The 66,982-nt window shown below is 55.8% G+C and overlaps 4 protein-coding genes across 9 annotated transcripts; 2 read left to right on the plus strand and 2 right to left on the minus strand.

The window, feature by feature from the left end:
* Window positions 1–1,121: 1,121 nt before the first annotated feature.
* G6PC3 (glucose-6-phosphatase catalytic subunit 3) lies at window positions 1,122–7,233 on the minus strand. 2 transcript variants are annotated; one of them, XM_002719432.5, is made up of 6 exons: window positions 6,865–7,233; window positions 3,077–3,183; window positions 2,627–2,717; window positions 2,320–2,438; window positions 1,983–2,124; window positions 1,122–1,759 (listed from the first exon to the last, which is right to left on the minus strand). In XM_002719432.5, exons 1-6 carry the CDS (start codon window positions 7,080–7,082, stop codon window positions 1,396–1,398), a joined length of 1,041 nt encoding a protein of 346 aa, XP_002719478.3. In that variant the 5' UTR covers window positions 7,083–7,233; the 3' UTR covers window positions 1,122–1,395. The 2 variants fall into 2 exon arrangements, with proteins under 2 accessions (XP_002719478.3, XP_051681680.1); XM_051825720.3 differs by having other exon boundaries at window positions 6,787–7,193.
* Window positions 7,234–10,603: 3,370 nt separating this feature from the next.
* On the plus strand, window positions 10,604–36,813 carry LSM12 (LSM12 homolog). Of its 2 annotated transcripts, XM_089316958.1 has the most exons (6): window positions 10,604–10,878; window positions 12,615–12,748; window positions 32,875–32,984; window positions 33,455–33,757; window positions 34,338–34,464; window positions 35,173–36,813. In XM_089316958.1, the coding sequence occupies exons 1-6, from the start codon at window positions 10,755–10,757 to the stop codon at window positions 35,263–35,265; spliced, it is 891 nt and encodes a 296-aa protein (XP_089173084.1). In that variant the 5' UTR covers window positions 10,604–10,754; the 3' UTR covers window positions 35,266–36,813. The 2 variants fall into 2 exon arrangements, with proteins under 2 accessions (XP_089173084.1, XP_017204711.1); XM_017349222.4 differs by lacking the exon at window positions 33,455–33,757 and having other exon boundaries at window positions 10,611–10,878.
* A 10,837-nt stretch (window positions 36,814–47,650) lies between these two features.
* Window positions 47,651–50,589, plus strand: TMEM101 (transmembrane protein 101). 4 transcript variants are annotated; one of them, XM_089316961.1, is made up of 4 exons: window positions 47,651–47,800; window positions 48,108–48,288; window positions 49,018–49,164; window positions 49,581–50,589. In XM_089316961.1, the coding sequence occupies exons 1-4, from the start codon at window positions 47,664–47,666 to the stop codon at window positions 49,662–49,664; spliced, it is 549 nt and encodes a 182-aa protein (XP_089173087.1). In that variant the 5' UTR covers window positions 47,651–47,663; the 3' UTR covers window positions 49,665–50,589. The 4 variants fall into 4 exon arrangements, with proteins under 4 accessions (XP_089173087.1, XP_002719476.1, XP_089173086.1 ...); XM_002719430.6 differs by having other exon boundaries at window positions 49,619–50,589; XM_089316960.1 differs by having other exon boundaries at window positions 49,040–49,164.
* A 977-nt stretch (window positions 50,590–51,566) lies between these two features.
* Window positions 51,567–55,409, minus strand: NAGS (N-acetylglutamate synthase). The gene is made up of 7 exons (XM_008271564.5): window positions 54,884–55,409; window positions 54,152–54,426; window positions 53,863–54,076; window positions 53,510–53,690; window positions 53,017–53,188; window positions 52,744–52,926; window positions 51,567–52,119 (listed from the first exon to the last, which is right to left on the minus strand). The coding sequence occupies exons 1-7, from the start codon at window positions 55,307–55,309 to the stop codon at window positions 51,966–51,968; spliced, it is 1,605 nt and encodes a 534-aa protein (XP_008269786.2). The 5' UTR covers window positions 55,310–55,409; the 3' UTR covers window positions 51,567–51,965.
* Window positions 55,410–66,982: the final 11,573 nt, after the last annotated feature.

A 66,982-nucleotide genomic window follows, 5' to 3' on the forward strand; every position in this document is an offset into this window, starting at 1 on the left:
GCGGGGGGGCTCCCACCCTGTGCTCCTCCCGCTCCCCCCTGCAGACGCTGCAGTGACCCAGGCTGGGGGCAGGAGGGTGGGGAGTCAGGGCCCAGAGGCCACACACCCACCTGCTCTCCCCTTACTGCTGGCCTCCCTGCCGGTACCCACTGCGGAGGGGGACAAGGTGGTCCCCGCAGCGTCTCCGTGGTGAGCGCTGCTGTGCAGGACCAGATTCTCCCAGCTGTCCAGCATGTGGCTGGGAGAAGGGCAGGGCTCACCTCTCTCGGAGCCTTTGCCTTTGCAGCCTGGGCACGGTGACAGCGGGGCTGGTAGAAGGGACAGGGCCAGGACCCGGGAACTCTGACTTGGGCGCTCAGCCGGGGCTGCCTTCCTCCTGAGCTCCATTTGCTGGTCACCAGTCCTGCCCTCTCCCGGGAGTCCTGCTCAGCCCTGTTTCTAAGGGCTGAGGCCCACAGGCTTCCAGGAGATTCTGTAGCCCGTAGGAAACCAAAGACGAGAAGTGGTGTCTGGAGGGCTGACCCTGCCTCCCTCCTCCGCAAAACATACTCTCTGCTCCCACCGCAGACCCGGTTACATACTTAGTACCCTAATGGCCTGCAGGGTGGAGGGAGCCAGGGGAGGCTTTTTGTGCACCTGCGCGTGTTGTGTGCTCCTCCTGGCGGGGGGAGGGGATGGTGCTGGGCCCCAGGCTCCAGCCCCCCCCCCCCCCCCCCCCCCGTGCCTGTGGCTGGTCTGCTGCTCGTGTACGCTCACTCCTCGCTTTGTCTCTCTGGAGCTGCAGTCCAGTACTTTGTAACCCGTCACACTGTGTGTCCTGGTGTAAATAAACTCATCCAGGCAGCCCCTTCTGAGGCCACTGTCTGTTCCCTGTTCCCCACGGAGGCGAGGTTCTTCTCCCCTTCCCAGTCCATGCTGCTGTTCTTCCCTCCAGCCCTGGCCTAGAAGCCAGCGTGGGCCTCACAGGTGGGAGACAAGGCCTCACTGGGTGGAGCCAGCGCATCTCTCGGGACCTCCAGTGGGGCTGAGGGGCCCCCGCTCCCCTGCAGGAGCAGTGCAGAATGGTGGCCTGGCAAGGCTGAGTTCTGTGCCCATGGGCGCAAAGGCAAGAAAGGAATCCAGAAATTTCAAGGGCTTTATTGAGGCTGCCCGGAGCCTCCCCTCGCAGTGGTGCAGGAACCCGTTGGTCTCGCCGTGGCCTTTGCTCTCTAGGGGCCTCCGAGGAACGGCAGGAGAGGGCCCTTTTTGGGGGCCGAGACCAGGTGGTGGGACAAGTGGGGAAATGCCAGAGAGCTGGCCTGCTCGGGGCTGGAGGGGGGCTGTGCCTGGAGTGTGGAGGTCACAGAGTGCTGGCTCGGTGGGAGGGGCGGGCGGGGCTGAAGGAGGCCCAAGAAGTCAGGAAGAGCGGATGGGCGGAGCTTCCTGGGCACTGAACGTGTACACCGCCCAGGGCACGAGGGCCAGGACCAGGAATGGCCAGAGGGTGTATTTGAGGAAGTTGAAGATGTAGAAGAGGCTGACCTGAGGGGGGTGGCCCAGCCAGTCCAGAGGGCCCAGCAGCCCCATAGCCAGCAAAAGGCAGGCTATCTTCTGGCCATTTCCCAGGTATGCCCGCCGGATCTGGGCATAGCAGGGAGAGTGCAGGGCGATGCCCAGCCCCAGGGCAGCCCCTGAGTCGCGGCTCAGGGAGGCAAAGGGCCGGCTGTCCAGGTGCACCCACTCAGGCCGCTCGCACCACTTGGAGGCCAGGTTGATGGACCTGTGGGAAGAAGAGTCTCGCCAGGAAGCTGCAGCCCATGGGGCCGCTGGCTCTGAGCCATCTGCCTTGGGGACCCACTCCCACACTGGGCTGTGACCTCAGGAGGGTCAATGCTTAGGGACAGATAATGCGCCCTTTTATTGCTAGGACAAACCAGAGCCCCATCAGACTAGGTGCAGGTGAGACAGGCCCCAGCCTTCCCAGGCTTCAAAGCGGGACTTACCAAGAAAGATCCAGGCCCAGGCTAATGAGCGTCCAATAGATGAGGCTGGCACCCAGCATGAGGGCCAGCGCGGTCAACCCATAGAAGCTTAGCTCCCGCTCCATGGGTACCCGAGGGGTCATCAGCCAGCCCAGGATAGCACCTAGGAGAATGCAGTGACAGCAGCTGCACGAGTTTGGGGATATGGCCCCTCACTCTGAACTGCAGTGCAGGTTGAGATGTAAGGGGGGCCCGGAGCTTGGCTCAGTGGAAACGGGGAATGATGGGAAGACCCTACACTTGTCCTCCCACTGCCAAAGGCGCCCTCCTGGCCCACTGTCTTGCCCCAGTTGCTCACCGGTTAGCAGGCCAGCCAACACCTGATGAGGGAAATGTGCTAACAGGAAGACCCGGGACAGGCCGACCGCCAAGAGGAAGGTGAAGTAAGCCAGGCTGGGAATCGCCCGTATCCAGCGGCTAGAAAGAAGAGAGGCAAAGGGCTTGGGGACACAGCGGGCCTCCCTCGGTGCCCATGCGCTTCTTGGTTTGACCAAATACCCAGGGGTCCCCGGAGCTGCAGCCCCCAGGCTATCATGCTGCTGGGTCTTTTGGGCCCAGGATGCCATCGCCCAGACTCTCCACGGAGGACAAGGCCAAGGGTATACCTGTGGGCCCGAGTGGCCATCTGGGCAGAGAGGGCCGTCATGATAGGCCAGAGGGCTGCTCCTGTGATCATGCAGTGTCCAGAAGGGCTGCCTGCCGGGGAACCCAGAAGCACACGGTAAGGATGGAGGCAGGAGCTGGAGCCTGCCAGGACATCTTCCTCCCAGCTCTGGCCCACGGCTCCCTCTGGCTGGAGGCCTCTGCTGTCGGCCTTCTGCCTTGAGCAGCACTGCGTGGCTCTACTCTAAACAAGGGGGCAGCCGGGCAGTGTGGTGCCTGGCATGGCCACCCTCCTCCTGGTTTAAGTTGGGTTTCCTGGGGCTTCCATGCTCTCTGATCCAGTAGCTGAGATGCTGGGCCTCTGGTTGGACCACCCTGGCTGAACGGTCCTGGGAGAGGCTCACTCAAACCCAAATCATATTGGGAAAAGCAAGAGGGTTGAGGTTTCCCACCTGGACCAGTTTCACAAGAAGATGGAAACTGGTGAACCTGGGCTGGAGCCTGGTTGTAGTACCCAGACTCATGGACCCACCAAAAGGGCCTGTCTCCGAACAGAAACCTGGAAGAGAAAAGATGCAAGATGACATTGCGGAGGGGTGAGGGAGGGCAGAAGGATGCCTCAGAATACTCCAGGGGGTGGGAGGAGGTGGGCCAGCGCTGTGGCACAGCGGGTTAAGCTGCCACCTACAGGGCCGGCATCCCATATGGGCGCTGGTTCAATTCCCAGCTGCTCCACTTCAGACCCAGCTCCCTGATGGCCTGGGGAAGCAGCAGAAGATGGCCCGAGTGCTTGGGCCCCTGCGCCCTCATGGGAGGCCTGCAGGAAGCTCATTTCCTAATTTTCATCTGGTCCAGTTCCCGCCATTGTAGCCATTTGGGGAGTGAACAGGGGATGGAGGATATCACCATCTCTTCCTCTCTCCGTAACACTTTCAAATAAAACACATCCAAACAAAACAAAACATAAACTACTCAGAGGGCCTGAAGCATGGGGTCAGGATAGGGTCCCGATTCTGAGCTGTTACCTTGCCATGGTCTCTACCTTGGCACAGGACAACACACACTATTTTAAAAGTGATACAGAGGGGTCGGCGCCGTGGCGTAGCAGATAAAGCCGCCACCTGCAGTACCGGATTCCCATATGGGCACCGGTTCCAGTCCCAGCTGCTCCACTTCCGACCCAGCTCTCTTCTATGGCTTGGGAAAGCCGTGGAAGATGGCCCAAGTCCTTGGGCTCCCACACCCACGTGGGAGACCCAGAAGCTTCTGGTTCCTGGCTTTGGATCGGCGCAGCTCTGGCTGTTGCAGCCATTTGGGGAGTGAACCAGTGTATGGAAGGCCTCTCTCTCTCTCTGCCTCTGCCTCTCTGTAACTCTGCATTTCAAATAGTAATTTTTTTTAAAGTGATACAGAGACAAGTTGTGGTGCTCGTGTGTGTCAGTGTGTAAATGCACTGGGATACTCGGGCGCCCCCCTCACCGCTCCTACTGCAGGGCCAGCTCTTTACTTCTCATTGAGACTGCCTGGACCTGGCTCTTCTTCCCAGACCTCACTCATCCTCCTCTCTGTGGCTGAGTCCAGCCTGAATTACCTGCCCCTGAGCTACTGAACTGAGCCTCTCACATCTGAAAGTGGCAGTGGGGAGTGGGTCACAGAAAGGCTGGAAAGAAAGAGAAAAATATTCAAGAAAATATTGAATATGGCAGAGAAAAGTATTCAAACTCCTCTGGCCTAGCAGGTGCTTGCCTGGGCTTGGGGAAACACAGTGAAGAGGTTTTGGCTATGGGCACAAAAGGAAACCGTGGGAGAGAAGAGATGCGAACAGCAAGCGGAGTATGGGAGAGGGAGACATGGGGAGGCTTGCCCCCCCAAAACCTGGGCTTTGCACCCACCAAAGGCTCCACACATGCTTAGGTAATGACTGGGGACATACAGAGTGTCTTCTGATGGAGCAAGTGTCGTGGGGCAGTAGTTAAGCTGATGCTCGGGACACCTGCCTCCCATAAGTGTCTGATTTCATATCCCTCTTCTGCTTCCGACTTTGGGTCCCTGCCACCCGCATGGGACATGGATTGAGTTTCTGCTCGTGGTTTCAGCCGGGCCCAGCTCCGGTTATTGTGGGCATTTGGGGAGTGAACCAGCAGATAAAAGATCTCTGTTTGTCTTTTTCTTTGAGTCACTTTGCCTTCCAAATAAATAAAAATAAATTTTCAAATCTTTTTTTTAAGATTTACTTATTTTATTTGAAAGGTAGAATTACAGAGAGGGGCTGGCGCTGTAGCGCAGTGGGTTAGAACTCTGGCCTGCAGTGCCGGCATTGCTTATGGGTACCAGGTTGAGTCCTGGATGCTCCACTTCCGATGCAGCTCTCTGCTAATGTGCCTGGGAAAGCAGTGAAGGATGTGGTGGATGGCCCAAATCCTTGGGGCCCCTGTACCCACGTGAGAGACCCAGAAGAAATTCCTGGCTTTGGATCAGCTCAGCTCTGGTCATTGTGGTCATCTGGGGAGTGAAGCAGCAGATGGAAGACCTCTCTCTCTCTGTAACTCTGTCTTTCAAATAAATAAATTAAAAAAAAAAAAAGAATTATAGAAAAAGAGGAAGAGACAGAGAGAGATCCTCCACGTGCTGTTTAACTCCCCAAATGGCCGCGATGGCTGGAGCTGGGCCAGTTGGAATCTAGGAGACAGGAGCTTCCTTGGGATCTCCCACATGAGTGTAGGGATCCAAGCACTTGGGTCATCTTCTGCTGTTTTCCCAGGCGCATTAGCAGGGAGCGGAATCTGAAATGGAGCAGCTGGGAATCAAATCAGCACCCATGTGGGATGCCAGCCTGCTAAGCCACAGCACTGGCCCCATAAGTTTCCTTTCCTTTTCTTTTCTTTTTCCTTTCCTTTCTTTTCCTTTTATTCTTTCTTTCTCTCTTTCTTTATTCCTCTCTTTCTTTTTTAAAGATTTATCTATTTATTTGAAAGAGTTACACACAGAGAGAAAGAGAGGCAAAAAGAGAGAGAGAGGTCTTGCACCCCTGGTTCACTAGCCAAATGGCTGCAATGTCTGGAGCTGCACCAATCCGAAACCAGGAGACGGGAAATTCTTCTGGGTTTCCCACATGGGTGCAGGGGCTCAAGCACTTGGGCCATCTTCCACTGCTTTCCCTGACCATAGCAGAGAGCTGGATTGGAAATAGAGCAGCTGGGACTCAAACCGGTGCCCATATGGGATGCTGGCACTGCAGGCAGCGGCTTTACCTGCTACGCCACAGCGCTGGCCCCTACATCTTTAAATCTTTGAGAAAAAAAAAGTGTCCACTGAGAGGGGTGGTCTGAGCCTTGGGGCACAGGAGTACCGGGGGGCTTGCAGAGACTCAGGGAGGAGGACACACAAAGCCACAGGCATCAGGCAAGGCACGCGTGAGATGGAGCCCAGAGAAGAGCCGAGGAAAGGTAATCTGTATCTCGTTTCTCAGCAGTCATGCCAGCGTCTCTAGGTACCACCCTGTCTTCCCTCGGGCTGGAGATCTGGCACCAGAGAGGCTGAGGTGAAGGGAGGCGTGGCAGCCTGCCCAGCGGACAGACAGGACAGGTGGCATGAAGAGATAAGCCCCAGGGCTGAAGGGCCTCCACCCACCTGCCTGGGATTCCCTGCGTGAAAGGGAAGACAGAGAAAGTGTTCCCTGGAAGGCGGTGAGCCCAGGGCGCTCTGAACTTCACCTGGGGACCTTAGTAGCTGCAGACCCCAGCTCAGGAGCTCTGGCCTGGGGCCCGCAGTCTCCATTTCCAGCTGCCTATGCTGCTGGGCACTGTCCAGAAACCACGCCTTAATTTCCAAGGGTTCTCTGTCCTCAGCAGCCAGCCTGGCACAAGCGTGCCTCTTAAACATCACGCCAAATGAACGAACAGATGAATAGAAAGCTCCTTAAATCATCATCCATGTGAAACACAGACTCCCAACTCATCGGAAACCAGCCGTCTGGGGAGACGGAGGAGGGGGTGCGCGCATTTCAAGCCCCTGCCCCTTAGGCGAGCCCTCTGATCAGGCCGGCTGAGCAGGATGGGCAGGATGGGTGGACTGCGAAGTCTCCGTCCGAGACAGATGCACAGGGATGCTCAAGGCGGGAAACGAGGGCTGCGGGGAAGGCGTGGGGAGGCCTTTGACACACCTGCTGAGAGACCAGGGCCTGCACAAGACAGGGTTCTCGGGGGTGGGGGCCAGGTGCCGGGGGGCTTCGCTGTCTCACCACTTGAAGACGAGGTTGAGCCATTCGGTGATGAGGCTGATCCACAGTACCGCGACACCTACGCGGCGGCGGGCGTAGTAGGCCGCGGGGAAGTAGAACAGAAAGAGGCTCTTGGGATCGCCCAGAAAGGTGACCCAGAGCCAAACGTTCTCCAGCCAGGGCAGCCGATTCTGCAGAGCCTCGGCCATCGCGATGCCCGCGCCCAGCGCGGACTCCATGGCCGCCGCGGAGCAGGCCGAGGCCGGGCAGGCGCTAGTGCGGAACCCGAGGACTGCCGGCGACAACCAAGCGACTACCGGCTGCCCTCCAGAGCCCACCCTCCCGAGCCCGCGGCCCCGCCCCCTTCGCCCGCGGCCGGCGCCAGGCCCCGCCCCGGCCCCGCCCCGACCACGCCCCCGGCAGGACAGGCTCGCGGGAGTCGCGCTTCTGGCTCCTACTGCTTCCTCCTGCGCTCTTCCCCGGCCTTCCTCTCTACCGAGCGCCGCAGGGGACAAACCTTCCCGAAGGCGTTTCCTCAGGGCCCCACGTGGCCGCCGGTGCCGGCACGTGGGCAGCCGGCGTGGTGGGGACACGAGCTGCCGTTCCGGGTCAGGGGCCGGAGTAACCGGCGCGTCCGGGTCCGTGAGGGTGGACGTGTGGTCACGAGGCCAGATCCCTGCCAGACCGGACCTCTCTCCTCCAGTACCGCCGAGCACCAAACGAAACCTCCACAGATTTCTCCAGTAGGCGGCCTTTCGAAACCAGGGAGCTGAGGGCAGCCCTGAATTCACACACATCCTTAATCGCTCCAGGCTTTCTCCCCCAGAACCCCGCCCCCCAATTGTAACGATGCTGATTTGGACAGATAAGCCTCTTTGTTTTGAGCGGTGCGGTCTTCGCTAAAGTCTTGTGAATTTAGCCAAAGTCAGGCTTCCAGGTCCAACTGCCTGCCCTACTCTTTCCATCTCACAGTCAGGTGCAGATGAACCGAGAGATAGTGACAGCTTGGGTATGGAAGGAGGAGCGGCACCGAGCAGGCCAAGTTGGGAACAATGACTGACAGCAGCACTCGCCAGCGAGGCTCGCTGCTTCAGGTCCCGCTCTCGTGGGAGACTCTTCACTGGCTCCTCAACTTGGTTCCTGCAGAGTGTTCCGATGAGCGGATGAAACCCAGAATGCAAGGCTGGGTCTTCTTGGAAAGAGATTAATGGCACTAGTTATAAAGGTGTGAGGGAGAGGAGCTGAATTTAAATCTCAGTTCACTCCCTTGCTGAATGTTTGCAGTTGCCCCAAGGAGAAAAGTCCCGAAAAAGTACCCAGTGTTTGAAAGTCTGCCGTGGCTCCGGCTGCAACCTCCACCGTCTACCCCCACACGCCATAGTTTTGGGCTAGTTGCCTCTGCCTGGACCATGGCCACCCACGTTCCCTGAGGATCTGTCAGGTCTCAGCTTAGATATTTTGCTTCTTCCAGAAACCTTTCTTTCCTAAGGATGCCTGGAAGCCGTAGCAAAGTGTCAACAGGCACGCCTCAACTGTCTGAAGCTAGGAAATGAATGTTAGATCCCCTGCCGTTCCCAGCAGTGTAGTGCACTCGCAGCCACTCTGCGCCACCTGGCCTGGGATGGGAATCGGCGCTTTGTCCAGGGTCCGCATGCTGTGTGTGCTACCCATCTGGTAAGTCACTTAGCAGCCCTCCAGCTGATCAAATTCACTGCCTCAACCGCTCTGATACCACAGTGCTTGTGTTCAAGTCGCCATTGTTTCGCTTCATAATGTCCCCCAAGCACAAAATGGTGATGCTGGCGACTCAGATGTGCCCAGGAGGAGCCAGAAAGCATATCCTTGAAGAGTAAAAGTAGAAATATAATGAGAGGTGGAGAGAAACCATCCTTCCTCTGTTGTTGAAACTGTAGCAACGTTATCATCTCTCACTCTAGAGTTTGTAAATCAAGCTTTATCACAAGAATGCACGTGTGGGAACTTAGCGTATGCAGGATTCAGTATTGTCAGGGAGTTTCAGGCATCCGTGGCCAGAGTGGTCAGAGGGCTCAGCCGCACTCATAATGGAGTGGTGGTTGCTGCTGAACAAGGATGAGACAGGAAAGTTCTCTGAAAAACCCAGAGTAGACAAGAGAAGACTTTTTATTCCTATTATGATGACTGTACCAACACTCACAGCACCTGTTTCCCGCAGGGCAAGGAAACACTTCTGAACTTTGTTCAGGCTAAGCAGCGCCAAGGCCAGCCCTCTGCCTCCCTGTGCAGTGAAGAAAGGTCAGCCTGGCTTTTGCATATGAGGATGCAACGCATCTGCATTGAGGGGTGGGTGGGTGAGGGCTGGCAATCGGTGGGGGGGGGGCTTGAGAGTGCATCTGCATGGTCCATCTGCATGGTCCCTCCTATAAGGTTAAGAGGGTACGGGACCCTAACTCTTCCTTTGTCACTGTCACCGCTGCTCAGGCCTGCCCTCTGCCTGGCTTTCTGGGGGACAGGGCAGGAGGAAGATGGAGAAGCGTCTTGTGTCCCAACGGTGATGGGTGATCATGGGGAGACTTCCCACCATTCACTAAAGACCTACTACATGCTGTGCACACATCCACATTCGCTCGTTTATACTTAACTATGAGGCAGCTATTGTTATCCGATGCACTGTGGCAGTAAGCAGCACCTTCTCTGGAAAGAGGTAGATCATGTCCTTAAGAGTGGTGTGACCTTGGCCAAGCACAGTCATAAGACTTAATTTCTGGGGGCTGGCATTGTGGCATAATGGGTAAAACTGCCACCTGCAGCGCCAGCTTCCCATATGGGTGCCATCTTCCACTGCTTTCTCAGGCCATAGCAGAGAGCAGGATCAAAGTGGAGCAGCTGGGACTCGAACTGGCACCCATATTGGATGCCGGCGCTTCAGGCCATAGCTTTAACCCACTGCGCCACAGTGCCTGCCCCATTAATAAATCTTTTTTTAAGGAGTTATTTTTTTCTTTGAATATTTATTTATTTATCTAAAAGGCAGAGTTAGAGAAAGAGAGGGAGAGACAGATTTTTCACCTGCTGGTTCACTCCACAAATGGTTCCAAAGGCGAGGGCTGGGCCAGGCTTAAACCAGGAGCCAGGAGCTTCTACCAGGTTTTCCATGTGGGTAGAGGGGCCCAAGCACTAGAACCATTTTCTGGTGCTTTCCCAGGCACATTAGCAGGGGGGCTGGGTTGGAAGTGGAGCAGCCGGGAGTTGAGCAGTCACCCATATGGGGTTGACTTTACCCACTATGCCACAGCGCCAGCCCAAGACTTAACTTCTTCATCTGTAAAACGAGGCTATGGGTTCCTACCTTAAAGGGTGTTGGCTCAATAAGTGATAATACACACGCCAAAGAAGAAACAGGGTCAGGTTAGTAATTTGCTCAAGGTCATATAACTTATTACTAAAAAGGCAGACCTGGGATTCAGATTCCGGTTTATCCAACTCTATAGCCAATGTGCTTCCCACAATCACTTTGTGATTCATTATAATCATCTTGAGCAAGTCTCATTAAGTCCTCTGGACTTCCGACTCATACGTACAATGGGAGAGTTCATTCATTCAACTCTTGTGTGCAAGGTGTGCACCTAAGGGAGACTACAGCCGCCTCCTCTTTCTTTTCATTTCACGAGAGCCATTTATCTCCAGCTTCTAAAATGGACCCTACACGCACTTCATCCAGCGAGAGCGGCTGCACAAACATTATTACCGGATTCAGATTCCTTTATTTCCTCTCCTTTCCTTTTCCACCTAGGCTCCCGCCCCACCCAGCGCCAGACCACGCCCAGACGTGTGACGTCAGCACGCCCCTGCGTGCGTCGCGGCGCACACTGGGGGCCCGGCTTTCGCCCGCTGCTGCCGCCGCCGCCGCCGGCCGCGGCTGCTCTCCCAAGATGGCGGCTCCTCCGGGCGAGTACTTCAGCGTTGGGAGCCAGGTGTCGTGCCGGACGTGCCAGGAGCAGCGGCTGCAAGGCGAGGTGGTAGCCTTCGACTACCAGTCCAAAATGCTGGCTTTAAGTATCCTTCCCTGCGTGGAGCCCGAGGCCGGGCCGGCGTGTAGGTGCGGCGGCGGTGGGGTGGGGGACGACAGCGGCGGCTGGGGCCCTCTCCGGGCCTAGGGGCGACCGGCTACCGCGGCGCCCGGGGCGCATGCGCACGGCCCTGAACTCCCCTCCCCCTCCCGCGGGCCCTTCGGTCCGCTTTGGGGATCCTGTCTCCCAACCCTTCTGGGAGCTGGGTCCCGACCGAAGGCGGGTGGGTGGAGGGGGCTTTGACACGCGGTTGGCTTTCCGGAGGGGGAACACTATGTCAGGGGGACACCGTGCTTAGGAAGGAGGTGGTAGTGGGAGGGGGCCGGGGATCGGAGCCCGGATGGAAAGGGGGGCGGGTTAAATCAAAGGTGGAGGGGGTGTGTAGGTAAGGAGCTGCTGGAAGGGCAGGGGAATAGAATTTAGAAAGGGGTGTCCCCTGATGGGAACCTGATCCTAGAGAGAGCGGTGGGATGGTGACCCAGGGGCTCCTGCGTGCAGAGGGGGTAACTGCAGGACAGTTTGTGTGTGAGCTGGGGCTTGTGCGTGTGTGTGCATGGTGCCGTCGGTGGGGTGGGCTGATCTTTAGGTGGCCTGGTCGTTTTGCAGTTGCTGTTTGGGGGCGGTTTACGTTGGAAACCTGGTCCACCGAGAACTTGCACTTCTTCCGGGGGCTTAAGAGTGTGAGGGTTCCAGGTGAAAGGGTGAGCTCATTTTCTCCTGCTCAGTCAGCACGGGAGTCCCGGCTTCTCCACTGTAGTAGCCTCCCTTCTGAAACGAGGGGTGGTACGCTGGAAAAGGCGGCCTGCTTCTTTGGGGTGGAAATGATTTCTGAATTAATCCAGTAAACTCGGCCTTGGCAACAAACACTTCCTGGTTGGAATAAGCGTGCCACCGCGTCCCCTTTAATTTGAGCTACAGGTGGGTTTATTTGAATTTTTGTTGTTTTTGAGGAGTAGTCCCTTATGGCATCTTTCGAAATGAAGTTTCCTACTGAGGCTATTGTCTTTGGTGGCAAGTGTTTAAATTGATTTAGCCACTAGGTGTACGTGTCTAGCTTAGGAAGATGTCCTCTCTAATTACAAGAACAGCAGTCGCTTTTATTTTTGATGTATTTATTTCTTTAGGCAAGAGGTCATACCTGGAGCAGATAAGGCCTTTTACACCAGTGGTTTCGTTGGAAGGGTCTTGGAACGAGGAAATACCCTGTTTTTAATTGGCATGTCGCAGGCCCTCAGTAAGTGGTTGGAGAGTGAATGAGCAGATGAATGAGTGAACAGATTAACTAGTGAGGTCACCTTAGGTAAATTTCCTCTCCAGTGCTGTATTTTTTCCTCTGCAAATTGGGAAATCCCAAATTTGAAAAAAGTAAAGAGAGCACCATAGGAAGCACTGTAATAAGAACAGAAGGTTCTGGGTCTTCTTTGTGGTTCATGGGTTCAAAACAGACAGCGCACACAGGGCATTAAAAAGCCTGCAGACACGGTGACAGAAACCCCTCTGTGCCTTCCGATTTGGGTTTGAGAAGTTTGCAGACTTTTGGGTTTGGGCAGGAGGAAAGGGACAGGTTGAGATTGGCCCAGGAGGAGAGCTGTGGTTCTGTCCGGTCCTCTCGCTTGTGGCATGCCCGTTACGCCCGCGGTGTAGGTTGTGATTCTGTGTCTCCTCTGGGACGTGTCCGTGCCTCTGCTTGCCCTATTTTCCTTAACTCTATTTTCTCACCAGAATGTCCCTCTTCCAGCGGAAAGCCCAACCACGCAGACATCTTGCTTATAAACTTACAGTATGTTTCAGAAGTGGAAATTATTAACGACCGCACAGAAACCCCTCCTCCCCTAGCTTCACTCAATGTCAGTAAGGTAAGGACTCACGGGCAGGCCTGGCACCCGAAATGGTAGGAAAGATGTCTCATTGACTCTCGGTGATGCCTACGTTGCCTGTCGTCTCTGTTTAGTTTTTCTTTTTTATTCCTGGATATTGTCAGTCGAAATATTTTAATGCCCAAATAGACTTGAGAGCTTGCTTTTGTCCTTTGGGAAAGGGGGCTTTTTTATTATTTTTTTCCTGAAGCCTGGAGTCCATTCATGAAAATTTGGTGGTGGGGGGGTTGGATGGGGCTGTTGCCTGTGCCGCTCCTGCGGTTGTGTATATGTGGGGTTCTGCGTACATGAACATGTGTGTCTCTTGGGTGCAGATCCTGGAATATGTTTCATATTCTCAGAGGGATTCATGACTTAAAAAAGCCATTGCCTTAGAGTTTCATTTTTGTCTTTGAATTTTGAGGTTTAACACAAATGTTTAGAGTGTTTTAATCTTGCATAAACAGACTGATCTCTGGGATCCTTTCTTAGAAGCTGTTTACTTAAGGTATACAGACCTCATGCATTTCATAAATACCCCGAGACACCGTTGACTCCTCAGTTCAGCCGGAGGTCATGTTACGGAGTTCATGCCCAAGCCCTGTTGTAACCTGTACTTGGACTGCTCTTTCTTTCTTTCTTTCTTTTTTTTTTTTTTTTTTACATTTATTTATTTATTTAAGAGATGGAGTTACAGAGGGAGGGAGAGACAGATAGAAACGTCTTTCACCCGCTGGGTCACTCCCCAAATGACTGGAGTGGCCGGAGCTGGGCTCATCCGAAGCCTGGAGCCAGCAGCTTCTTCTGGGTCTCCCACATAGGTGCAGGGGCCCAAGTGTTTGGGCCATTCTCTACTGCTTTCCCAGGCCATTAACAGGGAGCTGCATCGGAAGTGGGGCGGCTGAGACTCAAACTAGTGCCCATATGGGATGTCGGCACTGCAGGCAGAGGCTTAGCCCAGTACGGCACAGCGCTGGCCATGACACGCTCTTCCGTAAGGAATGCCTGAGTCCTCTCCATCAGGACTCAGGTTAAATGGCGCCTCTTCTAAGAAGGCTTCGCTGATCACCCAGGCTACAGCAATTTGCCCCTGTCATTCTTTCTCCTAGTACCTTGTCTTTCACAGCTGAGGTGACCACATCATTTAAGCTTCCAGCTGGGACACTGGGAGGGGAGGGGGGAGCTGCTGCTGCACATTGGGAAGCCTGTGCAGAGGTCTCCGACGCTGGAGGGGCTTCAGATGACCCGCTTTGTAGCCTTTTTGTGCTTACACGTCGTTTACTCTTCTGAGTCTGTCTCACCAGACCATTCCACAAGGGTGGGAACCGTGCCTGTTGCGTTCACTACTGAATACGCAGGGCCTTGCTCAGAGTAGGCGCCTTCGTACTGGTTGGAGGAGAATGAACGTTAGTAGCAGCTGCCTGCCTTAGTTAAGTTTCTTGGGAGATTTTCCCTCTAGAGAAGTCTCATAACAGTGAATATTCTCTTGCACTGTGGGGAAGGTGATCTGTCCCCTACAGTTCAACAGCCAGGTGAGGAAGCGCTAAACGGTGGAGGGTAGCAGGTGCAGCTGCCTCAGGCCTGGAGCTCCCTTCTCTTCACAGGGGCAGACTGCACGCTTTTCAGCAATGGCACAGATTGGGAGGGGTCTTGATTTTCATGTTGAAGGCTGTTGTCACATCCAGGGTTTTCCATCCTTGAAGCCTCGAGGTGTTTTTTTTTTTTTTTTTTTTTTGGACAGGCAGAGTTAGACAGTGAGAGAGAGAGACAGAGAGAAAGGTCTTCTTCCATTAGTTCACCCGCCAAATGGCTGCTATGGCCGGCGCACTGTGCCGATCCGAAGCTAGGAGCCAGGTGCTTCTACTGGTCTCCCATGGGGTGCAGGGCCCAAGCACTTGGGCCATCCTCCACTGCCTTGCCGGGCCACAGCAGAGAGCTGGCCTGGAAGAGGGGCAACCGGGACAGAATCCAGCGCCCCAACCGGGACTGGAACCCGGAGTGCCGGCACTGCAGGCAGAGGATTAGCCTAGTGAGCCGCGGTGCTGGCCCTTGAGTTTTTTTGTTTGTTTGTTTGTTTTAAGATTCATCTATTTATTTCAAAGTCAGAGTTACACAGAGAGAGAGGTCTTCCATCTGCTGGTTCACTCCCCAATTGACTGCAATGGCTGGAGCCACACTGATCCGAAGCCAGGAGCTTCCTCTGGGTCTCCCATTCGGGTACAGGGGCTCAAGGACTTGGGCCATCTTACTGCTTTCCTAGGCCACAGCAGAGAGCTGGATTGGAAGTGGTGCAGCTGGGACTAGAACTGGCGACCGTATGGGATGCCGGCACTGCAGGCGGTGACTTTACCCGCTATGCCACAACATCGGAAACGTTGAGTTTTTAACCCATGGCTTAGTTACCTCCTACCAAAGCATAGGAGTTCTTGGAGAGTTCTTTGTTAGCTTATGAAATTTTTAAAAGGTTTGAAATGAAATTATTTATTCCCAGTACATTAAAGAGGAAAAAGAGTCTGAAAGTTTTCCTTTGGTATTCACAGGGTACGAGGAGTCAGTCACTGGGCCTTCAGTTAACCATAGGGCAGAAACTGGAAGAGCAGTGGTTTTCTCACATTTGAAAGATACTGGATTTCTGCTGCCGTGACCCGCAGGTGCCGCCTCCTAGAGGGGCTGGGGCCGTGCGGGTGGGGTGGCCGAGTGGGAGCTGTGAAGCTGTTCTGTCAGGTCTGCTCTCAGATACAAGCAGCTCTTGGTTGTTGGTGGATTATTTTTGCTTTTAGGATTTGTTGTCTGCTGGTCAGTTTAGGCTGGTTACTGCCATTGTTGTAAGCCACTTGTTTACTTCAGAAAGCAGCAGGAAGTGAGAGCTGGGGAGTAACAGAAATCTTCACTTGTCTTACTCCAAGACGCCTGCCAACTCTTGGAAAAGGTTTGCTGGGAAGAAGAGTCAGAAACTGAAAACTAAAATTAGGTTGGAGGGTTATCTTTGGATTTCATTTATTCATTCTGCCGTTTGCAGAGATGTTTATGTGTAAGCTACATAGACTTTCCCTTGAAGCTAACCTTCCAGATCTCCTTGAGGTTCGTTTAGAATTCGGGAGAGCCCGCTGGGCTGGTACTGCAAACAGCTCCTCTGGGTGGCTGTTTAGGTGTTCCTTGAGTGACAGGAGAAGTTCATCTTGTCTCTAATAGCATAGACCTGGGGTTTTCTTAAGATGGAGGATGAGTTAAGCTTGTGGAAGGGAACCAAAGTAGTCTAAGATGCCTGGAAGAAATTTGCTGGAAGCATGAAGCTCTGGATGCCGCAGGCTGGGGAGCGGTATTTGCACGCTGGTAGCTTCCAGGGCTTGGCACCATCAGGCGCTCACATTGTTGACAAACTGGATATTTCTGTACTGACACAGGAGGGAATGGGACAGAAAGCCTTAATTTTTTTTGTAAGCTCAGTAAATTTTTTTTAAAGATTTATTTTATTTATTTGAAAGAGTTACAGAGAGAAGTAGAGACAGAGAGACAGGTCTTCCATCTGCTGGTTCAGTCCCCAGATGGCCGCAACGGCTGGAGCTTTGCCAATCCGGAGCCAGGAGCTTCTTCCAAGTCTCCTACGCAGCTGCAGGGGCCCCAGGATTTGGGCTGTCTTCTAAAGCTCAGTAAATTTTTATTTATTTGAGAGGCTGAGGGAGAGTGACAGAGCCGCTGTCTGTTGGTTCACTCCCCCAGTGCGCACAATGGCTAGGGCTAGGTGTACTGAAGTGAGCAGCCAGGTGAAATCCAGGTCTCCCAAGTGGGTGACAGGAACCTAGTCACTTGAGCTGTCACTGCTGCCTTCCATAGTCTGTGTTGGCAGTAAGCTGGAGTGAGGAGTGAGTTGACTATTACAGCTAATACTCTGATACAGGACACAGGTGTCTTAGCCTCTGGGACAAAACACCTGCATTTTATTTTATTTATTTTTAAAGATTTTATTTATTTGACAGGTAGAGTTACAGGTAGTGAGAGGAGAGACAGAGAGAAAGGTCTTCCATCCATTGGCTTACTCCCCAAATGGCTACAAAGGCCGGAGCTGGGCCGATCCGAAGCCAGGAACAACTTCTGGGTCTCCTACGCAGGTGCAGGGGCCCAAGGACTTGGGCCATCTTCTGCTGCTTTCCCAGGCCATAGCAGAGAGCTGGATCAGAAGAGGAGTAGCTGGGACTAGAACTTGCACCATATGGGATGCCAGCACCCTTATGGGATACCGGCACCGCAAGCGGAGGATTAACCCACTGCACCGCAGTGCTGGCCCCAGTGCCTACATTTTAAAGGAAATACTTAATGATAGCTCAGCAAGTTCTTGGAAGTGAGCCATTTTGCTTTCATTTGTTTATTTTTTTTTTTTTTAAAGATTTTATTTATTTGAGAGGTAGAGTTACAGATGTGAGAGGGAGAGACAGTGAGAAAGGTCCTCCTTCCACTAGTTCACTCCCCAAAAGGCCACAATGGCTGGAGCTGCACCAATCCAAAGCCAGGAGCCTGAACCTTCTTCCCAGTCTCCCATGTGGGTGCAGAGGCCCAAGCACTTGGGCAATCTTCTACTGCTTTCCCAGGCCACAGCAGAGACCTAGATTGGACTCGAACTGGCACCCATATGGGATGCCGACACTACAGACTGTGGCTTTACCTGGGATGCCACAGTGCCAGCCCCTCCTCTTTTTTTTTTTTTTTTTTTTTTTTTTGACAGACAGAGTGGACAGTGAGAGAGAGACAGAGAGAAAGGTCTTCCTTTGCTGTTGGTTCACCCTCCAATGGCCGCCGTGGCCTGCGCGCTGCGGCCGGCGCACCGCACTGATCCGATGGCAGGAGCCAGGTACTTCTCCTGGTCTCCCATGGGTGCAGGGCCCAAGCACTTGGGCCATCCTCCACTGCACTCCCTGGCCACAGCAGAGAGCTGGCCTGGAAGAGGGGCAACCGGGACAGAATCCGACGCCCCGACCAGGACTAGAACCTGGTGTGCTGGCGCTGCAAGGCAGAGGATTAGCCTAGTGAGCCGTGGGGCCAGCCTATTTTTAAAATATTTATTTGAAAGAGCTCAGAGAGGAGAGATGAAGAGAAAGCTTTTTCATCCTCTGGTTCACTCCCCAAATGGCCACGACGGACAGATCTGGGCCAGGCTGAAACCAGGAGCTTCATCCCGGTCTTCCACGTGAGTGGCAGGGACCCAAATACTTAGGCCATCATCTCCTGCCTTTCCAGGCACATGAGCAGGAAGCTCGATTGCAAGCAGAGCAGCTGGGACAGGAACCCTTTTTGGCTTGGCAACAGGTGGCTTAACCCACTGTGCCAGAACCTCGGCCCCCTGCTTTGCTTCTGATTGGTGATTCACTGCATGCCAAGAAGCCTTATGTGTGTCCCCAGCAGTGCGATGTTAGCTGAACCTTCCCCACAGGAACATGCTCCCCTGTAAAGTGCTCCCAGTTTTCTGGACCGAGCCACCGAGGCTGTCACCTGCTGCTTCCCAGAGTCGGGAGCGGAGCCAGGACTGAAACCCAGCTGTCTGGTGTGAGATGCCAGTGTCTTAACCGCTGGGCCTGACATGTTTCCCTGAAAACATATTTTGCACAAGACATTAGGGTAAGCTGTGCTGGGGACTATGCCCAGGATTTCCTAGTGCTTTATGTTCATAAAGAGCCTTGGCACATTTCATCCTTACAACCAGCTTGTGTGTTAGACAGTTTTTGTTTTCTTTTAGAGGAGAAAGCAAAAAGGCTCATGCAGGGTGATGAGATGGCTAATAGCATAGGAACTAGTGTTTTCATGACAGGAGTTTGTGTGGTGTGGATCCAGTTGTCCTCTCACAAGAGGAGTCAGCTGAGCCTCACGGAGGATGAGGTACACTCTTCAAGTCATGCAGCTGTTAAGTGATACAGCTGAGATTTGAACCCAGGTCATTGTTTTTTTTTTTTTTTTTTTTTTAAGATTTTGTTTATTATTTATTTGAGAGGTGGAGTTACAGACAGAGAGAAAGGTCTTCCATCCACTTGTTCACTTCCCAAATGGCTGCAACGGCCGGAACTGTGCCGATCCAAAACCAGGAGCCAGGAGCTTCTTCTGGGTCCCCAGCGTTGGTGCAGGGGCCCAAGCAGTTGGGCCATCTTCTACTGCTTTCCCAGACACATTAACAGGGAGCTGGATTGGAAGTGGAGCATCTATGTCTTAAATTTTTTTTTTTAAGATTTATTTTATTTATTTGAAAGACAAAAGTTACAGAGAGAGGTAGAGACAGAGAGGTCTTCCATCCGCTGGTTCAGTCCCCAGATGGCTGCAACAGGCGGAGCTGCGCCAATCCAAAGCCAGGAGCCAGGAGCTTCTTCTGGGTCTCCCACGCGGGTGCAGGGGCCCAAGGACTCGGGCCATCTTCTACTGCATTCCCAGGCCATAGCAGAGAGCTGGATTGGAAGAGGAGCAACTGAGACTAGAACCGGTGCCCATATGGGATGCCAGCGCTTCAGTCCAGGGGTTTAACCCGCTGTGCCACAGCACCAGGCCCCAAAATTTTTTTAAATTTATTTTCCTTTTATTGAATGGCAGAGGGACAGGTGTAAACAGAGAAACTCTGCTGGCTCACTCCCCAAATGCCCATGATAGCCACACCAAAGTTAAGAGCCTAGAACTTGACCTGGGTCTCCATGTGGGTGGCAGGGACACATGAACTTGCCTGTCACCTGCTGTCTCCCTGGGTGATCCTAGCAGGAGGCTGGAGTCAGAGCGGAGTCTAGACTTGAACCTAGGCATTCTGATAAGGAATGTCGTTGTCCCAAGAGGCATCTTAACCTCTTCACCAAATACCAAACCCAGTGTACAATGTCTTTAAAAGATGTTACTAAGAAACCCCTTTTTGATGACCAGAATTACTTGAATTTCCAAAGGAGGGTTGTCATTGGTGCCATTAATTGAGCACCTGCCTGAGACCTGGTGGTTAGATGAGCAGTCAGAACCTGGGAGGCTGTGCTCTCTGTCTCTCAGAATCTCGGGTGGCAACTCAGACACAGCCAAGGCCCGTCTCCATTAATGGACACTTCCAGTGCATTGAATGAGATGGAAGTCATCACTTTGCAGAGTTGGATGATACTTTTTTTTTTTTTTAAGATTTATGTATTTATTTGAAAGAGTTAACAGAGATAGGAGAGAGAGAGATACCGAGAGATCGTCCAGCTGCTGGTTTACTCCCCAAATGGCTGCGAAGCCAGGCGCCAGGACCTTCATCACCTGGAGGAAGACCTCTCCCACGTGGGTGGCAAGGGCCCAAGCACCTGGGCCATCTGCTGCTGCTTATTCCAGGCACATTATCAGAGAACTGGGCTGGCAGTGGGGCAGCTGAGACATGAACCAGTGCCTGTATGGAATGCTGGGGTCACAGGTAGCAGCTTAACTTGCTTCATCACAACTGTGGCCCCTGGGGGGTACTTTCCTGGAGATGTAGGTGGGGGCTGGTGGGCAGGAAGAGATGAAGCACGGAAAATTGAAATCCACAGGTAATACAGAATAGAGGCATTCACCTCTTACCAGGATACTCACTGATTTGTCAGCCTTTCTCTTCCTTCCTTCCTTTCTTTCTTTCTTTTTTTTTTTTTTTTTTTAGAAAGGTCTTCCTTCCATTGGTTCACCCCCCAAATGGCCACTATGGCCAGAGCTGTGCTGATCCGAAGCCATGAGCCAGGTGCCTCCTCCTGGTCTCCCATGCAGGTGCAGGGCCCAAGCACTTGGGCCATCCTCCGCTGCCTTCCCAGGCCACAGCAGAGAGCTGGACTGGAAGAGGAGCAACCGGGACAGAATATGGCGCCCCGACCAGGACTAGAACTCGGGGTGCCGGCACCGCAGGGGGAGGTGCAGCGCCAGCCTTTATTTTTCCATTTATTCCCCATTTATTCATTAGCAGGAAAAAATGAGTGATCAGGTGGAACCAGGGAGAAGAGATTCCGAGAGCTTATTGTTGGTCACTGGTACTGGAGAATGAATTGGCTGCCACTGAATGAAAAATGGTATCTGGGAGATAGGTCTTAGGGGTGGAGGGGCTTGGTAAAGTTAAGACGATGAAAAAGTAAAAGAATTAAAAGTGTTTTTTCGTTGAGATTCCTCATTCTGCAACACCAGCATTAATTCATTCATGAGGATGAGGCCCTGTGATCGGATACCTTCCACTAGGCTCTAACTTGTAAAGCTTCTGCCAACCCCACCCTGTCACACTGGGCAAGAAGCTTCCAGCATGTGGACCTCTAAGGGAGCATACCGGGTCCGAGCCATAGCAGGTATCTCATGGAAGATGCCAGCTGGCTGTACCACTGTTGGGTCACAGTCTGGTGTCAGTCTCCTCTCTGAAAGCAGATGTCCCCTTCCAAGTTCCTCCTGTTTCCCAGAGTTGGGCCCTCCCTTTACAACGTTGGGGAACAGGTGGAGACACCCTGGCAGCTGCTTTGGCTTTTGCGGCATCTCACTAACCTGATCTCCGGCACTGCTTTTCAGATCTGGGCATCGGTAAGGGGAAGAGGAGAATGAGCCTGATGGAGAATTTGATGGATCTCCAGTGTGCCCAAGACTCTTGACTTAGCTCATCCATTCTTCATGAATGTTTTCACAAAGTTCACTTGTTTTGTTTCTGTAGATTTATGTGTTTACTTGAGAGGTAGAGTTACAGAGAGAGAGAGAGAGAGAGAGAGTCTTTCATCTACTGGTTCACTCCCCAAATGGTCGCAACGGCTAGAGCTAGAACAGGCCAAAGCCAGGAGCCCGGAGCTGCTTCTAGTCTCCCACGTGGGTGGGAGGGCCCAAGCTCTCGGGCCATCCTCTGCTGCTTTCCCAGGCCATCAGGAGGAGCTGGATCGGAAGTAGAGCGGCCGGGACTCCAACCGGCACCCATGTGGGACGCCAATGTCACAGGTGGATTCTTAACCTTATTAGGGTTAGAATATGCCACAGCGCTGGCCCCTTTGTTTTGTTTTTTAAAGCTTTATTAATTTAAAGGGCAGAGTGACTGAGAGAAACAGATTTTCCATCTGGTTCCTTCCCTAAATGCCACCCCAGCTGGGGCTGGGCCAAGCTGAAACCAGGAGTCAGGAACTCTCACAGCGTGGCAAGGACACGAGGACCTGGGCTCTCCTCTGCAGCCTCCTGGTGCATTAGCAGGAAGTGGAATTGGAAGCTTGGAGTAGCTGGGACTCAAACCAGACACCCTCCTGTAAGTTGTGCCACAACACCTGCCCCCCCAAAAGTCACTTTTAAAGAAAACTGACCTTGGTCAGTTTACCTTTAGGGTTCATGTCAGACTGAGAGAACTAACTTTATTTTTTGAGTTCTCCCAGTTACACAGGTAAGGTTCACTGTGACTTTTTGGTGATTCGAGGGTGAAACCTGAAGTATGAGTAGATTCCTGGGGCAGTTGATAACTACTGCTCTGTTGCCTCTGTTCATGGGTCTAACCAGTTAGCTGGGCCCCTGGCTGTATTTTGACCCTGGTGTGTTGAGATGTGGCCAGAGTCAGAGATGGCCTGGTCACCCTATGCTTAGGTGTGTGTATTTTGGTAGGAAGCAGAAGGTATGCAAATGTGGGAAGGGAAATAATCACTTATCTAGGACAAACACATTTATGTTGAATGTAACTTTTTTTGCTTCTAAAGGCTAGAACTTAGGGCTGAAGTTGTGGCATTGCAGGTTAAGTTACTGCTTCATACTGCTGGTATTCCGTATAGGCACTAGTTCGAGTCCCAGCTGCTTCACTTCCCATCCAGCTCCCTACTAATGCATCTGGGAAAGCAGCAAAGGACGGCCCAAATCCTTGGGTCCTTGCACACAGGGGAGTCCTGGTTGGAGTTCCCAGCTCCTGGCTTTGGCCTGGCCCAACCCCAGCCTATGCATCCATTTGGGGATTGAACCAGCAAATGGAAGATCAATCTCTCTCTTTCCTTCTCTGTAACTTTGCCTTTAATTTAAATAAATAAATCTTCAAAAAAAAAAAAAGGCTATAACATTGATTCACTTGCTATAGTATGTTGTCAAGGCCATAGTCTCTGGTGAGACTCCACCAGTAAGATGTGGTTCTGGCTCTGAGCAGCCAGCTGTTTTCTTGTAGAGTGTCCTGAAGATGCAGGTGGGAGGCAGAAAGGGCAGCCAGGCACTGCTGAGTGGCTGAGGGCGTGAGGGCATGGTGTCAGATGTGATCAGAGAGGGAGAGTGATTGAGTGCCGTTATAAAGAAATCACTGGCTCTTTGGTTCAGTGACATGCAGAATTTGGGGGTCAGCCTGCCAGAGCTGTCGTAGGAGATGGCAGTGCTGCAGGCCAGGGCTCGTGACTCAGATTGGGCTGCAGAACATGTCAGCCAGGTGACTCAATGGGCCCTTGGTAGGCCAAGGGTTTAGTTCCCAAGAGAGCTGGCACCGTGGGGTGTAGAGAGAGTTGCTGTCCACCTGAAAAGGCAGGTTGCTGAGCCCATGGGACTGGTTGGCAGAATTGTGCCATAGGTGTGTTATGGCCACTGCTGTACTTGGCTATTTTGACCTGGGGGCAGTTGGAAATAAGAACTTTATGGCAAGTCAGTAGTGGTATTGTGTTTAGAGAGGAACATTCTTAATTTTTCAAAAAAAAAATTTTTTTTTAATTTGAAAGGCAGAGAGAGATCTCCCATCTATTGGTTCACTCTCCAAATGCCTCCAACGGCTGAGGCTGGACCAGGCCAAAGCCAGGAGCCCTTAATTCAATCCAGGTCTTTCTTTTTTTATTTTTTATTTTTTATTTTTGACAGGCAGAGTGGACAGTGAGAGAGAGAGACAGAGAGAAAGGTCTTCCTTTTTGCCGTTGGTTCACCTTCCAATGGCCGCCGCGGCCGGCGCGCTGCGGCCGGCGCACCGTGCTGATCCGATGGCAGGAGCCAGGAGCCAGGTGCTTTTCCTGGTCTCCCATGGGTGCAGGGCCCAAGCACTTGGGCCATCCTCCACTGCACTCCCTGGCCACAGCAGAGAGCTGGCCTGGAAGAGGGGCAACCGGGACAGAATTCGGCGCCCCAACCGGGACTAGAACCCGGTGTGCCGGCGCCGCTAGGCGGAGGATTAGCCTAGTGAGCCGCGGCGCCGGCCTCAATCCAGGTCTTTCATGTGGGTAGCAAGGACCCAGGGACTTGGGCCATCACCTGCTACCTCCTGCTCCTGGGGTGCACGTTAGCAGGAAGCGGAATTGGGAAGAGAGGTAAAACGAACCCAAGTACCCTGACGAGGACACAGGGGCCCTAAGCAGTGTCAGCCCCTGCGCTGAGAGGGTCGTTCTGAAAGGTTCCGTTTCCTGTCAGAGAACAGGCGTGGAGAAAAGAACAAATGCAAATTCTAGAACTGGAACTTTCAGCCTGGTACAGATAAATATCAGAAACTGTCCTGGAGATCGTAGCAGACTGTCCCTGCACTGGAAAGTGAAAGGATCCGCACACTGCCGAGCGCCCAGCAAGGTAGGCTGGGGCGCACTGAAAAGCTGGGCTGATGCGTATGACCTTCATTAGTTACTTGTGGGAACAGTTTTGTTTTTTCTTTAAAGATTTATTGATTTGAAAATCAGAGTTACAAAGAAAGAGATCTTCTGTGCACAGGCTCCCTCTCCAAATGGCTCCTTCTCCAAATGGCCACAATAGCTGGGGCTGGGTCAGGCTGAAGCCAGAAGCATGGAACTTCATTTGGGACTCAGATAGGGGTGGCAGGGACCCATATACCATTGGGCCATCTTCTGCGGCTTTCCCTGGTGTGTGAACAGGAATCTGGATTGCAAGTAGAGTGGCTGGGTTCTTGGGGACCAGAACCAGTCACCATATTTGGTACCAGCATTACAGGTGGCAGCTTAACTTGCTGTGCCAGAGTGCTCGTGGTTTTTTGTTTAAATCTTTGTTTATTCAAAAAAGCAGAGTGACGGAGGGACCGAGATCTTCATCTGTTGGTACACTCAGATATGCACAACAGCTGAAGCCAGGAGCTGGGAACTCCATCCGGGTCTCCCATGTGGGTGATAGGGCCCCAAGCATTTGAATCATTTGCTGCCTTCTCAGGTGAAAGCTGGAGTCACAAAAAGGAAGAAGCAGAGAGAAAAATATCTTCTATCCTCTGGTTCACTTCCCAGATGACTGTAACAGCCAGGGCTGGGCCAGGCCAAAGCCAGGAACAAGGAGCTTTATCCCAGTCTCCCAGCAGGTGCAGGGACCCAGTGACTTAGGCCATCTGCTGCTGCTTTTTCCAGGCGCATTAGTGGGGGGCTGGATTGGAAGTGGAGCAGCCGGGACTCAAACCAGCTCTCATATGTTCTTGGTGCTGCAGGTGGCAGCTTTACCTGCCACGCCACAATGCCGGCCCCATCACTATTTTTTTTTTTTTAATATTTATTTATTTACTTGAAAGGCAGAGTTACAGAGAGGCAGAGCAGAGGCAGAGAGAGACAGGTCTTCCATCTGCTGGCTCACTCCCCAGATGACCACAACAGCCAGAGCTGCGCTGATCTGAAGCCAGGAACTTCTTCCGGGTCTCCCACATGGATGCAGGAGCCCAAGCACTTGGACCATCTTCTACTGCTTTCCCAGGCCATAGCAGAGAGCTGTATCAGAAGTGGAGCAGCTGGGACTCAAACTGGCGCCCATATCGGATGCCGGCACTGCAGGTGGTAGCTTTACCCGCTATGCCACAGCGCCAGCCCCTGTTGTTATGTTTTAGTGTGGATATATCACACTATGAAATGGATAAATCAAGCTAATTAACGTATCTGTTACTTCACATAATTTTTTAAAAAAGATTTATTTATTTGAAAGAGAGAGACAGAGAGGTCTTCTATCTGCTGGTTCACTCCCCAGTTGGCTGCAGCGGCTGGAGCTGTGCCGATCCGAAGCCAGGAGCTTCTTCTGGGTCTCCCACAGGTGCGGGGCCCAAGCACTTGGGCCATCTTTGACTGCTTTCCCAGGCTACAGCAGAGAGCAGAGTCAGAAGTGGAGCAGTGGGACTCAGGCTGGGGCCTTATGGGATGCTGCACTGCAGGCACCAGCCCCACTTCATGTGCTTTTGTGTGTTAAGTGTCAGTATTGGTTTTAGGGCTTTATGTGTGTATTTTGCCAAACTCCAACATCACCCTTTGGGATATGTTCCAGCACACAGACGAGCAGACTGAGTCTCAGGAGAGGTTGCATGTCTTGCTCGGATTGCTGCATCTGGTGAGTGGTGGGCAGGGGATTGAGCTGGAGCCCAGGAGAAACAGAACATGGCTCTGTCACTAATAAAATCGGCTTTGTTACTCCACACAAGGGGCCTCCCATTTGGATGATGAAATTAAAGGCATTTTCAACTTTTTCTGGTTATTTTTGGGAGGATGGCCTCTTTCGGCCCCTTTAGCGACTTACAGAGTAAAACCAGAAGATGGGGAACTCAGTGAGATGGCAGGTGTGTTCCTCTTCCTGTTGGTAACCAGTTTATGTGGTAACATTGAGGCAGTGTGAGCTCATTGGCTTGTGCCGATGTTTCTGAAATGACCCAAACGCCGCCTTCTCTGTACTGATGCTGTTACAGCGTTCTCTGGTGTTCACGCAGTGCTTGATGGCTCGCCTCGTGCTTTCTCGTCTCCGTAGTGGTGCGGCCCGGGCCACACTGGGACATGGCTCCTTTGAAGTTAATTTCAGTGGATGTTCCTGGAGCCAGATTGTTGAGGTCAGATTTCAGCATTTATCCCAGCCAGTGTTCTCTCTGGCAGAGCCACATGGTGGGCTTGACGGCAATATGGTTTCAGGGTCACAGGACTAGGAAGTTACTCTGTTGGTGCCCAGTAGGCTCAGTTGTTGTTTGTAGCTCTGAGTAGTATTTCATGACATGATTACAGATAACCAACAAAAACTACTGACTTGGCTGATTTCCAGGTTTTTTGTTATAAACTGGGTTGAAGATGAAATTTTGCCTATACTGTGTGCTGACTGTGACTTGAATCTGGTTCTGTATTGTGCGGTAGCAGTGTGATGGTTTTTACAAGTATTCTGTGTACTCTTAGAGATGGGGGCAGTAATGTGCCCTGTGGATTTGCAGTATTTTTCATCATAGCTAAACTCCTTGTTTTTTTAAAAAAATTATTTATGTATTTGAAAAGCAGAGTTAGAGAGAAGGAGAAAGATCTTCCACCCTCTGGTTCACTCCCTAAATGGCTGCAATAGCTGGGACTGTGCTAGGAGCCAGGAGTTTCATCGGGTCTCCCATGCAGGTGCAGGGGCCCAAGGACTTGGGCCATCTTCTGCTTTCCCAGGTATATTAGCAGGGAGCTGGATTGGAAGTAGAGTAGCCGGGACTCGAACTGGCGCCCTCATGGGATGCTTGCACTGCAGGCTGTGGCTTTAACCGCTGTGCCACAGTGCCAGGCCCCAGCTAAGCTCTTAACGTGTCCCAGCATTCACATGCAGGAGACTTGTTTGACTGACTTTCTCTAGTCTTGGAACATCAGAAGAGCATGGATCTGGGAAATAATCCTATCGTTATTGGCTTATGTCTTCAACCTTAAGTGGGCCTCACTTCCCATAGGTGGACTTGCCTAAGTGTAGTGTGGTGATTAAGTGCATGCCGTGGAATCCAGTTGCCTGGGTTCAAATCCACACTGTACCCTTTTGGGTTGTGGGAATGATTTCAGTCCCTATTTCAAGAATTGTGAGGATTGATTGTTTCGTATATGTAAATTGTGTAGCTTGGTGTCTAGCAAGGCAAGGTGTAAACTCTTACTCAGCTGAGGTTGGCTTAGAATTTTAGCGCTCACTGTCAGTCTTTGGCTCGACCGTTCTCGCTTGATTCGTCGTTATGTATTCTAGGGCACAGCTTCAAGTGGGGTCCTGCAGCTTTTTGAGTTCCCAGCTATCTGAGGATTTTATTAGCAGCTTCCCAGCAGGTGCGTTCAGCCAGGGAACAGGGAGACTTGGAGATGCTGGTATTTGTTAGAACTGTTTGAGAGCCTGTTTGTTGCTGGCTAAGAATGAGAGCTTTCTAAGAGCCTGCCCCAGATTTAAAGCAGCAGGAGCAAGCCAGGGCCCTGAGGATGACTTGTTGGTAACCACGCTGCCCTGCCATCGCTCGGCCCCGCTGGGCCTGCAGGCAGCATGGGCAGTTGCGGGCGGCAGCTGCAGTTAGGGCAGCTGGCTGGACAGTGTGCTACTCAGAAGACAGAGTCAGAGAGGCTTGTTGGAGTCAGTAGGTCACATCCCGCAGGTTGCTGTCTGGGCTCTGCCTTCTTGTATCAGCCCTGCGGAAGGAATCCCTCTGGGGGTCCCCACAGCACCTGTGCTGGCTCAGCTGGGGACTGAATAACAAGGTGAAGTGCGCATTGCTTGGATGTTGTTGTTGTGGCTGGAGTGCAGGAAGAGACGAGCCCCTCACTTCCAATACCAGCAGCAGGTGTGACTAGAAGCTTTGGACGTTGATGTGCTTTTCCCCTTTGCCCACATCAAGGCGGTGCATGTAAAATGGCCGCCGGAGGAAGCAGTAGTTAGTAGATAAGGAGTTCTGTTTTTCCACTGGGAATTGTACAACATGAAGGGAGCAGGTAAAACACTGGTTGTCACATGCGGTCGTTTTGGTTAAGCCGCAGACACCTTAGTGACAGAGATGAAGTAGGTTTGTGCTACTTGGTTTGTCTGAACCCAGTGTATTCTTAAACTTGGTGTCTTTTATTATTTGAGATGCTAACCACTTAGTGCTTCATTTTTTTTTTTTAATAAAGATTTATTTATTTATTTAAGAGGCAGAGGGAGGGTGGGAGGAAGAGAGAGAGAGGTCTTCCATCTGCTGGTCTACTCTCCAAATGGCTGCAATGGCTGGAGTTGGGCTGGTCCAAAGCCAGGAGCCAGGAGCTTCTTCCAGGTCTCCCATGCTGGCGCAGGGGCCCGAGCACTTGGGCCGTTTTCCGCTGCTTTCCCAGGCTATAGCAAAGAGCTGGATTGGAAGAGGAGCAGCCAGGACTCTAACTGGCTCCTGTATGGGATGCCAGTGCTGCAGGCAGCGACTTTGGGATACTTCAGTTTTGAGTGGTAGCAAGGCCAGCACCTGGCTAACTTGTTGGCATTGAAAGTGAGTATATGTGGGGCTGGTGCTGTGGCATAGCAGGTAAAGCCGCCACCTGCAGAGCCGGCATCCCATATGGGTGCTGGTTCAAGCCCCGGCTGCTCCACTTCCTATCCAGCTCTCTGCTTATGGCCTGGGAGAGCAGTAGAGGATGGCCCAAGGTCTTGGGCCCCTGCACCCACATGGGAGACCCAGAAGAAGCTCCTGGCTCCTGGCTTTGGATCAGCGCAGCTCCAGCTGTTGCGGCCAACTAGGGAGTGAACCAGTGGATGGAAGACCTCTCTTTTTCCTGCGTCTCCTCTCTCTATGTGACTCTTTCAAATAAATAAATACAATTAAAAAAAAATTGTGAATATGTGGGTGACAGCCATTGGGTTAAAGAACATTGTGGTCCTGATGGCCTCCTCAACCTGAAAGGACACCCTGCACCGTGTCTGCTGTGGGCAGCTTTTAGGGCAGTTTAACAACAGCCGTGAACTGACCAACTGGAAATAAGTGGACTGTTTGTAGATACATAGTTGTTTACAAAAGTATATGGAAAATTTAGATTCGTATGACAGTTGAGGGTAGAGTGGTCATTATTTGCTGTTCAAAAGAAAGCTTATGCACATTCTATGTGTGTGTTCATGCCCGAAAATAAAAAGGTAATCTCCTTCCCCCTCTAACTACCAATTAAAAAAAAAAATTTTTTTTTTTTTTTGACAGAGTGGACAGAGAGAGAGAAAGGTCTTCCTTTGCCGTTGGTTCACCCTCCAATGGCCGCCGCGGCCGGCGCACCACGCTGATCCGATGGCAGGAGCCAGGTGCTTCTCCTGGTCTCCCATGGGGTGCAGGGCCCAAGCACTTGGGCCATCCTCCACTGCACTCCCGGGCCATAGCAGAGAGCTGGCCTGGAAGAGGGGCAACCGGGACAGAATCCGGCGCCCTGATCGGGACTAGAACCCGGTGTGCCGGCGCCGCTAGGCGGAGGATTAGCCTGTTGAGCCGCGGCGCCGGCAAAAAAAATTTTTTTTAATATTTTGAGAGAGCTCCCATGTGCTGGCTTACTTCCCAAATACCTACAGGAGCTGGGGCTGGGCTGGGGTGGAAGTTTGGAGCAAGGAACACAATCCAATCCAGGCCTCCTACGAAGGAGCCAGGGTCTGCGTAGTAGGAAGCTCAAGCCAGGAGCCAGAGTGCAGGATTTGACCCAGGTGCTTTGATGTGGGAGGTGGGGATCTCAGCTGCTAAGCCAAAGGCCTACCCCTGACCCCCAGGTGTGAGGAGAAACCACATTGGTGGTTTCTCTTTGTGAGGCTGTCTGTGGAAGAAGTTAACTCTGTGGTACAACTTTCCAAAGCAGTTTTTCAGAATGGAAAGACCCCCTGTGGAGTCAGGCTTTGTGACCCCGCCCCTGCCCTGGTAATCCCTGCTAATTCATCTGGAAAGCAGCAGAGGATAGCTCAGAGTACTTGGGTTCCTGCCACCCGGATGAAAACCAGAAAGGAGCTCCTGGTTCCTGGCTTTGGCCTGGCCCAGCCCTGGCTGTTGCAGGCATTTGGGGAGTGAACCAGCAGATAGAAGATCACTTTGTCTCCTTCTCTTTCTGCCACTTTTCCTTTCAAACAAATAGATGAATCTTTAAAAAAAAAAAAGAACGCCTATAACCTGACAACTGGGGGTTTCGGGTTTGCAGTGAGTCCAGGCCCCTGAAACAGTCGCAGGTGCAAGTAGGGTAGCGGGGATGTGGAGGTGAACGGGAACGTGTGGCCAGCTTTTCTGCCGACTCCCAGTCAGGCCGTTAGCATCATTTAGCACTGGGTTCTGTTTGTTCTGGCTACAAATGGAGAATCACCTGGGCCGTCTCCTTTGCTTTCAGAGTCTAGAGGAGATTGCACGGTGGCATTTTGGGCGAGAGGGGCAGGAGGTGTGTTCTGGCATCGGTGTTCTATACCCAACATATCAGCTGTCACTCGTTCTGTCTAAACTAAACAATCACTGTGGGTGAGATTTATATCCATTTTATTTTTATTTTGCTTCTGGAAAAATTTCAAAAGTGGTTCCTCCCCCAGCCTTTTGTTTTTCCCTTTCAGCTTCATTTGTCAGTTCCATTCTTAAACATTCTGCATAGACGCCTGGTTTCCTGAGCCAGCTCCTCTCCTACTGAATGGGCAGTATGTGTTTAGGCTGTGATGTGGCTGATGAGGACATCTTACTCTGACTAGTCTACACAAGCTTTATAAAAGCAGCTTTGTTAGGGCCACTGTCGGCGTGGGGTTTTTTTGATTTTCAGGGATACGTGTTTTTAGGAGGGATTGAGACTCCTGACTGCCTGGCCACTCGTTGCTTCCCAGGAGCTCTGCTACCCTCCGGATTTTCCTGCTTTCCTTGGAGACTCCAGATTTCTAAGGCAGCCTTTGGAAAGCAAGACTCAAGGAACCTCCTTGTTACCAGGGTTTTCTTGTTGCTTAAGTAAGCGTTGCTTGTTTTGCTTAAAATATCAGCAGTTCTCTTTCCATAGGAGCTGTGTGTGTTCAGGCCATGAGGCTTTCTTGTTACAGTTGGAGTTGCTGCTGCTTGGAGTGCTGTCAACGCTGTGCGTTTATTTCTCTGCCGAATCGTAGCCTGATGAGGCCAGAGAGGCAGCCAGCCTTGAAAGGTTACTCAGATACTGGTGCCGTGTGCCCCGTCCACGTCCTGTCAGATACTGTGGTGCTGTGTGCCTCTGTCCACGTCCAGGAGGCCACAGCGAGGCAGGAGCAGTTTTGTCTTTCTTTCCCCGTAGGGAGGGAGGTCACCCTTCTGAGCTCCCCCACCCCACCATCCCAGACAGTCTGTGAGCCAGCCCAGCTCCCCAGAACCTCACGGAAGACTTCCTCTTCTTTACACTCAAACCCAAGCCCTAATGAAGTGCTGCTTTTGTCAGTAAAGAACCAGATGCTTTGTCTATCCCCCCCCCCCCCACCTTAGAACTGTGTTGGTTTATGGCTTGAAGGATCACTGTAGAAGCAGATTGCAGCCTTTAATCATTCCAGGCATCTTGGGACTTGCTGGAGGGATCACCCCTCTTTGTATTTGTTTGGGGATAGGTTGTGGGTCACATGTGCCTGGCCGTGTATTTGCATACTGTGTGGCACCGTCGTCATCTGCAGCTGTGGATCTCTATGGTCTGGAAATTCCCCAGGTCATTTGCTTGAGGTGCTGTCAGCCTCTCTAGTTCTAACTGCCGTGTCCCATGCATTTCTTCGTCTCACGCTCAAAAAGATTTATATTTCCGGGGTCTTTGGCAGCTAGTAGTGTGGGTGGGAATGAGAAGTGTGCTCCAGGGCCAGGGGAGTGACAGGTACGCACCCTGGCAGGAGGAATTCCCAAGTGTTAGTAGACTTCCAGAATTTGCTAGGGCTTCTTTTGGGCAGTTCGTGATTATTCCAGCAGAGGGCAGTAAAGGAATTCAGCCCATTCCCTTTCCTGGAGAGCACTACAGGGTTGCCATCGGCTCCAATGAAGGTGGACAGTATCTGTGGTTAGGTGCTCGAGGCCTAGGTGCCTACGTGCTGCCCCGTGAGCTCACGGAATGCCGCTGGGCAGGTCGGGGCTCAGAAGCCTCACGTTCTGTCCGGTAGAGGCACTGCTGACGCAGTAGTTGACAGAAACCCTTAACTCTCTCAGACAGCAATAAACGCATTTTATCTCTGACCAACTTTTCCAACCAACAGCCCCCGTCATGTTGCGTGCTGTCGTCCTGCTTTGTCTGCCAGCACTACACTGTCCCAGCTTCCTGCTGAGGCCTTTGTTCCCTCACCCATCCTCACGGTGTCTCTAACCTAGCGTAGCGACACAGGTGACACGTGGCAGACGCTCAGTAAGTACAGGAGGGGGCAGGGGTGTCGGCTGGGAAGCAGCAGTCACTGCTCAGGTATGTCGTGGGGTTTGCTGTTTGTTTCACCTTTGAACTCTGAGAAGCCCGAATCTGCCGCACTGCTCTCTCGTGGCCTCTCTCGTCGGCTTGGAGCTGCCAATCAGGCAGGACGGTGGTGAATGCGTCTCTGAGTCTCTTTCCTCTCCCCCACCTCAGCTTGCCAGCAAAGCGCGGACGGAGAAGGAAGAGAAGCTGAGCCAGGCCTATGCAATCAGTGCTGGCGTCTCCCTAGAGGGCCAGCAGCTCTTCCAGACCATCCACAAGACGTGAGTTGGGGAGCGCGGGTCCCTCGTCCCCGGGGGAGGCTGCCTGGCTGAGCTGTGTGCCGGCAGCCTTCGGGCGGTTGTCTGCCTGGAAGTCTGTTGGCGAGACCGGGGGCTGCATTGGCAGTAGCCAGGCAGCCAGAGATGGGGGTGATGGTTCCTCCTGTTCTGCACAGGATAGTGTGGTTGTGGTCACGTATCTTCTCTGGGCTTCAGTTCTCGCCGGCAAATCCTACTTTTGGATTAAATTACCCTTAAGAGTACCCTTCAGGTCTTGTGGTCCCTGGTTATCGCTAGTGATCTCTTTCTCTTGTTGTTTTGTTTCTGCGCCTTCTCTAAAAGTTGATAGTGGTTTTATAAAGGGAAAGTCTATCTACAGCACTTTCCCAGTTGTGCACTGGAATGCACACAGGGAGTTAGAGAACAGAAGGCCACCTTCTTACCACCTCCTAAAAGACATTTTGTCACAGCAGAGGTCATTGGACTCCCCTGGCTTCCCTGGCTGCTGCAAAGCTGGGACATTTGACATCCCCGCTAGCTCCCGCTGCCGTCTGTTACCCTGGCTCACCAGCCTGGCCCAGTGCACAGATGGCAGCTGGCATCAGAGCCGTTAGAGGCCGTGGTGTGTCTGAGCGTTTTCAGGTGTGTGAAGGAACTCTGTTCGCATCAGCTGCCCTGGGCTTCCCCACGTGTGAACTAGACAGGGTTTTCCCAGCCTGGCAGGTGCCCAGCTGTCTGCTGGTTGAGGGGAACCAGTCTGAGGAGCAGCTGCCATTGTGAGTGGTGGGGAGCAGAGGGCGGATCGCCGTAAGATGGGGCATTTGTCCTGCCTTTCTGCTTCTCCCGGGGCCAAGGGCTGGAAAACGTGCCAGTGGGCCAGCTCTGCGCATGTGTTTATGGGTGCTCTGTAGCAGCTTTGGCACATGAGGACAGAGACGGCTGTGATGGAGACGTGGCCTGCCAAGCCTAAAACATTTGCTGTGTGCCCCTTGATAGAAACGATGGGCGCTCTGTCTCAGCTGCCAGCGCAGTTGGACCCGTAGCCTGAGCTTACTTGTTGATGTGTAACTGGATTTGGCTTGGACTTCTGCAACTGCCACATTTTTCATGGTTCCAGGTCTCTGATGCTTTGGAGTAACACTCGTGGGCTGTCCTCAGAATAGACGTGCATCCGTTCCGTTGCTTTCGTAGCCAGTGGTGCCCAGGGAATGTTTCTGGCTGTTCTTCCTCTGCGGGCTGCTGGCTTCTAGTTGTGGCTGCTAGGTGACCTGAGAGCCTGGGCCCGCCTTCGGGAGTTACATCAGGCGGGAGCTGTGGGATGCCCCAAGAGGTAACGTTTCACCTGCTCTCTTCCAGCATTAAAGACTGTAAATGGCAAGAAAAAAACATTGTAGTCATGGAAGAAGTTGTTATTACACCCCCATATCAAGTGGAAAACTGTAAAGGCAAAGAGGGGAGTGCACTGAGCCATGTACGCAAAATAGTAAGTAAGGGTGCTGTGGGGGGAGGGGCTCGCCAGTTGTAAGGGCACTGTGGGGGGGAGGGGCTCATCAGCTGTAAGGGCACTGTGGTGGGGAGGGGCTCGCCAGCTGTAAGGGCGCTGTGGGGGGGAGGGGCTCGTCAGCTGTAAGGGTGCTGTGGGGTGGGGGGCTCGTCGCCTTCACCTTCGCGCGTCAGAACAGCATTTTCCGCTGCAGTGCCTGCCTCGTGTCCCTGCACTGTGGGCTCTGCAGCTGTGACCGGGGCCTGACGAGGCTGGGACCACTGACAGTGCGGGGTGAAGTGCTCCGCCTCGGGGTCTTCGCCGCAGGGCTCTTGGAAGTGGTCCAGTGATTCCATGATTTGGGGCCTCAATACTTCGTCCCTTCCAGGCTGGGCCCTTGGCTGCAGGCACCTTGCTAGAGGAGCTGGCTGGAATGAATAGGTTGCCGTTGCAGCTGTGGGAAGGGGGCAGTAGTCTGGGTCATAGTTATCTCCATTTTATTTTATATTTTAGTTTGCATGTTCAATTTCTGGTTAATTTGGCTGAAGCTGTAAAAAATGCGGCTGAGAAGAGAGGCCTCTGCCTGCCTTGTAGACAGCAAGGGGAAGGCGCCCAAGCAGGCCAGGTTCTGCGCAAGCTTGGCCTAGATTGTTGGGGAGATTTGCTTGCCGGCCTCCCTTCCTGACTGGCCACCTTGATCTCTTTCAGGTTGAAAAGCATTTTAGAGACGTGGAAAGCCAAAAGATCCTGCAGCGCTCACAAGCCCAGCAACCACAGAAGGAGGCTGCCCTGTCCTCCTGAGTCCACACGCGCCCAGGACTCTCCCAGCATCCAGCCCCGAGGGGCGGTGGCTTCGGCGGAGGCAGGCCGGGGGAGGGAAGGGATCCTGTATTTCCTGTTGGCTCTTGTTAACAGAGGGTCAGCGTTTCCAAATCTTAGACTTGAACAAACAAAACACCCAACAAAAAAGAACAAGAGAGTAATTTAAAAGTTGAATCATTACTTGACTAACAGACTTCGGTCCACCATGTCCTTTCACAGCCCTCCTGGAACAGTCACCTTGTTAATTTTATTTTCCCTCCTGCCTTTCCCTTCCTAGTCTGTTCCTGCCGTTCTGTTTTTATAAGTGGCTACGTTTGCCTTCTGAGTGATTGAAAGAAACTTTTACATCTTTTCTTCCAAAATAAAAATAACAAGCTGACTGTGACTCTTACGTTGAGACCAGAGCAGCAGGCAGAGGTCTCACTTTAAAGTTTTCTTTTTCTTTCCCTTTTCCTTTTTTTTTTTTTTTTTTTTTTTTGCACAGGGCATGGCTTGAATTAGTTTTATTTTTCTTAACTTTAAATATATATATGAAAATATATATTAAAATGTTCTCTAAATATTTTCTGCTTCTTGCAGGTCTCTTTTTACTAGATCATGGCCACTCTTCCCACCTCATCCCTCTGAAAATAAAATGTAATACCCTCCCCAACACCCACAGCTAGGCAGCGTGACCTTGACCTCAACCTGGTTCACAGCCTGAATCTCCTGCAGCACTTTGTAGAGCCAGTGTGTGCAGCCGGGATTTGGCTTTGAGGGTTCCTGACGGCTTCTTAGTTTGACCTGTGTGTAGCAGTCTCACATCTGGCCCAGACCTCAGGATTCTCTCTGCCTCTTGTCTTACTTCATGGTACTAGAAGAGCCTCCTTGCCACGCCCTCCGCTGGGAGCGCGCGCTGCCCTTTCTCCTGTGCCTCTGCGGGAAGAACTCTTTGCATGGCACATCTTAGCTCCTCCTCCTCGAGGGATGGTTTTCTTTTACAAGAAACTTGGTGTCCATCACCGCGACCTCTCTTTGAGTCTGGATCCAGAGCCGCTAGCCCAGGAAGAGGCTCCGGTGACCTAGACTTCTCTCCTCTGCCACTCTCCTGCTCTTAAACCCCCTCCCCCCCAGTCTTACAAGCTGATGGCAGTTTGTATGTGCTCAGCCAATGGGCAGAAAACCTGGAAAGAATTTTTGGACTTTAGCTCACCAGTTTGTCTGGTTTGACTAACCTGCTGAGAGCCAAAACTGGCACCGTTGGCCCTGTGCCTTCAAGGGCAGTGTCAGGGGCCGGGCGTGCCACCCTCTGAGCGTCAGGCGCCAAGTGGGGTGGGGTGATGCTCACGGGATTGGCTAGAGCTTTGGGGATGGGGTGGGGGTAACTACTATTTTTTTGGCCGTGATCTCTTTCCCCTTCCTTTTTTTTTTAAAATTAAATAAATGGATCAAAATTAAATAATTCAAGCCCTGCCTTCAAAGTAAAAAAAAATTTTTTTTTAGTATTGTTTAGCAAAAACAATAAAACCCAAATTTTTTTAACCATCACTCATGTCTCGGGTTTGTGCGTGCTCAGAGGCCCCAGAGGCAGGGGCTAAGGTGGGGTTGTCTGTCGCGTTTGACCTCTTCCTGACCTTCTCTGCTTCTTGCTCTCTACCCTCATTTTCCATCCCCAAGAACTCAGAAATGCAGTGCCAAGTATGTAATCTGCCAAGGAGCCCCGGGTCAGAGCCGCGTGTGGGTGGGATGTGGGGAGAGAAGGGCACGGATGCGGGCACAAGACCATTCATTGCCCAGCTGTTCGGAGGCAGGAAGCTGAGGAGTAAGCTTTCGAATTCACCTGCCATTGTTCCGAACTTGATTCAGAAGCTGGCGTGGACATACAGCCTCGTGGAGACCACCTCGCAGGGTCTGGGGAGCCTGAGGTGGAATTACAGAGGTGAAGCTGGCTTACTTAGTGGGCAGCAGTGAGTCTGGGGGAAGCCGTGTCTCGTGGAACCCACATCCTTCCCTTCCGGCAGTCCCTGGGTCTGTGAGTGGGGAGAGTGGAGCTCAACTGGTTTGGGCAAGAAGCACTTTCGACTCCTTGGTTTTCGTTTCAGAAGTGATGTGGGGGAACTTGAGAGGTAGATTCAGAATGGTTTGTAAGGCGGACTGCGAGGTGCCGAACAAAGGTTTTGCAGACAGACAGTTGGGTTCAAATCCTCGTAGCCCCATTGCTCACCGTGTGACTGGATGAGTCATTCCACCTGCAGGAGCCTTAGATCTCCCAGCTGTGAATGTGGGAGTAATACCCGTCTGCCAGGGATCTGAAGGGTTAAGAAACGAGGTGCCGCAGGGCAGGGCAGTGCCAGCGTCTGGAGACTGGGACACCTACAGCCCGAATCAGGTCTGGACTCTCACTCCAGCTTCACCCTGAGAGGCAGTGGTGACGGCTCAGATACTTGAATCCCTGCCACTCACGTGGAAGACCCGGGATGGAGTTACGGGTTCCTTGGCTTTGGCTGGACCTGGTCCAGCCCAGGCTATTGCAAGCATTCGAGGAGTGAGCCAGTGGATGGAAGATAGCTCGCCCTCTGCATTTCAAATAAAATGAAAATAAGTACTAAATTTTTAAGATGCCTGGGGTAGGCACTTGGCACGGTGGTTAAGTCTGCTGGGTGCCCGCATCCCACACTGGAGTGACAGCTCAAGCCCCGGTTCTGCTTCCAGTTCCATCTGCCTGCACTGCACCCCCTGGGAGGCAGCAGGCAGTGGCCCAGGAACTTGGGTGCCTGTCCCCCATGTGGGTTAAGTTCTGAGCTTTTTATTATTATTACTTAAGATGTATTTATTTAGTTGAGAGGCAGAGCCTCTTCCATCTGCTGGCTCACACCCTGGATGGCCGCAGTGGCTGGAGCTGACCTGATCAAGAGCCAGGGTCCTCTTCCAGGTCTCCCACGTGGATGCAGGGCTGCAAGCACTTGGCCCATCTTCCACTGCTTTCCCAGGACACTAGTAGGGAGCTGGATTGGAAGCGGAGAGGTGGGGACCCCAGCCGATGCCCACATGGGATGCCGGTGCCGTGGGCAGAGATCTAACCTTCCATGCTCAGTGCCGGCCCCCAAGTTCTGAGCTCTTGGCCTGGCTGTTTGAGGCATTTGGGGGTGAACCAGCACATCAGCAGAGGGGGGATCTTTGTCTGCTTTTCAAAAAAATGAAAGTTAAAAAACAAAACCTAACACTTGAAGGATGCTTCCCAAATGTTAACTTAAATGTTAGCATGGGCCTGGCATGGTTAAATCTGGAGATGAGATTACATGATTTTCAGGATTTTTTTTTTTTTTAAGGGAAAGGGTTTATTGGGGAAAATGCAGCAGACCAGAGGGAAGAGGTGAAGAGGGAGAAGGAGAGTAAGAAAGAGGAGAGAGGGGAGTCAGAGAGGAGAGTGATTTTCAGGATTAAAACAGAAGACAAAACCGTACACAGCTCATTATAGGAAAATGAGTAAGGAGAATTTTTTTTTTTTTTTTTTTGACAGGCAGAGTGGACAGTGAGAGAGAGAGACAGAGAGAAAGGTCTTCCTTTTGCCGTTGGTTCACCCTCCAATGGCCGCCGCGGCAGGCACGCTGCGGCCGGCACACCACGCTCATCCGATGGCAGGAGCCAGGTGCTTTTCCTGGTCTCCCATGGGGTGCAGAGCCCAAGCACTTGGGCCATCCTCCACTGCACTCCCTGGCCACAGCAGAGAGCTGGCCTGGAAGAGGGGCAACCGGGACAGAATCCGTTGCCCCGACCGGGACTAGAACCCGGTGTGCCGGCGCCACTAGGCGGAGGATTAGCCTAGTGAGCCGCGGCGCCGGCCAAGGAGAACATTTTCCACCCTGGCATCCTGAATACCTCTGGCGCCCTCTCCCTTTCCCTGTGCGGATCAGATCCTCTACATTCCGAGACTTCTCCCTACCCTGTGGGTTTCTAGAAACTCCGTGTGCTTCCCAATGTCGGAAGAAACCTGCCAAGTTACTTCCCTCATCCCTGGCCCACGAGGTGCTTTTTTGTGCGCATGTGAGGTTAATTTATTGGAAAGGCAGATTGAGCAGGAGTCAGGAACTCCCTCGTGGTCTCCCACACGGGCGCAGGGTCCCAAGTATTTGGGCCATCTTCGTTGCCTTCCCAGGCACCAGTAACAGGGAGCTGGAGCTGTCACTTCCACAAATGGGTGCCATTGTCAACTACACTCCAGTTCTTGTCCAGATGTCTTTTTCAAAAGTGTCCTGCTGTCACCGCTGTGTACTGGCTGCGTGTAGTCAGGAGTCAGGGTGTGTACAGTGGACGAGTCCGGGAGACCCTGTGGGTCGGGGTGATAGGGCAGCCTGCAGATTTCCTGGCCTTTAAAATGCCAGCAGTCAGCCTCAGCTGACCGCCCCTCCTGGAGTACTGGCACTGCTGGGAGTGCACACCTCCAGGAGGCCTGTGAGAGCTGGACCAGGCCCTTCAGTCCTGGAGGGAGGCCCCACTGTGGGGACTGAGGCTGGTGCTAGGGCCTGCTCCCCACTCCTTGCTCTCAAGGGTTTCACTTTGCCTGGCGGTCCCTGCGCCTAGGGGCCCGGGCAACACTGCGTGTGCAGACGTGACCGGGCGGTAGCTTCTCTGCAGTGCAGTGGCTTCTGAGGGGCCCTTCCCTAGTTGTTGAGTGTGGCCCCAGCGCAGGACCCTGGAACCGGCTCTTGTGGTGCCATCGGGATGGCCACAGCTTCTGAGAGTGGCTTTAGGCAGCCCTGTCGCTGTGGACTGAGGCTGACACAACCAGCGAAATCTGCCTGGAATTCTTACAGAAACACCTGTTGGACCACATCCTCTCCAGCTTCCATATGTAGACTAAATTCCTAACAACGGATTGTTACGTGTCTAAGTCTGGGAGAGAGAATTCTCAATTGCTGATTTACTACGCAGAGGCCCACAGTGGCCAGGACTCTCCTGGGCTGAAAACTGGGAGGGTCTCCCACGTGGGTGCAGCAGTCCAGTTACTTCAGTCAGCACCACTGCCTCCCAGGGTCTGCGTCAGCAGAGAGCCGAGCCAGAGCCGGGTATTGAACCTGGGGTCTCTTACGTGGGATGTGGGCACTTTAACCACTAGGCTTAAAAGCCTGTTCATTGAGTATAGTTTTTTTTTTTTTTTTAAATATTTATTTATTTGAAAGAGAAAGAGAGGTCTTTGATCCACTGGTTCACTCCCCAGATGACCACAATGGCCAGAGCTGAGCTGATCAGAAGCCAGGTCTCCTATGTGGGTGTCCACTGCTTTCCCAGGCTATAGCAGAGAGCTTGACTGGAAGCGGAGCAGCCAGGACTCTAACCAGTGTCCATATGGGATGCAGGCACTGCAGGTGGTGGCTTTAACTCACTATGCCACAGTACCGGCCCCAAGTAGAATATTTTAAACTATTCCAGCCTATTAAGAGCTTTTAGAATCATGATTCTATGGTTTTTTTTTTTTTTTTTTTTTTTTTTTTTTTTTTTTTTTGACAGGCAGATGGACAGTGAGAGAGAGAGACAGAGAGAAAGGTCTTCCTTTTGCCGTTGGTTCACCCTCCAATGGCTGCCGTGGCCGGCGCGCTGCGGCCGGCGCACCGCGCTGATCCGATGGCAGGAGCCAGGAGCCAGGTGCTTTTCCTGGTCTCCCATGGGGTGCAGGGCCCAAGCACCTGGGCCATCCTCCACTGCACTCCCGGGCCACAGCAGAGAGCTGGCCTGGAAGAGGAGCAACCAGGACAGAATCCGGCGCCCCAACCGGGACTAGAACCCGGTGTGCCGGCGCCGCCAGGCGGAGGATTAGCCTAGTGAGCCGCGGCGCCGGCTTGATTCTATGTTCTAATAAGCTAGTTTTCTATTTCAATGTTTTCTGATTTTGAGAAACTGTCTTTATGTTTTCATCTTACCCAAAGGGATATCATGAGAGACCTTTTTAAAAAACAAAAATTATTTGAAGGGGAGGAGGGGAGACGGCACCATGGTGTAGCAGGTAATGTGCGGTGCTGGTATCCCCTATGGGTGCCAGTTTGTGTCCTGGCTGCTCCACTTCTGATCCAGCTTCCTGCTAATGGCCTGGGAAAGCAGTGGACCCTGCACCCATGTGGGAGACCCAGAAGAAGCTCCTGGCTCCTGGCTTTGAATCGGCCCAGCTCTGGGGAGTGAGCCTGTGGATGGAAGATCTCTCTGTCTCTCTCTCTAACTCTGCCCTTCAAATGAATGAGTGAATAAATGAATAAATAAATCTTAAAAAAAAAAAAAAAAGAGGGGTCTTCCATCTGCTGTTTTGCTCCCCAGGTGGCTACAATGGCCAAGGTCGGGCCACAATAAAGCGAGAGCCAGGAGCCACAAACCAGGTCTTCCACGTGGGTACAGGGGCCAAGGACTTGGGTCATCTTCTACTGCTTTACCAGGCCATAGCAGAGAGCTGGATCAGAAGTGGGAGCAGCCAGAACTGGAACCTGCGTCCCTATGGGATGCCAGCACTGCAGGCGGCGGCTTTACCTGCTACGCCACAGCGCCAGCCCCAACCTCGACTACTTTAAGGGCCATTAGGAAGTCAGTATTGTGGCACAGTGGGTTGTCACTGCTTGTGTCGCCAGTATCCCACATCTGAGTGCTGGGCTGGTTCAAGCCATGCTGCTCCACTTGTGATCCAGCTCCCTGCGCATGTGCCTGGGAAGGCAGCAGAGGGTGGCCCAGAGAGCTTGGGGCCCTGCCGCCCACATAGGACATCCAGACATCCTGGCTCCTGGCCATTGAGCCATTCGGGGACTGAGCCAGCAGATGCGAGATCTCTCCTCTGACGCTCTGCCTTCCAAATAAGTGAATAAATCTCTAAAGGGCCATCTGGCTGGGAGACACTGGCCTAGTCCTTGGGGCAGGGTCGCTTAGTGGGTAGCACACCTGGCTCCATTCAGGCTCGAGTTGTGTCCCATTTCACCTCTGGCCCTCAGAAGCAGTGAGAGCTGGGACCTCAGCAGCTGTGCCAGGCGTCGGGCCGCTCTGTAAAGGACAAGTCCCTCCTCGCGCGGAGTGGGTGCAGCCTTTAGTGAAACGCCTGCTTCCGCGTGGCCATTGCTGTGCTGGCGTTGGCTGGGCAGGCTGGTGACACACACGGGTGCCTAGACAGGTGGTGGGGAGAAGGCAGAGGTGCTGGGCACAAAGCTGGGGTAGGGGATGCCAGGCGCTCCTGGAAGGACGGGGTGGGGTGTGCCGACCTGTGGCCCAGTGAGGACCAAGGGGAGCCTTCCCCTCTGTGCCCACACAACTTCCGGGTGGTGCATTTCCTAGGCAGGCAGTGTGCGGTGAGAGGGGATGCTGCCCCCTCCCTACCTGAGGAAGCCCCCGCAGCCTCAAGCTGCCACCGTGGTGAGAGCAAGCCGTGGATCTCCACGAGCAAGAGGATGGGGGCTGGGGGTGTGCTCCCACAAGGCTTTCTACACCCCTTCCTGCGCCCCCACGCCGAGAGCTGGGCCCAGGCGGCAGGAAACGAGCCCCGGTGCTTGTCACTGTCAGTCCTGGGCTGGGCTGCGTCCGGGGGCATGACCAGGATCACAGGTGAGTGTGCTGGGCTTCGCTGGCCCGAGACCTGGGGCCAGGGAGCAGACTGAGCCAGGGTCTGAGTGAGGCTCTTTGCAAATGTGGCTGTGTGAGGGCAGGGGGAGGCAGGGTTGCTCGGGGGGCCCGCGGAGAGGTTCAGAGGCCTGAAGCTGACTGCTTTTCACCCTGGTAGAAGGAAGGGATGGAGGAGTGACAGGATGGGGACTGGGCCAGGGCCGGGGCAGACGCCTGGGTAACAGGTAAAGTCCTGGGGGACAGAGGGGGCTGCACACGAGGCCCCTGAACGGCGTGTGCTTGTCTTTCCTGGTGCCCACTTCCCCAGGGTCAGGGTCAGGGTCAGGGAACCAGGCACCGAGGTCTCAGCGGCTATGAGTGCCTGACACGGGCCTCATCACCCTGGCCCTGTGAGGGGCAAGGACAGGCCTGGTGGCGGCTCTGCTCACGGAGGCCGCGGCCATGGCAGAGGCAAGGCCCTTCTTGGGAATCGTGACAGCATGCCCAGCTCTGTGCGCCTGTCCAGCTGTGGGCAGTGTCATGGACTGTGGGGCCCTCTGCCTGCTCAGCCTCCCTCCCAGGCTCCCTGTGGAGTCTGGCTCCTGGAGCTGAGCCGTGGTCACCTTGGCCACCTGCCGCTTCCTCCCAGGACTTCTGGGGACAGCTGCTGCTGCTCTTTGACCACATCCGGTGGGATCTGGCTGGGGGGTGGGGTTCACAGAGCTGAGCCTGCAGCAGCTGGGCCTCAGCCTTAGCCAGCTGGCCTGCCCGCCCCCGGGGACTTCTCTGCCACCCTGGCTCAGCTCGACCTGCACCTCTCGTGGCCTCACTGCTCTGACCCCTGCAGCCTGGGGCGCCACCTCCAGCTTGCTGAGCTGGGACACAGGTGGGCTTGGGCTCTTGCTGGTGGGATCTGTGGCGCTGGTCAAGGATGCCACCCTGGCTGGGAACAACACCCATGGGTTTGTGACCCTGTGGGCACTGGGTCCCCCTTTCCTGGGGGCAGCCAACTGCACCACCTCAGGCTCCAGGTGGTGGTGGGCACACAGCTGCTGGCCAGCAGCTCCTGGGTGTGTGCCTGACCCGCAGCTTTCCGGAAGCTTCTGTGTGGTGCTTCCATGTGACGGGCGACTTGATGGCTTGGCTATCGGGCACTGCTGAGCCGCGTGGGAGCCTGGCTCTGCCTGCCTGAGGTCACTGCCGGGCATCCTGGGCGCCATGCTGTAACTGGGGCCATGGCTGTGGTTTTGGCCAGATTGGCCAGGAGGAGCTGGGGAACTGGGGCGCCCCCTAGAGGGAGGTGAGGGTCGCTGCCAAGGGAGCTGCAGTTGTGTGTGGGTGGGGGCTGGGAGGGAAGGAGCAAGGGGTGTGCTTTTCTCAGGGCCTGGGCCACCGCCTGTCCACCGGGCCAGCGTCTGCCCCAGCTCTAGACCCTCTCACAGCCACTCAGGGGAAGAGAGGTAAAAGGCAGAGAGGGACTCAGGAGCCGGGGAGACCAGGAGAGCTCCCTCCCTGTCCTCGTACACGTCCCCGGCCTCTGCTGCTGCGGACCTGTTTGGAAACTGCTTGCTGCAGCGCGAGGGTGGGCGCTGTGTGGGGATGGCCGGGGGTGGGGGTGCGCCTTGCACTGTTACAGACTCGGCTCCAGCTCTGGCCCTTCAGCTCCTAGGGCTGTGCATCTTGTCCATTTGAACCAGGGCTGGGTGAGGAGATGCAAAATAAGACCAAGTGGAAAGTTGATTCTGTGCTAAGGGGCTGTATCATGGAGAAGAAACACTGCTGTCGGGGGCAGGCAGGACCTCTAACCTGGCCCTTTGCCTGCTCCACTGGCCTGGACGTCCTCCCACCCCAGCCTACGCTGCAAGAGTGCCGTCTGTGGTTTCCGCACGAACACGTGACGCTCTCACAACAGGTTTTAGTGTCCAGCTGTCACGGCTGAGTGCCCGTGAGGAATGCAGTCTGGGCATGAGCCACTTCCCGGGGATTGGAAACCGACCTTCTGAACTAATGACGAGTCGGAGGGTCTTGTAGGGTTGTAACTTCAGTACTGGAAGAAGTCTTGTGTGTGCAGGAGGAAGGTGGGGGCAGCTTCGGGGAAGCAGCCTCTAGAGTGCCCAGAACTTTGGCCCATTTATTTGCTCAAGAAGTATTAACTGGGGCCGGCACCATGGCTCACTGGGTTAATCCTCTGCCTGCAGCATCGGCATCCCATATGGGCACCGGTTCTAGTTCCGGTTGCTTCTCTTCCAGTCCAGCTCTCTGCTGTGGCCCAGGAGGGCAGTGGAGGATGGCCCGAGTACTTGGGCCCTGCACCCGCATGGGAGACCAGGAGAAGCACCTGGCTCCTGGCTTCGGATCGGCGTAGCTCCGGCCATGGCGGCCACTTGGGGGTGAATCAATGGTAGGAAGACCTTTCTCTCTATCTAACTCCAATAAATAAAAATAAATATCTTAAAAAAAAAAGAAGTATTAACTGAGCACCTACCATGAACCAGACATAGAGACAATAGCTTTAAAAAATATTTATTTGAAAGGCAGAGAGTTACAGAGAAGTAGAGAGAGGTCTTCCATCCGCTGGCTCACTCCCCAGTTGGCCACAGCACCAGAGCTGGGCCAATCCGAAGCCAGGGACCAGGAGCGTCTTCCAGGTCTCCCACGCGGGTGCAGGGGCCCAAGCACTTGGGCCATCTTCCACTGCTTTCCCAGGCCACAGCAGAGAGCTGGATCAGAAGTGGAGCAGCCAGGACTTGAACTGGCGCCTATATGGGATGCTAGCACTGCAGGCGGTGGCTTTACCCACCATGCCATAGCGCTGGCCCGACAATACCTTTTGCCCGTTTATTTATGTAACATAAATTTCCTAAGTACATCCTGTATACTAGGCCCTGAAGATATAAATAATAAGCCAGATACCATGCTTGGCTTCTTGGCACTCACAACCCAGTGGGGGGGCCCTGGTCATTAATAAGAGAGACAAGGGGCCTGCTCTGCGGTGCAGTGAATTAAAGCTCCGGCCTGCAGTGCCTGGTCTGAGTCCCGGCTGCTCCACTTCTAATCCAGCTCCCTGCTAATGTGCCTGGGAAAGCAGCAGAGGAGGCCCGAGTCCTTGGGCCCTGTACCCACATTGGGGACCCAGAGGAAGCTCCTGGCCCCTGGCTCCAGATCAGCTCAGCTGCAGCCATTTTGGAGTGAACCAGTGGATAGAAGACCTCTCTATCTGTCTCTACCTCTCTCTGTAACTCTGTCTTTCAAATAAATAAATAGATAGATAGAAATGCAAAATTGCCACTGTGTGGCGCGATTCACAGGAAGTGTAGGAGAACAGAGAATGTACAATAGGAACAGACTAGTGGAGACCAAACAGGAAGTGGAGATCAACAAATGATCAGGCAAGGGTGGGCTTTGGTGCAGTGATTGATGGGATGTCACATGGCAAAGGGCCTGGGTTCGAGTCCCAGCTCCACGTCCAAGTCCAGCTTTCCACCCATGTGCACCCTAGGAGACGGCAAGTTTCAGCTCAAGGAGACTGAGTGGGCCAGCCCCGGCCATTGCAGACATCTGGGGAGTGAACCAGAGGTTGCAAGATCTCTGTCTACCTTTTGATTTTTAAAAAAGATTTATTTATTTGAAAGGCAGATTTACAGAAAGATAGAGGGAGAGACAGAGACCAAGAGAGTGAATTTCCACTTGCTAGTTCACTCTCCAGATGGTTGCAATAGTCAAAGCTGGGCTAGGTTGAAGCCAGGAGCCAGGAACTCCATCCAGATGTCCCACGTGAGTGGCAGAGGCCCAGGCACTTGGGCCATCTTCTGCTGCCTTCCCAGGTGCATTAGCAGAGAGCTGGATCTGAAGTGGAGCGGCCGGGACTCAAACCAGTGCTCATAGGAGATGCCACCATTGCAGGTGATGGCTTAATCCACTATGCCACAATGCCAGCCCTCTAGCTTTCAAATAAAATATATATTCTCTCTTTTTAAAGATGATAGCTTGAGTCTGGAGTGGCAGCACCAGAGTTGAAAATGGACCGGGATGCTGTGTCCCATGCATCCTGCTCTCAGGAGACGAGGCAGACCAAGGCCAAACTGATTGCGCCAGGAGCCGGGTCTTGCAGCACGTTTCTCTGGAGGGTTTGCACTATTTATTGAACCCCTGGGGCGCTTGTGAGCAGTGAACGTCACACCCACACCCATGTGTGGCACAGCACGCACCGCGACAGGCCTGGCACCCGTTCCAATTCCAGCTCCCTAGTGCACAGCCCAGGAAGCTGCAGCTGACACTCAAGTACCTGGGTCCCTGCCACCTGTCTGGGGGTCCCGGGTGGAGCTCTGGGCTCCTGGTTTTGGCCCGGTACGGCCAGGGCTGTTGCAGGTATTTGGGGGTGAGAGGAGGAGAACTAGAGGATGGAAGATCTCTTTTTCAAATAAAAACGGATAAATAAATAAAGCGAACTTCACAACCACTCTGCTGTTAGATGTCCTTACATCTCATAGGTCCAAAATCACAGGGCTGGAGTTCAGAGTTCAGGTCCAGCTGAATTCAAAGACAAGTCTGCTTCCACACAGGCTACAATCTAAGACGTGTGATATCCTGACCCCGCTGTTCCTCTGGTCTAGTTTTCTACTTCGCAACAAAAAGAGGGGCCCTGAGCTCCCCACCAGAAGAGCGAAACGCTGAGCGCAGCAAGGACATTGTTCCACTCCTCTCAGAACTATACAGAAAGAGCACTGCTTCCGGACGGCAGGGAAAGAACGAGGGACCCGGAAGTTGCGTGTCTCAGCCCCGCGCTTGCCTCCTGACGGGAATGAGGCCGCGACGGACTGCCCTTTCTCAAGATGGCGTCGAAGATAGGTTCGAGACGCTGGATGCTGCAGCTGATCATGCAGTTGGGTTCGGTGCTGCTCACACGCTGCCCCTTCTGGGGCTGCTTCAGCCAGCTCATGCTGTACGCCGAGAGGGCCGAGGCGCGCCGGTGAGCCGGCCCACGCAGCCGCCGGACGCGGTGGGGGCGGGACGGCCCGTCCCGGGAGCGGGGGTGATGTGGGGAAGAAGTTGGTGCCCAGAAGTTGGACTGCGAGGAACTGGGCCCTCGGACTTGACGAGGGGCTGGGGGGGTGGGACTCCGGTGCGGCCACCGGGCCATGTCTGATGCGGCGGTCCTGGCCATGAGCGGGGACTCCAGTTTGGGGTAGCGGAGGAGCGTGCCGGTACTCAGGGGGTCTCACGGCCCTCAGCCCCCGGTCACTTTGCCCTCTTGCTTTCCCACTGCCGCCCCGCAGGAAGCCAGACATCCCCGTGCCCTACCTGTACTTCGACATGGGGGCGGCCGTGCTGTGTGCCAGCTTCATGTCCTTCGGGGTGAAGCGGCGCTGGTTCGCCCTGGGGGCGGCACTGCAGCTGGCCGTTAGCACCTACGCCGCCTACCTCGGGGGCTACGTCCACTACGGGGACTGGCTGAAGGTGAGCGCCTCGGCCCCGGAGTGGGGTGGGGGGCATTGCGGGGTGCAGCCTGGCAGGCGGGACCCACAGACAGAAATGGAAGGACCTCAGCGACCACACCAGCCTCTCCTTCCGAGTGTGGAGAGGGGAGCAGACTTTGCCAAAGCCACACCACCGTTAGCAGATCGGTGGGGGCCAGAATCCTTTAAACCATGGCGTTAGTCATCCCAGACTTACAGGGCAAAAGGGACCTCGGTGAGTACCCGAGCCAACCATCGTATTTTAGGAGATATAATCTCAGTGCACCACCTGAGCCTGTAAGTGCAGGCACTGCTGGCTGGACAGTGGCCCTGGGGACGGGACCGTCCAGTCCAGGAGGGGAGGCAGATGCGCAGGCAGCTCCGAGATGGAGAGGGCAGTGTTGTGTTTTCAGAGAAGGCGCTGTGCTGTATAGAGGTGTTTGGGTCTGCAGACCTGGGCGTGGGAAACGGGGCATTGCACGGCGTCTGGTTCTGCCACTTTCTGTTAGGGCCATGGACAATTTTCTTAACCCCCACCCCCGGCCTCAGCTTCCACTTCTGTAAAAGCAAAAACCAAAAACTCAACAAACAATTATGTCTCTTCAGTACCCATGTGCCATGCCTTGGAAATGGTCAAAGAGGGCTGGTCAGGTGGAGAGGGATGTGTAGGGCAGCCAGGGGAGACGTGGCGGCCGCAGCCCCTGACTGGGGTCCCCTTGCTCCGACCTAGGTCCGTATGTACTCTCGCACAGTTGCCATCATCGGCGGCTTTCTCGTGCTGGCCAGCGGCGCCGGGGAGCTGTACCGCCGGAAACCCCGCAGCCGCTCCCTGCAGTCCACCGGCCAGGTGTTCCTGGGCATCTACCTCATCTGCGTGGTAGGCTGGGCGGCTGTCGGGTGGAGGTGGCCTGTGAGCCCAGGCCTGGCAGAACAAGGCCTTGCCTGCCGCTCCAGATGGCCTGGCCCCTGGGGATTGCCCTGGCCAGCCTCTGGGGCCCTGCAGGTGCCCAGAATCTCGTGAGCGTTCCTTCTTCCAAAGTTACTGTCCCAGGTGTGGAAGAAGTTCCATCCCAAGTGCCCTTGTACTAGGGAAGCCAAGGCGGATGGAGATGGCCTCGTCCTGGCTCCCGGGTGCCACGTCCTCTGCGGTCTCAGTGGGCTCCCATGGTCTGTTCAGAGGTGGGAGCCCCAGGCTGGCTGTGGAGATGCACTTCCTCCCATCAGAACCCCCAGGGCGAGGCGTGGAGGCCCAGGCCCTAGCCCCCTGGGCTCTGTAGTCAGCGGGCGCCCCAGGCCCTCCCGAGGGGTCTCAGGGGCCGGTGTTTCTGCAGGCCTACTCGCTGCAGCACAGCAAGGAGGACCGGCTGGCCTACCTGAACCACCTCCCGGGAGGGGAGCTCATGATCCAGCTCTTCTTCGTGCTGTACGGCGTCCTGGCCCTGGCCTTCCTGTCAGGCTACTACGTCACCCTGGCCGCCCAGATCCTGGCCGTCCTGCTGCCGCCGGTCATGCTGCTCATTGATGGCAACGTCGCCTACTGGCACCACACGCGGCGCGTTGAGTTCTGGAACCAGATGAAGCTCCTGGGAGAGAGTGTGGGCATCTTCGGGGCTGCTGTCATCCTGGCCACTGACGGCTGAGTCCCCTGGGAGCCACCGAGGGCGAGGGCTGCCTGCCTTCCTCCTTGCTGGCCCCGTTGCTGTTTATTTATGCTTTTTGGTCGGTTTGTTGGATCCTTTGTCTCCCCCGCCCCCTTTCTTTTTGCATTGTTCCAAGGAGGCAGGTGTCTTCCCCAGACCCCTGGGCTTGGCCCCGGGAAGGGTGGCAGTGGCAGGTGTTTTCCTGTTTGTTAGGAGAGCTGAGGCCACTGCTCCCTGGTCTCCAGGCCCTGGGAAGGGAGTGAAGCAGGGCTGGGGCCGCCTCTCCTGAGAGTGGGAGAGAGGCCGGAAGCGAGAGATCCAAAATGAGCGAATGTGAGACTGCTTCATGAGCCTGGCAGGTGCTCCCCAGCTCTGCCATGCTTTCCAGACGCCGAGAGTCGAGTGAGTGTGCTGACAGCCACGCGTCAGGCTCGAGAGAGCAGAGGGGCTGGCGCCACAGAAGTCACGTGGGTTCTCAGGGTATGCCAGGGCCAGACAGCAGCAGCCCTCTGAGCTGGGGTCTGCAGGGTGGAGCAGGCCGCAGCCTGCCAGCCCCGCACCTGCTGTCTCTGTTTGCAGTTCTGAGGTTGGCCTGGTAGGGGTGGAGTGCCTTCCCAAACACCAGACCAGGCAGTCCTCCAAAAATAAACGTTTTATGTAGACACTGGCTTTGCTGCTGCTTTGCCCGCAGGGCGCTCTGCTGAGGGTGGCGACTGATCTCGGGTCTCCTGAGAGGCTGGGTCTGGCCTGGCCCCGCCTTGGCCCTCCCGTGACCTTTCCCCAGCTGTGAGGGTCCCCCGGCCCTCTGGCCCTCTTTTCAAGAATCTCAAGACCCTGACTGTGGAATGTGCTTTTGATGTCTCTCCTCAGTCCTGCTCGTGGCTTGTCTCTTCCTCCCCAGCCTGCTGCCAGCTCCTTTGAGGAAGTCTCTTGTGAGGGCAGCTATAGGAAGAGAACTGACGGTGTTCAGCGCAGAGCCAAGTGTGTCTGTTGTTTGGGGCCCAAGCCCAGGCGTCCACTTGACACCACCCATCTCCTGCGGGAGGACAGAGGCTGCCCCTGGGCCTTGTGTACCACGACGGTCTCACCGTTGACTGGCTCCCTCCTTGTCTTAAGTGCCTTCAGACCAGTAAGGCGCCTAGCACATCATCAACAAATATCGAATGGAATCTCTCGGCTTTGGACTCCAGCCTGTCTGGGCCGTGCTGGTCCTGCCCAGACTGGATGCAGCCTCCAGTGAGGCCAGGGGAAAATGTCCAAGCCTGGGCTTTCAAAGCCAGAGCACCCCGTTGTGGCTTCTCTGGGCTCTTGTAGGTAACAGATGAGCCACTGCTGTGTGGGCTTGGCGTTGACCCCAGCCTGGAAAGGGGACTGTGGGTGGAGGCCCTCACGGGTTGGGGGGCTGGGGCTGCTGTCGGCCTGGTCTGTGGATTGTAGGGTTTCCCTCACTAGGGGTAGGGGAGCCTGTCCTGGGCTGTGACACCCAGGCGAGGGAGACAGTGGCGGTGTCCCTCCTGGGGCTCTCCTGTCTGATGAGTGCCTCGACTCTCTCCGGGAGGCCATCGGTTCTCTGTTCTCAAGGTCTGGCTCCCGTTAGGGTCACTGCTGATTCCCTTCCCAGTGTGAGCTGACTCTCAGACAAGTGTGTGTGCTTTAATCAAGGCCTCCTGAAAATCGCAGGACCCCAAAGGGATGAAAATGAGTGACGGGAGCAGGCAGGCAGGGGTGGTATTCTTGCAAGGGAGCCTCAAACAGCACAGAAGTCAGAGAAATTGGCCGCCCTCCGGTCAGCCCTGAGCAGAGCCCTCCAAGGCGAGCGCACACCCCAAGCCCAAGGCTCACAGCTTTGGAGCACGCGGCCCCTCCTTCCTGTGCGTGTCTGACTGCACCTGCTCTGGGCAGGGTGGGGCTGGGGCTTCCTCTGCAGATCTCTCGGCCGTCGGCTCCGCCCAGCCTGGGGCTGCCTGGGTCGCCTGCAGCAGGCGTGGCTTTTGGTCCACCCTGGCTGCGCCAGGGCCTTGCCGGGTCAGTGTGAGGGTCAGCTGCCTGGGTCTGAAGCTGGCTTGCAGAAGGAGTCTGGCAGCCCCTTGGCGTGGTTGACCAGCTCATAGGAGTCCCGGATGTCGGCCAGGCCGAACCAGAAGAAGATCCACTGCTTGTTGGAGAAGCTGCCGTCGCTGTGTGTGAAGTACCTGGGTGGGGCAAGGCCGGGGGGGAAGCTTTCTGAGCAGGGCCGGGGCTGGCTCCTCGCTGGCTCCTCCTTCAGAGAACCTTTATGGAGGGCCGACCACCTGCTCCTTGCCAGCTGGGAGCTGGCAGCTCAGTTTGCTCTCTCAGCAGCGGCCTGAGCCTGCGCATCTACCGTTCTGATCTCTCAGGGAAGCAGCCGGGGCTCAGAGAAGTCAGCTCTCTTGCAGGGTCACACAGCTGAAGGCCAGAGTGAGCCCGTGTCTCGTTCTCTCCGTACTGCCGTGCTGGGCAGTGAAGGGAGGGTTCTTGCTCCCTTCTTAGTCTCCACAGAGCCAGGCAGCAGGGGACGAGGAAGGGGTGTCCCCCTGGAGGTGCAGTGGGCCTGGAACTGGGAGCGTGGCGCTGGGGGCTGAGGTGGAGCCCGGGAGAAGCAGGCTGCATGCGCTCAGGGTGGAGCCCTGTCTTCCAGGAAAGCAGGGTCAAGGGGCCACCTCTGAGGACAGCTCAGGCTCCTTGTGTGGGCTCCCCCTGGGGAATGGCACCGGCAACACCCAGCAGGGCCTCTCCCTGGGCAAGGCAGTACCCCAGCGGGGGCCCAGCCCAGAGCCCTCAGGGGCGGGACCTACCAGGGATTGATGGGGTTGGTGACCCGGGAGCGCCAGAACAGCGTCTGCAGGTCCCGCCGCAGGCACTCCCACAGCATCTGGCCGGAGCCTTGGCCCTGGCGGCTGGAGCTCACCACGAATTTGTCCAGGTACGGGGTGCCACCCAGGACCGGCTCGGTGGTCAGGATGGCGGCTGCGTTGTACCTGGCGCGGCGGGAGAGAGGCAGGCTGGGACTCCGCCTTGGCCAGGATCAGTCCCTGAGGCCCTGTCCTCGGTGGGGTCTGCAGGCTCACCCCTCAGACACGTAGATGGAGTGCAGCCGGGGGCGCAGCGAGGCCAGGTAGTCCTCCCGGAGCTTCTTGCCGAAGCTGGCGTTGATCAGGGTCACCAGGCGGCCCTGGTCCAGGCTGTCCAGGCTGCGCAATCGCAGCATCCGCTCCGCATTCTTGAACAGGGTCCCGGACCCTGGACGTGAGATGGGGGCAGCGGGTCGGTGTGGCACTCGGCGCGAGTGGGGCTAATGGAATAGTCTTCAGAGACCTCCACAAGGAAACGACTTCGCTGGTCTGCAGTTAGTCCTTCAATCCCGCCCATCGCCTCTAGTCCCACCTCCTTTGCTAGTCCCGCCCCTCTCCCTAAACTCTGTTGCTCCGGCCATGCCCCCGCCCCGCCCCGCCCCGCCGACAGCGCCTCCTCCCACCGGCGCCAGTGCCGCCCGGGGTCGGGGCCATCTCCCTCCCGTCCCGTTGCGGCGGGCGTGGCCGCGGCTCTCCCCGCCGCCCTCACCCTTGTTGCTGAAGAGCTCGGTCAGCAGCGTGCTGGCGGCGGTGATGGCGGCCGAGGAGTGGTGGGGCAGGCGGCTGAGCACGTCCACGATGAGCCGCATCTGCTGCCGTTCTTTGTGGCTCACCCACTCGCTGTTGATCACCAGGTCCAGGTCGGCGGGCAGGTTCACGTTACTCAGGACCTGCGTCCGGAGCGAGGCCGTGAGCCTCCGGCCCGCAGTCGGCCCCCGAAGGCCCCGCGAACTCCCGGCGTTGCCGCTGCCCCCTGGGGCTGCCTTCTCCCTGGCCCCTTTGTCCCTCCTGCTCCCGGAGTCCCCTGTTGGGGAGGACTTCGGTCTGGGGGCCGGGGTGCACCTTCTGTGTGGCGTCGCGCAGGCCGCCCGTGTTGTTGACGAAGATGACCTTGGTGGGCTGCAGCGCCTTGGCCAGCGACGCGGTCACCTCCAGCGAGTCGAGGAGCACGGAGCGGCGCGCGGCCGTCTCCCCGATCGGGCACAGGAGGGGGATGCTGCCGGACTCCAGGCACCACTGCAGCAGGTCGGTCTCCACCGAGACCACGCCGCCGTAGCTGCGGGCCAGACACGGTGCTCGAGAGGGCCCTCCACCCCCGCAGGCCCGCCGGGGCGGTCAGGGCCGCACTCACCTGGCATGGGGAGCGGGCTCAGCGGCGCTCAGCACCGACCCGCCGCCGAAGAAAGGCACGGCGGTGGCCGCGTTGTGCCGCAGCGCATCCGCCAGCGCCTTGCAGCTCTGGGCTAGCTGAGCCTTGGCCTCCCAGAAGGAGAGACACCCCGAAGGCGCCGTGGGGGCTGGCAGCCCCAGCACCACTAGCGGCTTCATGTCCATGCGCTGCAGGAAGGCCAGGGCAAAGGCCAGGCTGGATACGGCCTGCGAGCACTTGAGCACCTCCTCATCCACCTGGGAAAGAGTGGGCGTTGTGGAGGGGGTCACGCTGACGCTGAGCCACCTGCCCCCACAACCTGCTGTGGCGCTGTCGGCCCCGCTGCTGGCCACCCGTTCCACCCTTTGCCCAGTCGGATCTTGCCACCCCCTTATCTCACACCAGTGTTCCTCGCTCTGCGACCTTGGACTCTGGGACGCCTTTGGGGGAGGGGTAACGCAGGCAGCTGCTGTCCAGGTTCTCAGGTCTCGGTCCGAACCCCCAACTAGCATCCACAGCCGGGGGCAGCGGAGCTGTTTCAGAGCATCACGCCTGCCACGTTGGGATCCCAGGCTTCTCGGGCTGGGCGCGGGGCTTTCGAGGAGCGCGCGGCCGCGCCCACCCCGGCGCGCCCCTTCCCGGTCCTGCAGCCCCGAGTCGTGGAGCAGCCCTCGCCTCCTCGCGGCGACACCGCCGACGCCGCGCTCCGCTCACCTCGATGACAGCGAAGGGCTTGTCGGAGGAGTAGTGCTGGGCCTGGAACTGCGTGAGCCAGTGGCGCGCTTCTCCGGGGCTGGCCCCGCACTGGCTCAGGAAGGCCTGGATGTCCCGCTGGACCAGCGAGCGGCCGGCCAGGGGCTCGGCAGTTTCGAGCGGCACAGAAGGAGCGCGAGGTGGCGTCCCTGACGGCTCCTGGGCGGCTGGCGGCTGGGCGCTGTCCTCTGTGCCCTCAGGGTCTTCCCGCGGACGCTGAGCCGGTGCCCAGGCCGTGCTGAGCCGGCGCCCGGGGCTGACGCCGCCCGCCGCCCGCCGCCGCGCGCTGCCGCTCAGCCTCCGGGAGCCCCCGGTCCCCCGCGAGCCGCGCAGTCTGCAGCCTGCGAGGATGGCGCGGAGGGCCGCGGCCACTCGCGCGGTCACCATGACGACCGCCAAACCACGGGCGCAGTCTGCCCGGAGCGCCCCGCACTTGGGGGCTCTTAACTCGCCGCGGGGCGGGGCTGAGCCGGGCCTGGGCGGATCCGGACAGCGGCCGGGGAGTCGCCAATGTGTGCCGGTGAGGAGCGCCAGGCCAAGGGTCAGGGGGCGGGACTGCCAGGATCTCCCACCCCTGGGGCGATGGAAACCACTAGTGAGGGTCACTGGGAGGCAGATAAGGGCGGCAGAACAGAGTCTGCTGCCAAGGCAGCTTCCAGGAAGGGCTCCGAGGACCCATGGTGGTCTGCGGAGTCCTCAGGATCCCGAGGGGACGCTGGCCAGGGCTAGGAGGAAGAGCAGCGGGCAGTTAGGGCCTATGTGTGTGTGCGCATGTGTGTGCGTGTGCGTGCGCTCTTGCTAGTGTGGGTGGGTCTGTTCTGCTGTCCCAGCCCACAGTGAGGTTATCAGGGTTCCATATCCCAGCCACTGGGTTACACCTTGAGGAATGTTGTCACGTCCCTTATTAGTATTGAGGCCTACTTTTAACTTTTTTTTAAAAAAAGATTTCTTTATTTGAAAGAGAGAGAGAGGAGAGAGACAGAAGTCTTCCATCTGCTGGTTCACTCCCCAGTGGCCACAACTCCTGGGGCTGGGCCAGACCAAAGCCAGGAACTAGGAGCTTCTTCTGGGTCTCCCACGTGCCTGCAGGGGCCCAAGCCCTTGGGCCATCCTCAGCTGCTTTCCCAGGTGCATTACCAGGGAGCTGGATTAGAAGCAAAACAACTGGGGCTCAAACCAGCGCCTGTATGGGATTCCAGCACTGCCAACGGCAGCCTAGCCCACTGCACCACAGCGCCAGCCTGATTGTGACTTTTTAAACATAAATGTATTTGTATCGTGCATAGGCGTTTGGCACAGAGATTAAGGAGACTGTCGGGACACCACCTCCCACGTCAGAGTCCTGAGCTTGTAGTCTGGGCCCCACTTCCAGCCTCCCGAGTCTCCCACTGATGTGCACAGCGAGAGGCAGCAGGTGACGGCTCCAGTACTGGGGTCCTGGCCACCATGTGGGCAGCGTGGGTGAAGTTCCTGGTTCTTGGCCCAGCACTAGCTGTTTGGGCATTTGGATGTGTATTCTCTCTTTCAGTCTCTCAAATAAATAAACATGTATTTTTAAAACTTTTATTTATATAGAGACTAGAACTAGAAGACCAAAAAGCCTTAAGAATAAAGCAAGTAGGCCGGCACCGCGGCTCACTAGGCTAATCCTCCACCTAGCGGCGCCAGCACACCGGGTTCTAGTCCCGGTCAGGGCGCCGGATTCTGTCCCGGTTGCCCCTCTTCCAGGCCAGCTCTCTGCTGTGGCCCAGGAATGCAGTGGAGGATGGCCCAAGTGCTTGGGCCCTGCACCCCATGGGAGACCAGGAGAAGCACCTGGCTCCTGCCTTCGGATCAGCAAGGTGCGCCGGCCTCGGCGGCCATTGGAGGGTGAACCAACGGCAAAAGGAAGACCTTTCTGTCTCTCTCTCTCACTGTCCACTCTGCCTGTAAAAAAAAAAAAAAAAAAAAAAAGCAAGAACCAAGCAAGGTTATTCAGTTCCAGCGCTGCCTGCTGTCTTGGTAATATGGAAGGTTGGCAGGTGACAGGTGTGAAGGTGTGAGACGCCCTAGCACCACCGGGGCTTTTTGATAGAGTAATAGCTGATGTATGTGGAAGGCCAGGTACCGTGCACAGCACTTCCCAAATCATAACTCAGTCCTCACGGCGATGCGGCATGGGTGTTGTACCCCCATTTTACAGGTGAGGAGACTGGAAGGCTGTGAGGGCCAAGGTCATTCAGCTGGAAGCAGTGGCTCAGGTCCCTGACGCGAAGCCGCTCTGGTCCAGGTCCCTGCTCTTCCGCACGACTTGGAAAGGACTTGAAAGGCTTGAGCCTGTCATGGGCTGTGACTCAGTGCTCCTTCACCCCGGGCCACGTCCGGCCCACAGCCCCTCCGTGCGCAGGGAGCGGTGCACAGCTCCCAGGCAGCCCACTGCTGTGGCTGCGGAGAAGGAGCGAGGCCCTCAGTCCTTGCCAGATCCCAGGCAGCTTACGTGGCCCCGCCCCCTGCTCTTTCCTTCCTTGCCTGTGGTTTGGAGCTTCCCCACGCCGGGTCAGGACCCCGGGCACTGCCTGATTGGGGAGCCGCGGCTGGCACTGCCTTCCTCCTGAGTGTTCCAGAGCCTTCCGCGCGGATATCCCAGACACAGAGGCTGGAGACGGAGGAGTGCGCGTGGAGCTGACCTCTGTGACCCCTGCGGTGAATGTTCCATTTTCCCTCGTGGAAATCTCGGGTTCTCAGGCAGGGAGTGAAGCAGCAGCCTGGAGGGTGTGCAGCCCTGCCCATGGGCCACCTCCCAGGCCCTGTCTTTTGCTGTCTTCCCGGCTCTCTGTCCACCTGTTGCTCAGGGCACCCACCCTCCCTGGCCCTCTCCACTCTGAACTCCTCCTGCTCTGTCTCTTGGTCTCAGACTAGAGCTCCATGAGGGCAGGGCTGGGGGTCTCCTTCCTTGGACAACAGCTCCCTGCCAACCCTTCCCCCCCACATCACTATCCTTGCCTCATTTCCCCTGAGCCCAAGGGACAGACACTGGCCAGGAAGCTGCCTCCAACTTCTTTGGGTGTCTTCCCAGAGGGCTGTGTCCCCAGGTGGCCAATGGGGCCCAGGGATATCCGGAGTAGATGATTAACTCCAGTCCCATCGACCCTGGGGCCGTGGTGTCCCCACCGGCTCTCCCTGGGACAGGCCAGCCCCTGGGTGGGGATGGCCCTGCTTTTGGGAGGGTGTCTGGGATCACACTCCCTCCTGACCCAGGGTCGCTGTGGCTGTGGTCTCAGCACAGGGTCCCCTTTTGCCCCTCTAAAGCTGTCTGTAGTTCTGATTTTCGGAGCAGAGCCTGTTGTCAGTGTGCCCAGAACTGGAGTCCAGCAGGGTCCTCAGCCCTGAACATATGGGGCAGGTTTGAAGGGCCGAGGTTCTGCCTTGCTGGAGCCCTCGACCAACAGTTCAGGTGGGCATGGAACCTGGGCAGGGAGAGGGGCCAGAGCTGATATGGGCAGTCCCAGGGCACACACGCCGATCCACGGGTGTATAAACACACAGCTGCACTTGGACACACTTCTGTGTACAGAGGCTCTCCCGGCAACTCTGCCACACGCAGGAACACACACTCGGCTGTGGGATACCACTGACCACCCCCAGACAAGTAGACACACCCCGAGAAGCACACAGCCTCCCCACCACGCGCAGGGCTCGGGCAACGCAGGGCCGTCCTCTGGCTTTGGCTCCGCCCGTCTTTCCTCTGTTCCGTGCCTGTACCAGGCTGCCAGGGGTGGGTGCCGGCTGGGGAAAGGCAGGCCACCTGATGCCCGCTCACGCTTGAAATCACAGCCACACACCACCCGGCTTTGGTGTGGTCAGACCGAAGCCGTGGTTTCTGCTCCCAGGCAGTTCCTCTTCTCCACTCCTCAAAGCCTCAGCACCGCCTTCCCGGCCCCCTGGGAAAGGGAAGCTCCCACAAGGGACTCCCACGCCACCTGTTGGCCCACTCCCTGCCCCTCCTGGCCACGACCCCTCCACGGCCCACAGCCCAGTCAGCCACCTGTGGCCCCCTTCTTGGCTCCGTGGGCTCCAGCGCTCCGGGAAACACTGCGCACACACTGGCCACGCCGCTGCCTTCCTCTGCCCTTTCTACCCGATCCGCCCAGGCGGTCGCCCCTTCCCTCCATCGCTCCCGTCCAGGCAATGCGCGGCCACGGTGTGGGTAAATCGTGGGGTCCATGTGCAGCCTGCCTCTCCCTCCCAAATTCCCCTGATTTCTCGTCTCCCTCCCCCCATTCCTCCTGTCTCTCCCGAGCACTGCCACAGTTTCACACACGCGGACACACACACAGATGCGTGCGTAGGCATGTCTGTGCTATCTGTGGCTGTTCCCATTACCCCAAAACTCAGTGGCTTCAGAGAACCATTTTACACCTTGATAGTGTTGGTGAAGAACCCAGGAAGGGCTTCCCGGCCGGTCCTGGTTCTGAGTGGCTTCTGTGGGTATAGTCAGGTGCAAGGGCGGGGCTAGAGTCTGTCTGTCTTCATGGTGTCCCACACCCCTCTGGGGTCTCTGGGCAGCTGGTCTGTGGCTTCCAAGGCCATGTACTCAGCAAACAGGCAGATGCTCAGCTTCTGTGTGCTGAGTGCCCCTGTCACCTCCTGCTGGTCACAGGAGTTGCAAGCTCGCCCCACTCAAGGGGAGGTGGCTGAGGGACCGAGGCCACATTTCTTTCTCTTAAAAAATGCATTAGGAAGGCGGAGAGACAGAGACAGAGATCTCTCTCACATTGGTTTGTTCTCCTAATGCCTGCAACAGCCATGGCTGAGCCAGGCTGGAGCCAGGAGCCTGGAACTCAATTCATGTCTCCCTTGTGGGTGTCAGGGACCCAAGTCCTTGTCTACAAGGGTGCACATCTACAGGAAGCCGGGATAGGAGCAGAGCCAGGACTCGAACCTGGCCACTTCAGTGGGAGAGGCAGGATCCGATCCAGAGTCTTAACCACTAGGCCCAACACCTGCCCCGTGGGCCTCATGTCTTGGTGGGGGGTCTAGGTCTCGTGGGAGAGGGTGCATGGGCAAACCCAGGGCAAACACAATCCACTCCGATGGTCCGCAGCCTGTCTCCCCGCCCTGGCGCCTACCAGACTGTGGCAGGGATCCGTAAGAGGAGATAGCTTTGTTCTTCTTTAATCTGTTCCAAACGCCAGCACATGGAGAAGCTCAGTCAGCACCTATTCAGGGAGTGAGTGCAGACACGGCAGAGGGAGGAGCAGAGTGCTTGGTGGTTTGTGGGGCTGACCCCAAGGCAGTCCCGTCCATCTGTGTCTGCAGGAGCCGAGCCTAGAGCTGCGCCTGCAGGGTGTGACCGAAGGCCTCTCCATTGGCCACCGCTGGGTCTGAGTGCACGCTGGGAGCCAGGTGCTTTGAGGTTACAGCCCCATTTGTCCTGGCTGGAAGTCGGGTCTGGGCTCTTCCACTTCCTGGGTTGCAGAGGTTTGCGCGAGGCATGTAAGTTCTCTGACCTTTGGTTTTTCTCACCTGTGAAATGGGGCACCGGAAGTCCGTCTTGCACTGTGGTGAAGCCGGAAGTTCTGCGTGAGGCCGGCGTTGTGCCCAGATTCAGCCACCCGCACCCCGTGCTGGGGTGATGACTGGAGTCCCCAGCTGCCTGCTCACCGGCCTTCTGGGAGGCCGTAGGTGCCGGCCCCACGTGTTAAGATGCAGATGGACTTCCTGGCTCCCGGCATCAGCCTGGCCCAGGCTTGGTTTTTGCAGGCATCTGGGGAGTGAATCAGCAGACAGAACATGTCTGTCTGTCTGTCTCTGTAGGCCTTTCAGGTAAAATGAAAACAAATTCCGAGAGTCCTGTGCTGAGTGTCCAGCAGGGGGCTCCCCACTCCAGACCTCTTTCTGCGGCCACTCTGGTTAAAAGGAAACCGCTGGGGGCTGTGTGAGACAGGTGTTGGGGGCCAGCCAGCATCTGCCTGAGGTCCTCTTTTTGAGCCGATTAGAAGAGAGGGGCTGGTGGCAGGAGGAGGAGATAAGAGAAAGATGTACTCCTAAACCCCGTGATCCTAAGGCGCTTACCTCAGTGTACAAGCTCTGGCAATTGGGGTCACTGGAGCTCCGGTCTGGAGGATGACCCCCGCAGCCCCTTCCCCAGGCATGCAGTGCTTTCTCCCGAGAGCGCCTGGGAGAGGGGCTACTGTGACCGCGGTGTCCCCAGGAGGCTGGTTTCAGAAACGTGGGGTGCAGGTGGAGCTTCCTACAGACAGCTGGGAAAGGGGCCTGGAGCTCAGGAGAGAGGTCATGGCTGGGAGGCGGTTCCAGAAAGGTGATGGACAACCCCCCAAGTGTACACCCCAGTGTCCTGGGGTGAGGTAAGCCGCCAGGAGGGGCTGTGGTCCACAGCGGAGGAGAGGTGGGGGCTCAGGTCGGAGGCTCACCAGGAGCCTGCTAGAACCCGTGGCCTGGGACACCCGGAAGGAAGGAGTTTGGGGCAGGGGTGAAGCCGCTGCCTGGGGTCCTCACAGACGATACTGGAGGCCTGGGTTTGAGTCCTGGTTCCACTTGATCCCAGCTTCCCTGGGAAGACAGCAGACAATCAGAAATGCAGACTCCTGGGCGCTGGCCAGTCAGAGCGTGCGTTGCCCTGAATTCCGGGTTATGCCTGTGCACAGCCCTACAGCAGAGATGTGCCGTCCCAGAACTCCAGAGCTGGGCTCTACCCACGGGGACACGCAGGTGGGTTTGAGGCAGTAGCACCATGCACAAGGAGGTGGTGCCGCCAGGGCACTTGGTTCAGGCCGGGCAGCATCGGGCTGGCAGAAATCGCCCTGGAGGCACCCCCAGAGGGGAGGCGAGTGTGTGGAGGTGTGGCATGTGTGTGAGCTAGCGTGTGCGAGAGCGACAAGTGGGGTGGGTAGAGTTTGTGTGTCTTTTTGTATGTTTTATGTTTACAATAATCAACTAGCGGACATTTCATATGGTTCAACCTAATGTGTGCATGTCCCAAAACGAAGTTAATGTATGGGTAGGAGACTGCGGGGTTTCAGGGTTCAAGGAGACGTCCTTAGGCTGACTATTCAGCCTCCTGGATTCAAAACTCGCGAGGACGCGATTCCACCTTGCGTCGCAGGTTGTAATTACACGCGGTTGCCAGAAGGGGGCGGCGCTGGCCGCGCGGTGCTAGGTCCCGGTGCGCGCCAGGCCGGCAAAGCAGGAGGATCCCGCTCGAATGGCCAGTGCCCCCCCGGGCCAGGGCGACATCTGGGGAGGACTCCTGGTCCTCTCGTGCCCAGGCTTACCGTCACTCCCCTGGGCCGCGGCCACCAGCTCAAGGCGGACCGCCCTCTGACCCCGAGGTCTACCGTGAGAACGCAGCCCCAGCGGGACAGTCCCGGCCTGGATCCGGGGCTGGGCTCTGGGTTCGGATCTCAGCCCCACTTTCGGGCCTCGGGCTGACTGGCCAGTTTCCCTCCTGCCTTACCGGGTTGTCGTGGCCGGAGCGAGAACCCCGGGCCCCGCGGTGCCTATCGGTACCACTGCGTTTCGCAGTGAGTCTGCTTCCTGCAAACCCTTTTTATCTGTGCACTGCTGTGTGCATGTCCTTACCTTTCCAGGTTTGTCACTTGCCAGGAGGTCACAGCTCCTTATGACTTCCCATGTGGCTTCCCGAGGCTGCGTGAGCAAGTGCCACCAACCGCATGGCTGCAGACCACAGAGGCGTGAGTTTGCAAGTCTGAGGCCAAGGGGCATGGGCCGGCTGCAGGACTCTGGGGGGCATTGCTGTCCCTGCCTCCTCCAGCCCGCCGGCTTGCTGGCCCACACCCCAGGCCCCTGCCAGCAGCTGCGCCCCTCCAGTCTCTGCATCTGTGTCCCATAGCTGTCTTCCCCTCTCATGAGGACAGCTGTCACACTAGGTCAGAGGCCACCTCCTGCAGCACCGCCTCACCTGAACAAATTCCACCTGTTGCCAAATAAGAGGTCATTCTCAAGTACTGGAGGTCAGGACCTTAGGGTGCTATTTTGTGAACAAAATTCACAGTACTCCTTGACCATGTCTTTTAGTTGTAGACTTCAACAAAGGTCAAAATTCCTCATTTACACATTTTTCTACTATTAAACACTTGATGACCATCCAATTTGTTTGTGGTTATAAATGAAGCTCCAGGATCCAGGAGCTTCCTCTGGGTCCCCCACGTGGATGCAGGGGCCCAAGCACTTGGGCCATCTTCCGCTGCTTTCTCAGGGCGCATTAGCAGGGAGCTGGATCGGAAGTGGAGCAGCTGGGACATGAACCGGCACCCGTATGGGATGCTGGCAACACAGGTGGCTGCTTAACCAGGGCCACCCATGTTCATTGTCCGTTACGTTTGTGGGATTGTGATGCTTACCTCATAAATCCGTGCATTTCACCTGACACACAGAAAAGATTAGCCCTTTGTCATATCTGCCATCTGAATTCTTCTTAGTCTGTTGATTCCTTCATTTTAAAAATAATCATTGGGGGCTGGCGCCCTGGTGCAGGAGGTTAATCCTCCGCCTGTGTCGCTGGCATCCCATATGGGCACCGGTTCTAGTCCCAGCTATTCCTCTTCCAGTCCAGCTCTCTGCTATGGCCTGGGAAAGCAGTAGAAGATGGCCCAAGTCCTGGGCCCTGGCACACACATAGGAGACCCGGAAAAAGCTCCTGGCTCCTGGCGTCGGATCGGCGCAGTTCCAGCCTTTGCGGCCATTTGGGGAGTGAACCAATGGAAGAAAGACATTTCTTTCTGTCTCTTCCTCTCACTGTCTGTAACTCTACCTCTCAAATAAATAAATAAAATCTTAAAAAAAATAGTCATTGGGGCAAATGTTGTGGCACAGTGGGTTAATGCCCTGGCCTGAAGCGCCGGCATCCGATACGATATGGGTGCCAGTTTGAGACCCAGCTGCTCCACTTCCAATCTAGCTTCACTGAGTCCTGGTTTGTGTTAAATGCCCTTGTGCGCTGGGCACAGAGACGAAGCAAGGAAGCGTAGCGGTGCCCAGGTCCTGGGGCGGCCCTGTAGACCTAGGATCGCAACACTTCCGTCTCTGCTCTGATGGAGGAGTGACCACCCGGTGCTGGGCGTCGGGCCACCCACAGCAGGCGGCTGAGGGCTGGCTGGTCAGGGAGGGGGTCCCTGGGGAGCGAGCGTGGGCGGAGACCCGGCCTGCGGTGTGCGTTTACACGTTTATGACGCTCGCTCAAGCGGCTCCTGCCTCTCCCACGGAGGGCGCGGCTGGCACACGGTGACCTTTCTCTGGGTGATGCCATCAGCGCCTCCAGGCTCAGAAAGCTCTCTCCTCGCAAGAGGCCTGCCGGCTCGCTCCCTTCTGTTTTTCCACGGTCCCATTTGTCGTTACACTGAAGCCCGTAATCATCTCGAAATTGTTCCAATGGCCTGGGAGGGGGGCGGGCGCGGGAGCTGCAGGGGGCGCAGTCCGCTGTCCTCCTCCCTCCTCCCTCTGCCGCGCCCCTTCCCCCTTCCGCAGCTGAGGCCCCCTCCCTGCGGTTGCTTCAGGTGGGAGGGGGTGGGAGATGATGACCGAGTAAGACCGCATTTGGCCTTGAAGTACGAGGGGTGCAGAGGCGGCTGCAGCACCGACTTTCAACGTGGGGCTAAGTGGGTGCAGGGAGTGCATGCACCAGGTCCCCTGACGAGCCCCCCTGCACCCTTGGTTTCAGCTCTCATTCCCCTTGCCTTGCAAATGATCCTTTCCTTCCCCCTCCCCCTCCCTCTCCCCCTCCCCCTTCCCCTCTCTTACCTTGCTTGTTTGTCTGGGACCTGCCATGGGCGGCTTGCTCCTGTGTGTGTTCCCAGCACCTTGAACAGGAAGTGGTGTGGAGAGGAGGGCGAAAGGACTGGAGGGAAGGAATGGCCCCTGGGGGTGCGCGAAGCCCGGGAGCCGCTCTCAGCTCCAGTCCTGGGGGCGGGTTGCTGGAGCCCCTCGTAGTAACAGTCCCATGGGCTCTGAGTTCATGGGGGCATGGGGGGGGGTTGGCTGAGGGCTGGGTCTTCCCCCAAGCAAGAGGCCCTTTGTAGCTGAGGTCTGGGAGGCAGGGCTGGAATCCTGGAGGGGCGGCGGCAGCTGCGGCGGCGGCTGCTGCTGCTGCTGCTTCTTCTTCTTCTTCTTCTTCTCTAAGATTTATTTGTTTATTTGAAAGGCAGAGCTATACAGAGAGAGGGAGAGACAGAGAGACAGACAGACAGAGATCTTCCATTTGCTGGTTCATGCCCCAGATGACTGATATGGCCAGGGCTGGGCCAGGCTGAAGGGTTTCCCATGTGGGTGCAGGGGCCCAAACACTTGGGCCATCTTCCACTGCTTTCCCAGGCCACAGCAGAGAGCTGGATCAGGAGTGGAGCAGCCAGGACTCGAACCGGCGCCCCTATAGGATGCTGGCGCTGCGGGGTGGCGGCTCTACCTGCTAGGTTGCAACACAGCCACGGGGCTGCTCCTGATCAGGTCGCTGTCTCGGGGGCCCAGAGGCCTTCATTACAGCCGAGGAGGAGGAGTAATTAAGGCAGAGCAGTGCGGGGAACGAGGCCGGGAGGCCGGGTTTCCTCGGGAGGCCTCTGGTGCAGTTAACCAGGGCAGCTGAGAGGCGAGCGGTGAGCTGAGGCTCTGGGAACCGCAGTGACCGAGCCGTGGCCTGGGGGGGAGGCGGGCACCAAGGCAGCCTCTGCGGGGCCCGACCTTGACCCTGGCATTGCTGTCTACCTATTATGGGCTCCAGGGCAGGTGGCTTCACCCCGCTGAGCCTCAGCGTCCTCACAGGTAAAATGGAGCTAAAGACACAGGCCTCATGGGACCACGGTGGGAGTCGGGGCAGGATGCCAACAGGCAGGCAGAGCGAGGCTCAACACTGATGGGTACCCACGGGCCGCCAGATTGGGTGGAAGGTGCTGGGCCCCGGGGGCGGATGGAGCGGCCTCAGGGACAGTCGAATGGACCCGGCTCTGTCTCCCTCCTTCACCTCCGGCCCCTAGAGACCCTGCCAGGGCACCCTTCTTCCCGTTTACAGAAGAGAGAGCCAAGGCCCGAGAGACAGCATGGCCGGCGCTGTGCTGCACTGGGTGAAGCCGCTGCCTGCGCTGTTGCATACCGTAGTAGAGCTCTGGTTTGAGTCCCGGCTGCTCCACTTCCGATCCGGCTCTCTGCTGTGTGCTGGGAAAGCAGCCGAAGATGGCCCAAGTGCTTGGGCTCCTACATCCACGTGGGAGACCTGGGTGAAGCTCCTGGCTCTTGGTTTTGGCCTGGCCCTTATGGATTGTGGGGATGTGTCGCAGGCAGTGGCTTTTACCCACTATCCCACGCCACCAGCCCCTAAAAACAACTTTAAAGAGAGAGAAGAGAAAGGGGCTAGTTGAAAATCAGTGGTTTGGAGGGAGGGGACACCACCTGGGTTGGTCTGGAGCCCGCGGCACTGAACCAGGCTTCCCTTCAAGTGCCAGGACATAAACCTCGGTGTGCACAGGGCGCAGGAAGCCACGTGGCCGGCCCTGGGTGAGCCTTGGGGAGCTACGGCCGCCGGCCTCTTAAGCACCCCCAGTACCCTTGGACACACGCATGGGCACAAGTGCTCAGCGGGGGAAGATAGGCACTCCTCTCTGTGTGGCCAAGGGGGAGCTCCTGCCGCAGGGCTTGTCCTGGCAGTCCTGGGTCTTGGCTTCTCCCCGCTCTCCCAGGGCTGTGGCCTGGCTCCAGCCTTCCTGGGCTAGATGTCGGGCCCTCTCAGCTCTGGGCCTTCCTCACTCCCCCATTCCTGGCCAGAGGCTGGGTGGGGGGAGGTCAGGAGAGACCTTGGACGAGGCATTGGGTGGCACCGGGGTTGGGGCGAGGTGGTGGGAGCCGTGCGGTTGGTTGACAGGCAGGTAAGCAGAGGAAGGCAGTAAGGGGGGTGCAGCAGAGGGAGTCAGGACCAGACCTGGGGGGAGTTGGAGCCTGAGGCAGTTTTTCTGGGGGAGAAGGGTCCCCACCCATGAGCAAACTTCAAGGGCTAGTGTCCCTAGGCTTGGGACACTGTGTGAAGACACAAGGGAAACCGTGCTTCAGGGATTATAC

The sequence above is a fragment of the Oryctolagus cuniculus genome, chromosome 17 (assembly GCF_051225735.1).
Source record: "Oryctolagus cuniculus isolate XC-2025 breed Fujian yellow rabbit chromosome 17, ASM5122573v1, whole genome shotgun sequence".
Taxonomy (NCBI): Eukaryota; Metazoa; Chordata; class Mammalia; order Lagomorpha; family Leporidae; genus Oryctolagus; species Oryctolagus cuniculus.

Excerpts from the sequence above, each read along its gene's own strand:
- G6PC3 (XM_002719432.5), bottom strand. The coding sequence starts at position 7,082 with ATGGAGTCCGCGCTGGGCGCGGGCATCGCGATGGCCGAGGCTCTGCAG. Across the intron at positions 2,439-2,626 it reads ATGGCCACTCGGGCCCACAG|CCGCTGGATACGGGCGATTC; the intron begins GTATACCCTTGG and ends TCTTCTTTCTAG. Across the intron at positions 2,125-2,319 it reads GTTGGCTGGCCTGCTAACCG|GTGCTATCCTGGGCTGGCTG; the intron begins GTGAGCAACTGG and ends GCATTCTCCTAG.
- LSM12 (XM_089316958.1), top strand. The coding sequence starts at position 10,755 with ATGGCGGCTCCTCCGGGCGAGTACTTCAGCGTTGGGAGCCAGGTGTCG. Across the intron at positions 10,879-12,614 it reads GTCCAAAATGCTGGCTTTAA|AATGTCCCTCTTCCAGCGGA; the intron begins GTATCCTTCCCT and ends TTTTCTCACCAG. Across the intron at positions 33,758-34,337 it reads TCTGAGGAGCAGCTGCCATT|CATTAAAGACTGTAAATGGC; the intron begins GTGAGTGGTGGG and ends GCTCTCTTCCAG.
- TMEM101 (XM_002719430.6), top strand. The coding sequence starts at position 47,664 with ATGGCGTCGAAGATAGGTTCGAGACGCTGGATGCTGCAGCTGATCATG. Across the intron at positions 47,801-48,107 it reads GAGAGGGCCGAGGCGCGCCG|GAAGCCAGACATCCCCGTGC; the intron begins GTGAGCCGGCCC and ends GCCGCCCCGCAG. Across the intron at positions 49,165-49,618 it reads GCATCTACCTCATCTGCGTG|GCCTACTCGCTGCAGCACAG; the intron begins GTAGGCTGGGCG and ends GTGTTTCTGCAG.
- NAGS (XM_008271564.5), bottom strand. The coding sequence starts at position 55,309 with ATGGTGACCGCGCGAGTGGCCGCGGCCCTCCGCGCCATCCTCGCAGGC. Across the intron at positions 54,077-54,151 it reads GAGCCCGCTCCCCATGCCAG|CTACGGCGGCGTGGTCTCGG; the intron begins GTGAGTGCGGCC and ends TCTGGCCCGCAG. Across the intron at positions 52,120-52,743 it reads ACCAACCCCATCAATCCCTG|GTACTTCACACACAGCGACG; the intron begins GTAGGTCCCGCC and ends TGCCCCACCCAG.